The 72089-nt window shown below is 44.5% G+C and overlaps 3 protein-coding genes, 1 long non-coding RNA gene and 3 pseudogenes across 9 annotated transcripts; 6 read left to right on the forward strand and 1 right to left on the reverse strand.

Annotated features, from left to right (window-relative positions):
• The first annotated feature begins 6720 nt into the window (after positions 1–6720).
• LOC109944233 (uncharacterized) lies at positions 6721–12520 on the forward strand (annotated as a pseudogene).
• Positions 12521–14348: 1828 nt separating this feature from the next.
• LOC103646705 (cycloartenol synthase pseudogene) lies at positions 14349–22563 on the forward strand (annotated as a pseudogene). 5 transcript variants are annotated; one of them, XR_562390.3, is made up of 6 exons: positions 14381–14464; positions 15874–15953; positions 16578–16676; positions 16967–17738; positions 18449–18568; positions 19372–19706. The product of XR_562390.3 is annotated as a cycloartenol synthase pseudogene, transcript variant X3 (transcript). The 5 variants fall into 5 exon arrangements; XR_004856288.1 differs by having other exon boundaries at positions 14349–14464; positions 16967–18568; positions 19372–22563; XR_562393.3 differs by lacking the exon at positions 15874–15953 and having other exon boundaries at positions 14355–14464.
• Positions 22564–23011: 448 nt separating this feature from the next.
• Positions 23012–24628, forward strand: LOC109944234 (homeobox-leucine zipper protein ROC6-like). Its single transcript, XM_035965070.1, has 2 exons — positions 23012–23462; positions 23996–24628. The coding sequence occupies exons 1-2, from the start codon at positions 23379–23381 to the stop codon at positions 24626–24628; spliced, it is 717 nt and encodes a 238-aa protein (XP_035820963.1). The 5' UTR covers positions 23012–23378.
• A 1402-nt stretch (positions 24629–26030) lies between these two features.
• On the forward strand, positions 26031–27228 carry LOC103646706 (homeobox-leucine zipper protein ROC6). Its single transcript, XM_020548927.2, has 2 exons — positions 26031–26470; positions 26581–27228. The coding sequence occupies exons 1-2, from the start codon at positions 26105–26107 to the stop codon at positions 26986–26988; spliced, it is 774 nt and encodes a 257-aa protein (XP_020404516.2). The 5' UTR covers positions 26031–26104; the 3' UTR covers positions 26989–27228.
• A 3601-nt stretch (positions 27229–30829) lies between these two features.
• LOC100277095 (uncharacterized) lies at positions 30830–31643 on the reverse strand. The gene has a single exon (NM_001150758.2). It carries the CDS (start codon positions 31423–31425, stop codon positions 31084–31086), a length of 342 nt encoding a protein of 113 aa, NP_001144230.1. The 5' UTR covers positions 31426–31643; the 3' UTR covers positions 30830–31083.
• Positions 31644–44682: 13039 nt separating this feature from the next.
• LOC103646707 (transcription factor bHLH96-like) lies at positions 44683–45278 on the forward strand (annotated as a pseudogene).
• A 587-nt stretch (positions 45279–45865) lies between these two features.
• LOC103646708 (uncharacterized) lies at positions 45866–46402 on the forward strand. The gene is made up of 2 exons (XR_562394.3): positions 45866–46099; positions 46168–46402. It is a non-coding gene; the product is annotated as an uncharacterized lncRNA (long non-coding RNA).
• Positions 46403–72089: the final 25687 nt, after the last annotated feature.

Here is a 72089-nt window from a genome sequence, read left to right on the forward strand (position 1 = left end):
GGTTGGCCCGCCCATACCTGCCCGACGTCCCTTCGGATCGGCTCAAGCGCTCCTGCTCCCTCGTCGAGCCTGGCCTGCGCCCCGCGGACTTGCTCGAGCTGTGGGTCGTGACCCCCCGCCGGAACGGGGACCACAGCTAGCTCCCGCGGGATGTCAGCGCGAGGCACCGGCCTAGGGAGATCTCCGTCCTCCGGCATGCCGAGATGGTTGCCTTCGGAGGGATCCCCTAGCTCGACGTGGAAACATTCGCGGCTCGGGCCGCAGTCCTCGTCGTCGAGGCTGTGGCTACCGTCGAAACAGTCGGAGAGGCAGTAGTCACATGCGGTCATAAAGTCCCGCATGGCACCGGGGTTGCCAAATCCGGAGAAATCCCAACAGATGCTGGGATCGTCATCTTCCTCGGACCCAGAGGGCCCATAGGTCGAGACGTCCGTCAGCCGGTCCCAAGGCGACCGCATACGAAACCCCAGTGGGGTTGCACTCGCCTCAACGAGAGCGCCCGCCAAAGCAAGGTCGCTAGGCGGGTTGAGGCTGAGTCGAAATGACGTAAGATGGGAATCAGTCAGTACCTTTTGGTCGACGAGGAGCGGCATAGTCGCGTCGGGGACTGGTTGCACCGTTGTCTTAGGTACGAGGGCGACGTCCTGCAAGTTCTCCGCGAGCGTGCTGGCGTCGTCCACTTGCTCAGGATTGGCGTGTCGCGGGGGGACGACGCTCGCCTTCGTCTCGAATGCGAGGTCGACGCCTGACGCGCCCCCCGTTGGGGCGCCTGGGACGTCGATTCGCTCGACAACCGACGAAGCGCGGCCTCCCGCTTGGCCTAGGTTGCCCCGCCTCCTCCTCCGTTGGCGGGGGAGAGGACGGGGCGAGCTCGAATGTTGTTCTTCCACCACGCGGGGAAGATGTCGTCGATTCCGCCGCCGGCGGGCGGGTTGTCGGCCGCCATTGTCGTTGTCGCGCGGCGGTGGAAGGAGTATCATGTCGTAGCCGCCGTCGACGGACATGAACTCAAGAATCCCGAAACGGAGCACCGTCCCGGGCCGGAGAGGTTGCTGGAGACTGCCCATCTGGAGCTTGACGGCAAGCTGTTCGTCAACACGCAGCAGGCCCCTACCTGGCGCGCCAACTGTCGGCGTTTCGAGACCGGGGGGTCCCTGAGCCGACGAGTGAGTGTGCCGCGTGCCCCAGCCCAGATGGGTCGAGCGCGTGGGCAAGCGCGAAGGGGGGAAAGCGAGGTGGCCGGAGACGGGCGTGAGAGAGCTGGAAATCCCGCGGCCTTCGTGTTCGTCCCGCGCCCAGGTCGGGTGCGCTTGCAGTAGGGGGTTACAAGCGTCCACGCGGGTGAGGGAAGCGAGCGGCCCCAAGAGAGCGCCTGTCCCGTCCTCGTCCCCGCGCGGCCAACCTTCTCTAGGAAGGCCCTGGTCCTTCCTTTTATAGGCGTAAGGAGAGGATCCAGGTGTACAATGGGGGTGTAGCAGAGTGCTACGTGTCTAGCGGGGGAGAGCTAGCGCCCTATGTACATGTCGATGTGGCAGCCGTAGAGATCTTGGCACCCAGTCGGTGTGATGTCGTGGCCGTCGGAGGAGTGGCGGAGCCTGGCGGAGGGACAGCTGTCGGAGTGGTCGAGTCCTTGCTGACGTCCTCCTGCTTCCGTAAGAGAGCTGAGAGCCGCCGTCGTCACAGGGCACGTGGGGCGCCATCATTGCCTATCTGGCGGAGCTGGCCAGATGGGACACCGGTCTTGTTCTCTGCGGCCCGAGTCGGCTCGGGGTAGGGTGATGATGGCGCTTCCTGTTGACGTGGCGGGCCCACGTCCGAAGTCGGGCGACGTGGGGGCTCCTCCGTGGCTGGGGTCGAGTCTGTCTTCCGTGGCCGAGGCCGAGCCCGAGCCCCTAGGTCGGGCGAGGCGGAGGTCATTCGGCGGAGGCCAGGGCGGAGTCCGAGCCCTGGGGTCGGGCGAAGCGGAGTTCGTCGTCTTCTAGGGCTGAGCCCGAGTCCGAGCCCTGGGTCGAGCGGAGCGGAGTTCGCCGTCTTCCGGGTCTTAGCCCGAGTCCGAGCCCTGGGTCGGGCGGAGCGGAGTTCGCCGTCTTCTGGGGCTGAGCCCGAGTCCGAGCCCTGGGTCGGGTGGAGCGGAGTTCGCCGTCTTCCGGGTCTTAGCCCGAGTCCGAGCCCTGGGTCGGGCGGAGCGGAGTTCGCCATCTTCCGGGGCTTAGCCCGAGTCCGAGCCCTGGGTCGGGCGGAACGGAGTTCGCCGTCTTTCGGGGCCTAGCCCGAGTCCGAGCCCTGGGTCGGGCGGAACGGAGTTCGCCGTCTTCCGGGGCCTAGCCCGAGTCCGAGCCCTGGGTCGGGCGGAGCGGAGTTTCCTATGGCGCCTTCGGCAAGGCCTGACTGCCTGTCAGTCTCACTCTGTCAAGTGGCACTGCAGTCGGAGTGACGCAGGCGGCGCTGTCCTTCTGTCAGACCGATCAGTGGAGCGGCGAAGTGACGGCGGTCGCTTCGGCTCTGCCGGGGGGCGCGCGTCAGGATAAAGGTGTCAGGCCACCTTTGCGTTAAATGCTCCTGCGACTCGGTCGGTCGGTGCGGCGATTTAGTCAGGGTTGCTTCTTAGCGAAGGCAAGGCCTCGGGCGAGCCGGAGATGTGTCCGCCGTTAAAGGGGGGCCTCGGGCGAGACGGAAATCCCCCGGGGTCGGCTGCCCTTGCCCGAGGCTAGGCTCGGGCGAGGCGTGATCGAGTCGCTCGTATGGACTGATCCCTGACTTAATCGCACCCATCAGGCCTCTGCAGCTTTATGCTGATGGGGGTTACCAGCTGAGAATTAGGCGTCTTGAGGGTATCCCTAATTATGGTCCCCGACAAGAAGGTAATGGGAATGTGAGACCATCTTGACTTGATGAAGGGTCCTTGCACCCCGACATGTTGTACCCTTCTCTGTGCTTCCTTCTTCTGTTTCTTGTTGGCTGGTTCTGAACATGAACCGCCCGTTATCGGGAGTACCAGCTTCGGAACCGAAGCAGCTCCAGCTTGAATATTGAACGAAGCCATCAGCTCAGAAAAGTGGAAGTGAGTTCACCGGAGGTGGGCGCCAATGTTGGGGACTCGTTCTCAAATGCTATGAATTAAGAACAAGGCAACATAAAATGTTAAATGTTAATGCCCTTCGTCCGCTGAAGCATTATTCCTTTAGGGATTTAATGAACTTCGGACGAAGGTTAAGGACGATACAATTACGAAGGTTGAATCTTCGTAATTGAACTCTAATAGATTATGTAAGGTAATATTAAATATGAAGCATCAAAGACAAATAAATTATAAATGAACAACATCACTTTCATATTATATTAACTTAATGCATTCAAATATTAGATACATTTATACCTCTGCCTTGGCAAAGATTAATTCCCGAGTGATGCGATTGCAATTACCGGAATGCGTGAACAGTAAAGGAATACTGTTCACTATTTATAGGCACAGGACACAGCCTGTGAGGAATTACAATCATGCCCCTCATAAAAGTTTACAACAACGACTCAAACACTTATGGACTAAAAGGTCATTCTACTTTTAAGTCGGTTTGTAATTCCGAAGCTTCATGAACAGCAACCTTCGGCATCACATGCAGACAGCTTCAGCCGAAGCTGTTTCTTCCTGCAGGACCTTCGACGACGAAGCATGGTCCCAACAGTGCATTTGGAAATGTACTCCGAAGCCCTTTGATTGATAGCTTCGGCTTTGTGCCATTCTTCCGAAGGTGTTTCTTCTTATGGGACCTTCGGCGACGAAGCAGGCCCCCAACACCAGCAAAGCGAATAAGTTTATTTTCTTCCTCCCCAATGTAGCCTAGTTTTTTCATCATAACCAGGTCCTCTTCTATTACGATCGATTTTCTGAATTCATTATGACTAGGTTTTGATGGGCTTAGAATATTGTTGTCTTCTTCGATTTCATCGTCACTACTGTCTTCAACTACAATCTGCTCAGCTTTGGCAGTTCCACCTAACAGTTTCTTTCGGCACAAGTAGACCTGATCGTCTCATCACTTCAGATATTGGCGCTGTTTCTATCACTTCAGTTTCATCTCCCTCGCGGGACACCATAGCAGTGGATCTTACTCGGGCCATTTCAAGTGTTTTGGTTCCTTAAGACGAAGCTAATTTCGAATGACGAAGAGCTTGTTTGGAAAGCGCAATCCAGAAAGCTTCGGCTTTGGTTAAAATTTTTAACAGCACAACAGTGTGATGGCAATGAATGTTGTGGTAGCTCCTCACCAACCTGTCTGCTTATATAGTGCTGTAGGAGAAGAAGGCGAACAGCCAGACCATCTACACTGACTGAACGGTGGACGGGCCGAAGCTCGGAATATTTTAATCGTTTTTCGATAACAAGCTAGGGGAGGTGTTTTTGGACCTTCGGCATTCTGAATCCTTTGTGTTTTTCACGGATCGAGCTCGTTACAAAAAACGATCTAGCACCATGAAGGGGCTACTGTTGGAGGTCTTCTTCTTCGCCGAAGGTCCTCAAGTCAAAAACACCTTCGGCAAAATAATACAAAGGCATGCCGAAGCTATCATCAACCTCGGTGTACAAGCAACGTTGCAGAATGCCGAAGCTCAGTAGCTTCGGCTCAGACCAAGCAAAGAAGGAAAAGACTAAGTAGACCTTATTGCCTTTAGTTGCTTGTAAATAAACGTTTAAGGGTACGGTTGTAATTTCACCCGGACTACGTCCCGTGCCTATAAATAGATGAACAGTAACTCCGTACTGTTCACGCTGGATTGTATTCACTTTCTCGCATCCACATCTTCAAGCAAGCCGAAGATATCAATGTAATATTAACATTGTTGATATTCATTTATGTTTTATGGAATGCAAGAATAAATGAGTTAATGAGATGCAGTTTTCATATTTATCCTTTCACATTTATCCTTTCACATTCCTATTCACATATTAAATGATGAAGGTATGTCATTCTTGACCTTCGTCTATTGAAGCATTATGCCCATGAGGAGATAATGCTTCGGAAGACGAAGGTCCATAATAACTAACAATTGTGTTGCCTTGTTCTTGATATACAACATTTGAGAACAAGTGACCAACACAAACAAACATGGCATAGGAGAAATTAACATCACACCAAACATAAGATCAAACTGCATAATAATGTACTATGTGACGTTACGAGATCGTAGGTTCGAGAACCTCTAAAATCGGTGTTTCGGTTAAGAAGATATGACTTTCAGAAGCTTTTGATGATTAAATAGTGATACAATGTTCTTTGTTGAGTAAATTTTTACAAAGAAGTGACTAATTCAACAATATATTGCCCTATCTTGATTATAGATTATGGGTTGGTCAGATTTGATTATAGATAGTTTGACTTTGACTATAAAGATAGGCTAAACTAATTTTCATTTACAAAACTATGGGATATGACAAGATAATAACACTATTGTGTAGACCATTTCATTATGAAGCTAACGCAACTTAAACGGATTAAATCAGAGCTAAAGTGTAGAAGATATGATTATTCTAAGTTTGTAGAATTATTTTCGCACTAAGAAATTAATTTTAGAATTGTTTTATGTAAACTATAACTATCTTGGACAGTGACACCTATTCTATAGAAGTTCGAGGTCTCATCTGTTAATTCGAGGGCCTGGTTAGAATTACTTTTAACTATGAGAGGATTGCAGGTTGATTTGCTAAAAGATGAGGGGCTCATTAATTAAAATTGCATAGTGAAGCGGTACCCAGAAACACTGGCCGCCCGATCAGATCTCATCGGCTAGGATTTAGTGATTCATTAACCGAACCATTACACAATGTTGTCCAATAAATACTAAATCAATGCCCTGGATTATACTAAATTGTGAACTAACTGATGCCGCAGCCGCTAATTCACCACCACTCCGACCGGGCACGACGGCGCCATTAGCCCCCACGGCGGCAGTCCACGCCGGAGACCCCCAACCCGGCGACGCAGGGCTCCGATTGCAGCACCGGTTTGTGCAAATAAAAGATAAGGAAAAGGGTGTTAGACTATTGTAATTATAGAAACACTAATTATGGTAGTCAGCCCTTGATTGTAGGCTTGTACACCTGTGCGGTTGGCTGTGAGCCACCCCGGCCTCTCCTATGTATACGCATACATTGCCATGGAATAGATTGATTCATTCCCAAAATTACTCTTTCATGGTATCAGAGGTTCTGATCCACCACACTTTCGTAACCCAAGACCGCGCTGTCGCTGATCCGATCGCTGGTCCTACAGACTTCATCGCCTGGAGCGCCGCTGATCCCATCGCCTACGTCGTCCGTTCGATCGCCCGCCCCGTCGCAGTTCCAGCCGGGTGCGGCCACTGATCCGTTCTCCCACCCCGTCGCTCCTCTACCCGGGCGCGGTCGTGGCTCCAGACCGCGGGCGCGGCCGCTGATCCGAGTGCCCGCACCGGTCGCGGCTCCAGGGTGGCTGGCCGATGATCCCCGTCGTGTCTCCCTCCCGTCAAGACCACGGGGATCCGTTCGCCCGCCCCCAGACCGCAGGCGCGACCGCTGATCCGAGCGCCCACACCGGTCACGGCTCTAGGGCGGCTGGCCGCTAATCCCCGTCGTGTCTCCCTCCCGTCCAGACTACGACCACGGCTGCTGATCCGAGCGCCCACAACAGTCGCTGATCCGACGCGGCTCCATATCGGCTGCCTAGCCATTGCGTCTCCCTCCTGATGGCGGACGACCACGACGCTGCCGCCGCCGCCTGGACCGCGGAGGACCAGCGCCTCACGGCTGAGGCCACAACCCGTCGTGCCGAAGACGCCCGCCACGCCGAGGAAGGCCGCCTCCGTGCTACCGCTCTAGACGAGTATGACCGTGCCCAATAGGCCCTCTGGGCGCAGGCCACTACCGTCATCAATGTGAAGGCGCTCATCCCTGTCCTTCTCGATCAGGCGACAAATACCTACACCAAGTGGTGTGGCATGTTCCTCACCGTCCTTGGCAAATATGCCCTGACTCGTCACCTCCTTGAAGATGAAGCTTTCCCGTCGCGCCTGGCATGGGTTCAAGCCGATTGCTGCATCCTGACATGGATCTACAGCACCGTCTCCAGTGACCTGCAGCAATCTCTGATGATGCGGCAGGGCCCCGCTTGCGGAGCGCGGTGCTACCTCGAGGACGAGTTCCTCGACCAAAGGGAGTCCCTGGCGTTTCTGCTCGAAACAAAATTCCGCAACTTCCGCTAAGAATCCCTGAGCATCACCAACTACTGCCGCCAGCTCAAATCGATGGCGGCTTCCCTTGCTGAGTTCGATGATCCCATCGGCGATCGGCAGATGGTGCTCACTCTCCTTCGCGGCCTCAGCGGTAAGTTCCGCCACATGGTGTCCATCCTCAAGATGCACAGGTCGTTCCCCACGTTCGCAGAGGCACGAGCGCACCTGCTGTTGGAGGAGCAGGAAATCGACGCACGACCTCCATCCCCGCCATCCGCACTCGTCGCTGCAACGCCGTGACCTGCGGCTCCCGAGGCTCCAGCACCTCCACATCTAGGGGCACTTCCTCCAGCATGCCCCTCGGCGCCAAACAGCCAACATAACAACCATCGACACGGCCGCGGTGGACGCAACGGCCAACACCAGGCCAACCAGCCACTACAAGAAAAAAGGCAAGGAGTGTCGGCCAAAAACCCACACTGTTACTAAAATAAGCCAACACTCTTAGTATAAGAGTGTCGGCCGACACTCTTAGCCGACACTCCAAAATGGACGCTCTTATTCATATAGAAGTGTGGGGACTGACACTCTTAAGGTAAGAGTGTCGGTTCTGTGCGCAACCGACACTCTTATGTTAAGAGTGTCGGCCAGTGACGTGGCGGACACTCTTACTGCGTGCGCGGTCACCAGCCTCCCTGGGCGCATATAAGAATGTGGGGGCCGACACTCTTACTGAATAAATTTTTTTAATATCCAGTTTTATTTTTATCCCTCTCCAGATGGGAAGCCTCCATAACAGCACAATACAAGCACAATATTCAATAAATCACAACACAAGCACCATATTCAATATATCATAACACAAGCACCATATTCAATATTCATACAAGTTCAAGTCCATAAGAAAGAAGTTCAAATCCATCTGAAACAAGTTCAAGTCCATACAAAACGCAATGCTAGTAAGTTCCACACAAGCATCCATATTAATTCATTCCGTCGATGGGTCACTGGAGTCGCCGCCACTTGTGTTCATCAATAAGTCCATAAACGTGCTCTGATCCGGAGGTGGACTAGCATGATGTGAGCCAAACCCTTTAAAAGAAAGAAACATTTGTTAGTTTACCGAGTAACAAATTAAACATATACATAGGCTGCAACATCGAATAACCCTTTAAAAGAAACAAACATCTGTGTTTGCGTCGGTGGCCAAATGCCGTGCTGGCGAGGTGCCCACGGCATCATTTGCCCTCCTAACAGACCCAATGGCATCAATTGGTCTTGGACAGCAGTTGCAGAACCCTGAAACAGAAGACACACTCTTGTTTATGATTAAGAAGTTGCGGTGATCAACAATAAAAGTAACTATAGATCATGCGAATGACAAACGTTTAAAATAGATCATGTACAAGCAAACATGTAGAAAGACAGAGAGCAAGCAACCAATGATTATCAGACAAATGATGTTTAGTAGACGATTGTACCTGTGATCCATCCGTCGCTGCAGTGGAGCGATCCGATGATTGTCCAGACATCAGATGTGTGATGATAGGGGGTTGTTGAAAAGGCGGCATGCCGAACTGAGTTCTGGCACCTCCGTACATCTGCAAATAGATTATTCATCATTTTTTCAGTTAATTGGACTTGAGAAACAACGAAAAAACAAAAATTGATACCTGATGCAGCATCCAATTTTGCATTTGTTGCATCTGTTGCTGCACTTATTTCTTATATTGCGCCATACTCTCCTCCATCTGAGTCATCTTCTCAAGCAGCTCTCCTTCACGTGCATATGATCGTCGGGGTCGATTTGACCCAGCTGAGAAATTGGACCGTCTAGTGTAACTCCGACGGGGGACAACACCGTTGTCGATTGCTAACCTGTAAGAGTATCATATATATATATATATATATATATATATATATATATATATATATATATATATATATAGTAAATGACAAGACTTCACTAAACAGTAACAATGTGACAAGCGTATATAACAAGCATTATGTTGCTACCAGCTGAAACATTATCTCCATGATAAGTAGTATAACCGGTCTTTGACCACATGTTACTGAAACTGCGGGCCTTCTGCTACTTACCCTTTTTCTGGTTTGGTTTTCTAGCATAAAATGTATCATCATTTATGTAATGTCCTATTGTAATGACCTCACGGAATGGAGCTCTTGGGAAGTGTGCACGTGCTACAATATGTCCTCAAGCAGCCATGGTACATGAACTAGTCGTAGCAGGAGTTGATCGTTGCATCCTTTTCATCTTCTATGCTGCTTTCCTAGAGACAACTTCCTGAGAATCACCACCATTGCTAGAATAACCGCTGCAGAGCAAGGCTTCTTGGCTACAGCCAGGACCGACTGCTAATAAACTGAAGCTTTGATGATGAACATTTGGTCTGTTTCCTTCACCACTCGTCGTCTTGCGCCTAAAACCTCGTGAATCTGTAGAATCTGATGCGGACAATGACGGCTCACTTCTCGCATCTGACAAGCTGCCAGCATAATCACCCATGGTGCAGTTCCATGCATTGCCACCAGTATAATAGTCGATGAACGACTAGCAGCAGTGGTGTATGAAGTAGTGCTCTCAAAGCTTTTGAAGTCATCATTGCTGCTAGAAGCAGATAGTTCCTTGTCGTTACCAGAAGATGCACTGCTTACAGCAGAAGTGATGACAAGTTTTGCTGTCACCCGACAGCTGGAGGAGGAAGAACTGTATTCCAGCAGTGGCACCCGAACGGCAACACGGCTGGACAAGGACGCCGAGGTTTCGCCACCGGTCGCGTTAGCGCATGTGGAAGAAGGTTGTTGGGTGGGTGGCTCAGTCTACGCAGATAGCCGCCCGACTCGTTGATAGCCGCCCGGCGTTCGGCTTGGCGAGGCCACTTGGCTCGGCGAGGCACTGCGCGGCGCCCGGAGCTTGGAGCTCGGCGAGGCCGCCCGGCTCCGCGATGTCCGCCCGACGTCTGGCTAGGTGAGGCCGCCTGCCTCGGCGAGGCCGCCTGGCGCTTGGCTCGGCGAGGCCGCCCGACGTGCAGCTTGGCGAGTCCGATGGCGCGCCGCCGGACAGGGAGACTGGGTAGGAGAGACGGCAGCGGATTGGCAAGCAGACTAAAGTGGAAGACGCGCGGCGATAGAAGACGTGCGGACGACTGTAGAATAGGATTGGGGATTATGGTAAAATCCATAAGAGTGTCGGTGTGGAAAAAACCCACACTTTTAAATTAAAAGTGTCGGTTTCTGCAGGACCCCGACACTCTTAAATTAAGAGTGTCGGTGCAGTAAAACCCACACTTTTACTTCGATTAAGAGTGTCGGCCCCGACACTCTTTAATTAACTGACACTCCTTCAACTTTTTCTTGTAGTGAGCGCCTCCTGGTGGCGGACAGGGAGGTGCACCCCCCGACATGCATTCGTCCTTCGCGCATCCATGGGCTGGCACTATACGGCTGTGGCCATACGAGCAGTCTGGGCGCCCACCACCGCCTCCAGCGTTTAGCACTGTACCATAGTACAGCGCTTATGGTGGTTTCTACGGCGCTTCATCCCCTCCGTACGGTATGCACTACGGGGGAGCTGCACCCCCAAGTTTCCAGGCGCCCGCACTAGCGTACCAAGCGGCGCCCTGGAACCCCACTCACGGTGGTGCATGGCATCAGGACGCAATTGCACACTCTTTCAACACCATGACGCTCAACCTGTCGAACGCTACTTCTGAGCGGTACGCCGACTCCGGTGCAAGATCACACATGACCTCGGACGCTGGTAAACTTTCCACCATTTCCTCGCCCACTTCATTCACTCCTTCATCTATCATTGTGGGAAACGGTGCCTTGCTTCCTATCACAGCCACTGGATCACATACTTTTTCTTTCCCGCATCGCAATTTAGTTCTCAATAATGTCCTGGTGTCTCCTAACATTATTAAGAATTTAATTTCTATCAATCGTTTTACCACCGACAATAATTGCTCCATTGAGTTATCCCTTTGGCCTTTCTATGAAGGATTTGCAAACCAGGAACGTGGTCGCCAGGTGCAATAGCTCCGGTGACCTCTACTCGTTCTATGCACCCTCCACCAGCACCCCTGCATTCCTCGCTGCACCCACCTCCCTATGGCATCGCCGTCTCGGTCATCTTGGGCGCCAAGCTTTGTCCAAACTTATTACCTCTAGTGTTATTTCCTGTAATAAAGATGATGCCAACCACATATGTCATGTGTGTCAACTTGGTCGTCATGCTCGTTTGCCGTTTAGTTCATCCAGCTCTCGAGCTTCTCATAATTTTGACTTAATACATTGTAATTTATGGACCTCCCCAATTGTTAGTGTGTCGGGCTATAAATATTATCTGGTAATTCTTGATGATTGCTCCCACTACATTTGGACGTTTCCACTCCGCCTAAATCCGAGACTTTTTCTGCCCTTGCCACCTTTTCACCTATATTTGCACCAAATTCGGCACCATCATCAAGAGCATCCAGTGCGACAATGGCCGTGAATTTGATAATTCCCAGGCCCGCACGTTCTTTCTCTCCCAAAGCATTGCCTTACGCATGTCGTGACCCTACACTTCTCAGCAAAATGGGAAAGCAGAACGTTCTCTTCGCACCATAAATGACATTCTGCGTTCTCTTTTGTTTTAGGCTAGTCTCCCTCCGACTTATTGGGTTGAAGCCCTTCACACTGCGACATATCTTGTGAATCAGCTCCCCACTAAAACCCTTGATTTCTCCACACCATATAGTGCCCTCTTTTTCTCCCAACCCTCCTATGATCATCTTAAAGTTTTTGGGTGTGCCTGTTATCCTAACATGTCCTCCACAGCACCTCACAAACTTGCCCCCCCCCCGGCTCTTCCTTATGCGTTTTTCTCGGCTATTCCTCGGAACACAAAGGCTATCAGTGTCTCCAACTTGAGTCGAACCGCATTCTTATTTCTAGACATGTCGTTTTTACGAGTCCTTCTTCCCTTTCACAGCCATGTCTACCACTCCCATGGCATCCTCTGTCTTGGATTTTCTCCTTGATGAACATGATCTAACCGCTCCTATTCTTAGAGCAAGACTTGTGCATGCAGGTACACCTCACGTCACCCATGGGCGTGTAGAGGCACCCACGCCTCCTCCCACTCGATTGGTGATGCCCAGTCCCTCTCCTGGTACCTCCGCCACGTCGACCAGTGCTGCTGCCCCTATGCACCCTACACAGGCTGCTGCCAGCAGCGCCCCGCCGCCTCACCGACCGCATCGACGGGTGTTGCTGCCCCCGTGCCTCCTGCACAGGCCGTTGCCAGTAGCACCGCGACCACCGGTCGCACGGCAGACACTCGCCCGGTCTCCATCACCCTTGTCGCCAATGCGCATCCCATGCGCACTCGCGGCAAAGCCGGCATGGCATAGCCCGTGGATCGCCTCAACCTCCACGCTATGTCTATGTTGTCACTGCCTCGCTCTGTTCGTGATGCATTGTCAGACCCCAATTGGCGCTCCGCTATGCAAGCTGAGTATGATGCTCTACTCGCCAATGACACCTAGAGTTTAGTAGCACAACCTTCTGGAGTCAATGTGGTAACTGGCATGTGGATTTTTCGACACAAACTGCTCGCAGATGGGTCTCTTGATCACTACAAGGCTCGATGGGTCCTCCGTGGGTTTACCCAGCGCCCCGGTGTGGATTATGATGAGACTTTCAGTCCAGTTGTCAAGCCTGCGATAGTTCGAGTTGTTCTCTCTTTGGCTCTATCTCAAAACTGGCCCATTCATCAGCTAGATGTGAAGAATGCATTCTTACATGGCACCCTCACCGAGACAGTGTACTGCGTACAACCCTCTAGTTTTGTGGATTCCTCTCGTCTGGATCTTGTCTAGCGGCTCAACAAATCCCTATATGGCTTGAAGCAGGCTCCTCATGCTTGGCATCACAGGTTCGCATCCCACCTTTTTTCCCTTGGATTTACTGAAACCAAGTCAGATAGTTTATTGTTCATCTATCATCGAGGGCCAGACACTGCCTATTTCTTATTGTATGTTGATGATATTGTTCTCACTGCCTCCTCTGCAATGTTTCTCCAGTATGTGATTGGGGCTCTCCAGTGTGAGTTTGCTATGACGGACATGGGTCAGCTTCACCATTTTTTGGGCATTTCTGTGACACGCTTTGTCAATGGTCTGTTTCTCTCTCAATGACAGTACACTCAGGATATTTTGGAGCGCGCCGGGATGAGCGTGTGCAAGTCGTGCAGCACACCTGTTGATCTCCACTCCAAATTATCTGCAAATGGACCTCCCGTTGATGACGCTACTCAGTACCGTAGCCTGGCAGGTGCTCTATAGTATTTGACTTTCACCCATTCGGACATTGCCTTCGCTGTTCAGCAGATTTGCCTCTATATGCATGATCCACGAGAGCCCCACCTCGTGGCTCTCAAGCGCATCTTGCGCTACCTGCAAGGCACTATGTCTCTTGGACTGACTATGCGCCGGTCTTCCCACACGGAGCTCCTTGTCTACACGGATGCTGACTGGGCTGGATGTCTCGACACTCGCCGGTTGACCTCTGGCTACGAAGTGTTCCTCGGAGACAACCTAGTGTCGTGGTCCTCCAAGCGCCAGCACACGGTTTTCTGGTCCAGCGCCAAGGCCGAATACCGTGTTGTGGCAAATGGCATTTCTGAAGCTACATGGTTACGTCAGTTACTCCTTGAGCTTCGGCACCTGCCGCACCGTGCCACCCTAGTCTACTGTGACAACGTCAGTGCTGTATATCTCTCCAGCAATCCAGTGCAACATCAACGGATGAAGCATGTTGAGATCGATCTCCACTTTGTTCGAGAGAAGGTCGCTCTCGGACACGATCGGGTTCTTCATGTTCCTACGACATCTCAGTACGCAAACGTCTTCATCAAGGGCCTACCCACCTCATTGTTCTAGGAGTTTCGGTGCAGCTTAACGGTTAGCGATGGTCCCGATTAGACTGCGCGAAATGTTAGACTATTGTAATTATAGAAAGACTAAATATGGTAGTCAGCCCTTGATGGTAGGCTGTCCTTGATTGTAGGCTTGTACGCCTGTGCGATTGGCTGTGAGCCACCTGACCTCATACATTGTCGTGGAATAGATTGATTTATTCTCACAATTACTCTTTCAAAAGCAAACTTCAGGAAGGTAATCTCACCGCGAGTTTGGGCACCTGCTGAGCTGTCCACGTTAAGCAATGGGTCAGCGGCGGCGTGGGAAATCCGGTGAGAAATCTCCCCAATCCCAGTACTCTATTCCATATCCCGACCTGAGCTACACGTTGAGGATACCAAGGCGAATCGGTTTAGGAAGCTCTCACCGTAAGATGCCATAGAACACTCGACATCGATGTGAGGTGGATCTGCGGCGATGGTCATGTTCAACGGCGAGCAATTGCTGCCCCTCCGGTGCACGTGCACTTGGTGGCTCCTCAGACATGATCGGCGCTCACAGGCGTGGAGGCGAAGAACGACGATGGTGGATCCTCGTGCACTCTCCGGCTTCGACCTGCTCCCCCTCCCTCACCGGCTCGCCGCTAATGGCTATGGACTCCTCGGCATGGGCACAAATGAATGAGGGGTTGGTGGAGGCTAGTTGTTTATAGTCCGAAGACAAGGTCCAGGCATTCCACAGGGCCGATTACACCGCCACCGAACGGAATCCAAGGTAGGCGGGGCGGCTGCATCGTCGACATTCTCGGCCGGGGTCGTTGAGACAGGAAACTTGGCTATCGAGCCCCACCTGCCAGCGACAGTACTAAGGAGCATGTCGCAAAGCGAGGCTGACCGGTGGGCCAGTGGTGCACGCAGTCTTTGCCACGGGCGCGGGCGTGGAGAGCGCTCGCAGATGACCAACTGACAGGGTGACCCCAGCAGGCGGCGCCGGGCTCCATCCCCCACTGGGCTACGCGCGGCATTGGTGTAGTCGGCCAAAAACAGGGATGGTCCGACCAATATCCTTGTTCTTTTTCCTTTTCTTTTCTTTTTTCTATCTATATATATACTACTTAAGACTCCACTGTAGGCGTTCATAGTCCGTGCGCCATGTTCTGCCTCCTCCCACCGCTCGTCCGTGCCGCAGCTCCCGTCGCCGCAATCCGTGCCTCCGCCGCCGCAATCCGTGCCCGCAATCCCCTCCCGTCGTCGCAGCAACCCACACTAGCTCTCCTGCCCTCGCCACCGCCCCTGCGCGCCCACCATGGCACACACGGAGAAAGGAAAAAAACATGCCCCTCCCGATGTCGAGTGGGCCTCCATGGAGACGACACCCAGATCCGACCATTGAGTCCCTCGACGCCGCTGCTTACTCCTCCATCGCCGTGGTGACCTCCTCGGGCTCGATGGCGCTGCCATCATCTTACTCCTCCGTCACCCGTGGCTAGCGCGTGGGTTTGATTCCCGACATTTTCTTGCGAATTCGGGAGTGATTTGGGGCCCCTATATGGCGAGGATTTGAGTGGATTTGAGAGGAACAAGTGGAGGTCGGCGACATGGCCATCACAAGCCTCCTGGTCCTGGACCCCTACTTCCGAGGGAAGAAGCCGAGGGGAGACTACGGGACGGCGAGCGTAGAAGGCAGGCTAGACGACGGTGCTGCCATCACGGGCCTCTTACTCCTGTACCCATACTTCTAGGGGAAGAAGCCAGTGGCCGAGAGACAACAGACCGCGTGAGGCAGCGACAGTACGAGGCACGCCACCTAGCCTGCAGAGAGGTAAATATTATTTCACCTTAAGCACCAGTCTGGTGGCAATTCGTTTAACTCATCTGTATTCATTCCTTAGTTTTGCTGTGGAAAAATCTCCAACTTTGCGTTCGTCTGAAATATCGGCAGCACCATTTGTGGGCACCTGGATACTAGGCAAAGTTATCTGGATTCTTCACAGGCATGGGCTAGGAAGGGCATCAGTTTGTCCCATGCTCCCATGGTTGGAATAAATAAATAATGGTACCACCTGTAAACGAACGGGGATAACATTTTCTTAGTTTAAAGTTCAACAGATTTTCCTTTGTTACCTGATGTAAGTGCATTTGTTCATTGATTGGAAACAGAAAAATATAATGTGTTACTTCTTAAGTCACGCGCTAAAATTGTTATTATGCAAAGCTGGAAACTGATAGCTTTAAGTCTGGAACCAATTCCATTCCTTCTGGCGATGAAAAAAACGAGCTTTTCTTTCATTTGTTCTCTTGTTATTTTTTCTCCTGTCATTACTGTTGTACATTTTTGGTTTTATATTCGTAGCTTTCGCAGCTCAGTACTCAATATTTCTTTCCATTTTGGCAGTTGAAACCTTATTAGACTATATCTGTGATGGCTTTCCTTATCACTGTATAGGGTCATCTGCACACCAACAGGGTTTGCGACAATGTCTAGACCTTCATTCTAACAGATGCAACCTTAAAGAGTGCTGAGATTCAAGAAACACTGAGCAAGGTGAATTTGTTGTCCCCTCTGAGCTTTGTTTGTGTGAATCTAAACAATCGGCCATGCAATTGACTAGAGTACCATGGCTACCAACATGTTATCTGTATTGAATATGGAATATGGTTTTGCTCTTTTCTGTTGATAGTTTCACATGAATGACTAGATGAACCGATCATTTGACATGAATTCTTGGTGCCTTACATAGTTGTGCTTTGCTTTAGGTGAACAGGTCAAACTAGAAGTAATATAGATGGTAGATGTGTAAATTCCTTGTTCCATCCTCTGCTACTTTGATGCAGATGGGTCTCGATGCCGTGGTGGCCGCCTGCTACGTCTTTCTAGTACTTGTCTCTGTGCTCACAGTTCGCTTCTTCTACGTACTGTGGCACAGTGGCCAACCAGAGTCAAGGTTGTGCACCACCAGATTGCGTTGTCTCAATGTCCTTGGCTCCGGTGAGTACGTATTGCAGTCTTGCCTGTCAAATACCTTATGGACAAGTTTTAGATATGGTTGCCTGGTATATAAAACGGTACTCATACGTGTAAGCTCATACGGTACTCATACGGCAAATAAAAACATTCTCAATCTGGGTAGTAAAATTGTCTATAAATAAAAACATTCTAAATCTACTAAAGAAAAGGTCCAGATTACCAGCTCCGGGTGATGCTGATGAGCTATCTGTCATTGAAGACCAAATTGCATGGATTGTTCACATAATTACATCCATTGTCAAGTAAGTCAGGTAACAGGTGTTAGGTGAGCAATATATTTTTTCTTTTATTTGTAAATTTTGTTCTTTTAAATGTTGTCCTTGCTTGCTCTACATATATGCGATTCAGGAAGAGCCCGCAGAGAGGTCGAGGAGCAGCACTAGTTGTTTCTCTAACGTTGATCAAGGCAAGCACATCAAGGGGTCTCGGGCACCTCCCTCTCATTGGTGTTGTCGTTGAACTAGTTATGGTACATTGGTATGGCTGCAAATTGAGAGAGAAAGACCTGGAAACAGTGATGCAGCATGTTCACACGAAGATGGCAACAATGGTAACATTTGCATTGGTCCTGTAAATAAGGTAAATTGAGGGCTAAGATTGCTTGTTGAACCTTATAAAAGGAGGTGTAGTTTTATTTATCCTATTCTTGCTGCAGCCATCACAAGGTCAGATGCTAGCAACTTTAATAGATTTATTTACTCTCTTAGAAGAAAAGGCCAAGATGTTTGAGATTTTAGTGCTTCATTTAACTTTCAGCTTGTGTTGTCTTAGCTTACTATGGCATTAACCCACTACTCTCCTGAATTGTCATGTGATCTGTATCATGTATTCATGAAAAATGCATTTTATACTACAAGCACTTGTGGTTTTGATAACTATATCCAGTTATGAAATCCACAACCCTTTGTTGTATCATGTATTCATGAAAAATGCATTTTATGCTACAAGCACTTGTGGTTTTGCTAACTATATCCAGTTATGCAATCCACAACCCTTTGTAATAGTGTAGGATTATGCCAAACAAGACATTGGTTGAATGATATGTTCAAACTATTCAAATGTTTTCTCTTTGTAACAGTTTGTGATATTGGAATGATATGTTCAATCCACAGTCCTTTGTTTGGGATGGATTTCTTTATCTTGACTCTTGAGTATAGTGTATTTCTGACTATCATTTGTCAATTTTGTTGACTTTTATGCTCATAACTTGAGAAACTTTTATTATAAGTGTACACTGTGTTTTATTTTTTAATGTTGTTTGACTGATTACTGTAAGGAATCTTGTGTAGGTATTGAATATGCTTGCTTGATGGACTAAAGATCCAAACTCGAATACCTTCTAACTTCATAAGTTCATATCCCACGAGTCTGATTACTTGTGGCTTGCTGAAGATGACATGAAGATGCAGGTGATTATTGCTTGTTTGTGGCTTATTTCCTTTTACTTAGTTAACTTCCTATTAGGCAGCTACTGCACCAACAAACCTGTCAACATAGAGAGAGGCTTGTTCTGTAAACCTACTAATCCAGGACTCATGAGGATAAGAAAGCAAGGATGTCATGGATACAATATTTGTGTGGCAACAATATTAGACATTGTACTCTTTTCTTTTCAAATTATAACCATTCTCTTCTTTTTAAATTATAAGTCGTTCCAATATTTTTAGATATATAACAAAAACTATACATTTGAATAGTATGTCTAGAGCATGTATACTTGAGTGACCAATGAGCATTGAATTTTACTGCATATGATGGATTTATTCAATATGTAATGCTTTTAAGGTATGCAATTTTTTTTTAGTTTTTAAAAGATGTTTACAACAACATAAAATGGCAGTTAGTATTCTTTGAATTTTAATATATCTTATATTAGAATATGTTCACTGCATAGCAAGGCACGGACATTCACCTTGTGTACACAACATGAGACTATTGATTTGAAATCTAAACTTCAGTCCAAGGTTCTTTTACTAATAATGTTCTTCCATTTTTTGTATTTGGGCCCCTTTTGCAGTACATATTCTTCAACATACAATATTCATGGTTTGGTTACTGACCTTTCACCAAATTTTCTGTTGCATCCTTCCTGTAATTCTACTTGATAGAAATAGTATGCATGTTCATTAGATGGCTATAGGCAAACTACTTGTGTTTTATGCTTTCCTTGTTGACATTAAAGCCAACCAACTTTGATGATGTACTTTGACAGGAAGCTAAAATTGAAAAGATGAAATATGAGCATCTGACGAGGGAGGCTGCTTTGGCAGAGAAGGAGCTTCTTGAAGAGGAGTACAAGAAAAAGTTTGATGAGGCAAAGAAGGAACTATCTCTGGAGAATGATCTAGCAGGCATGTGGGTTCTTGTTGCTAAGTTGAAAAGAGGGGCTTTAGACATATCTGATTTGAATGTTGATGATTGAACTAAAGTGTAAGGGCGTACCGATCACCACATTGTTGTCTCATAATTGGTGTTAATGAAAATAACATGGTGCTACACGGAATCTCTACTTTCTCTTGTAAGAAGGATTGTTTGTCAGCATAATTTGATTTGCATGTAAAATGTCTTCATGCTTTACTTGCCCTTTTGTGAAATGTGGCGATCGGTCCTCTTGCCTTCCTTTTCTGTTTCTGTTCTGCGGTAGAATGATTGGAGTAGATTATAAGTATGGTGCTAATTTCATATAAATAATAATAATTGTTGCTAATTTATGGTCAAGTTAGTAGGATAATAATTTAGTCCCCAGAACAAAATGTATTGTTAAGTCTTAGCAAAAGATTTAAATTGGGTGCCATGTCTGTGTGGATGCAAAAAAATGACAACTTTCTGCTTCGTGCTAGCTTGCGCGCCGTGGTGGTGCAGTGCATTTGTGCCTAGAAGAAGCGGATGGCGACGAAGGCGCTACAGGGTAGCGACAGTTATGTGCCTTGTTTTCATAATTATTGTCGTTGTAACGCATGAGCACCATACTAGTTCTCTTTTAATTCTTCAAAGTTCAAATTTCAATCTTACCAAGTTAAAACTTAAAAATAAATTTCTTAAATCAGTGCACAAACCCAGAACCCCAACATGATGCATAGTTTTATATGTTTACTTAATATGTATTTAAAAACAGGAACTATGTTCCACAAATAAAATATTACCATAATTTCTCACTTTGTTTTCTCGAGGAGTCAATTAGTACCTTAATACTATGCATAGTTTTATGTACATACATTTAAGGGTTTACACCTAGGCTAGAGCTTGGCGAATTGTGATGTTAGGCATTTTGTGAAGGAGAATAATTCTGGGTAAGTGAGTTTTGGTAACTGACTATTCCAAATATCTCCTCAGTGCTTTACGGTCTGCCCTCCTCCAACTTTTACTATTGCAAGACCTTTATACCCATCAATCAACTTCACAATATCTTTCCACTAGAATGAACCCTTTCTATGATCTCCTGGTAGCCTACCATTATGATAATAGTCATCCCATATCAGAGTGACCCATGGTATATATGTCTTGTTAAATAACTTATCCAAATGCCACATGAGAAGAGCATCATTTCGCACTTGTATCTTCAAAATTCCAAGCCCCCCTTCAGATTTTGGCTTTGTAAACATGGACCAAGCTGCCATTGTAGACTTCCTTGCATTGATATCTCATCCTCTCCATAGACAATTCTTTCGGTATTTGTCAATTTTTTAATGATTGTTTTGGCAGCTTCATAGAGCCCATGTAATAACTTGGCAGCGATGAGAGTTGACTATTTGTAATTTTCGAGCTTGTGACGGAAACAAGGAGGTGCAAGTCAACCTTTTTTATCCTGTTGACCATAGGTAGAAAATCTTGGATTCTTGGTTTCGTAGTTCGAAGAGGAAGCCCAAGCTAAGTGAATGGGAAAGATCCATTATGGCAATTAAAAGTCTTAAATAGAAGGTCCATTTTTCTGTAGAGACATTTATGGGATAAATATTTGATTTTGCATAGTGTGAATACATGGACTTGTTAAATACTTTTGGTCTAATAACCAACACCATGCTATGAAAAATACTTTGGGATACTACAAATTTCAAAAACTCACAAATATATAAAATAAAAATAATTTTGTCATCCATAAAGGTACATACTAAAATTTTGCATTGAAGTGTCACAAAATATATAAATTCAATAGTTTAAAATATTAGTTATATTGAAGTAGTGAAGATAAAATAGCAGCATGGATTCAATACCATTAAACATTACTAAAAAACATATTGCATTAAGTTACAAAATAATGTTGCAAACTAGCGGAACATGTGACATTCAAGAAATGGAGTATGCTGTGCTAGGGATGGTGAAGAGGTAGGTGTACACAATATATCAAATCTAGAAAATTAATGTACAAATCTCCCTAGATAGCATTATTTAGTAGTATAAATTAAATAATATGTACCAAATATATTATTATATTTTGACAACGGTTCATTTATTCCTTTAAGGATGCTTTGACCAGTCTAGTATCTTCTGTCCTGCTTTGACCAGTCTTGTATCTTCTCTCCTGATTTATGCCCCAAGAGACCTTTAAATTCCACAATAGCTTCTATTGAGGCCACTCATAGTTAGAGCCATCGATAAAAAAAACTCCAAAGCTCAAGTTGTTCGGTCACCAAGTTCGACCTGCCGCCGCCCTTACCGGAGATCCCACCGCACAACAACAATTCTAAAATATTCTTGTGTGCTTTGGACAACTCACGAAATCAAAGGTATACTTATGTGGAGTAAATTCAAAGTATATATTTTGCATATTTTAGAAGTCCATGATTTCATCTAATTTTAGAGATCTAGTTTCTCGAGAAAAGAGATCCCTTGTGCAACTAGTTGCTCTATTTTCTTATGTGTCTTAAGAGAGATATTTAAAAACTATTATTCAACCGAGTTCTACCTCAGATCCGCTCGTCCTCATTTGAATGCATCAACATAACATGGCAAGACAACACACTCCTGAAGTACGTCCATGTTACAGTATAATAAGGACTAAACCACGAATTACATATTTCGTTAACACTGACATTCTACAATAAGCTAAATCCATATATAGGTGCTCGTGATCTTGAATTGCTGGTATCTGAGAAAAAATACTATTTATTTCTAATATTATTAATTTTTAGAACCATAAGCAGAGGCATTGGGTTCACCTTGGCATCAAAAAAATATTTTCGTACTATGTAAAACATGTTGGAAAGGAAAACTTATTGCTTCATCCTGTCTCATGTGTACCTGGCATGCTAGTAACCAGCAAGATCTTCCTTCTGTATGTTTTTATCTTGTTTTTCCTGCTTTTCCAAGTGCATTGGCTGCTGCCTGCTCCTAGGTTGTCTTCTGCTTTGAAATTATTGACAATCTCCCGTTCTATCCATATATGTTACTACAACTGTTTCAAAGCTATCTTATTCGTTACGTACATATTTTACCACAAGTATATACCTTGAATTTATATATTTTGTTTCCTATTTTTAATGTATTACATATGAATACATGGACCTGTTAAATACATTCAAGCTATTAACCAACACAATGCTATGAAAAAATATTTTGAGGCACCTCAAAATTCAAAAACTCACATATATATGAAATAAAGATAATTCTCCCATGTACATAGAGCTAATCACTATTTATTTATTTTTTACTTGATATGGGTCCATCTCTTAAAGCAATCAAATCAAATGTTAAAATTTGGCGTGGTTCTCAACCTCTAAATTTTTGCATATTATTTTATGGCTTTTTAATTGGTCAAGAAGAGTTTATGGATAGGAACTTTACTATTTATCCTACAACAACGTTTCGTTTTCCAAATTTTACTTACGCTTTTGTAGTTATCTGGTTACTATGGTGCACGAGGGGCAGCTGAAGAACACTGAACCGGATATCGGCGTCAACATGGGAGATGATGAGTTAATCTATCTGCCAGACATAGAAGAATATGATATGGATGCTCTCATGGGAGACGAGGACCAGTTGAACACTGATCAGGCTATTTTTTGTGAGGAACACAACCTCGACAAGGTGTCATCGTCCAAGCGTCCCAAACGCTTCACCGTGCAGCAGCTTCAGCAACTTGAATCGTAAAACAAAATAAACACATGCTATTAATTTTAAACCACTGAATATTTTTGTACCGTTAACATATTACGTGAGCTAGCTTATCTGGTTTTTTCATGATGCAGTTCGTTCCAAAAGTGTAGCCATCCAGATGATGAAATGCGCCAGGAACTGGCTGCCAAGGTTGGTATAAGTGCAAGGCAGGTTAAGTTTTGGTTTCAAAACCGACGCTCTCAGATTAAGGTATATCTCTACGGGTGCCTAGCTCGATGGTTTGGAATCATGGCCAGTAACATTCATATAAAAATATCATGCATATAAAAAAATGCCACTAGCCCACACTATACATACATAGGTTCTTATGGAGGGAATGGTGAATTGGTGACCGGTGAGGTACAAAATACTCCCAGGAGTTTCATGCGTGTTTTCAGCCTTGTGCTTTAGATCTGGTAAAAAAATTAGAGAATGGATTTTCACATTATGGTCAAAATATCATGCATATAAACTACCATCAATTTATTTTCAACTATGTAAACACATATATGTTTAATAGTTGGTACCATAGTGTGAGTTAGCAGGAGTCATTCATATATGCTTCATCTAAGCATCTAATTAAGTGTCCATGCATTGTTCAAGCCTTACAGTAACTTCAAAACTATAACTCATTGTACAATGTTTTGTGCCCTTAATTTCCATTCATAATTTAAGGCTAAACACACTCATACATTATATGAAAAGTAATCACATGTATTAATTTCTTAAGATGAAACATACAGGTGAGGTCCTGTGGAACTGAGAACAACAAATATCGGCGACAAAACGCTGAGCTGCTCGCAACGAACATGGAACTCAAGGAGCAACTGAAAGGAATGACATGCAGTAGATGCGATGCCCCAACAATAATGCAGAAATGGCAGTTGATGGATGAAAATGCTAAGCTTAGGGAAATGTACTCGCTCGCCAGTGCAGAACTGACCAAGCTCATGCAGGAAGCAAATCTCCCTCCCTCTGTGATACTAGAGGATATGGCATTAGTTACTTCCATGAACCCATTGTCCAGCAATGCTAGCAGCAGTCGTAGCACCATCAACCAGGATGAGCTTCTCTCATATGTTGAGTGTGCTATCAAAGAGTTTGAGATGCTAGTAAGGGATGGTACGCCGTTGTGGCTGCCGACCATCGGTGGCGACGTGCTCAACAGTAAGGAGTATGCCTGCCAGAGATTCCCAAGATTACATGGGACGATCCGCCCAGAAGGGTTTGTTGTGGAGGCCACAAGGGACACTGCCATAGTCAAGGGATCAGCCCCAGACATTGTTGACATCCTCACTGATGTGGTAAGCTTGATGCAGCTATTTACATGTACCAACATTCGTCCATCAATAATGCACTCTCTGCTAGTGTTGTAATAACGATGTTTTTTTTTCAGCCACGATGGTACAAGGCGTTCCCTTGCATTGTAGCAGCACTAAGGGCCTACCACGTCATCTTTAGTGGACCTTTTGCATCTGGCAACGTGCTAATTCAGGAGGTGAGTTCATGCAACATCTATGTAGACAAGTATATAATTGATCATGAGTTTGATGAGCTTCAATGATTTTATGGAGCTCCTGCAGATAAATGTAGATCTATCTGTGGAATCACCTCGCCCGCCTCTTCGCAACATGAAATTTCTAAGGATTACCAAGCAGAATGCAAATGGGGACTTTGTTGTAGTGGATGTGTCAATCAATGATGTCCAAGGAATTCATGAACAACAAGGCAGCCAACATAAGCATACCATGCTACCCTCTGGTTGCCTCATTAAAGACAAGGGCGATGGCTATTGTCAGGTACTCTAGTATAACTGGGAATAAATAAGATTGCAATGCACAGATGATGTGTGGCTTATATTAGTTAGCAGTTGTTGTAGCTATAAATTGTCTGAATTTGTTGCATAGGGGATTTGTGATTTCATAGCATCCAATTGTATGTGGCACCATTTTTGTAGCCTTCAAATTCTGTGGACAAACACAGAAACGTTTTGCTCTAAAATCAAATGCTTGACATTAAATTGAAGAATGTAAAAGCTTAATTATCTATCACCAGAAATCAGAGTGTGCCTCAAACTAATTTCACGAAACTATAAAATAACTTCAATTGTATATGGTATAGATTCAAGAAGATGTTTTATATGCCGTAAATGCTCTTATCACTTAACAACGCTCAAATATTTGTACTTCATTTCAACATGTCAAATAAAAGTATATGACATACAAATTCATGTCGAAATGTGTGATTTCCGATGTTTCTACAATATAAGTAAGAGTTTGCTTTCATTTGGAGAAGGGCACTACAAATCTTGTATATCACAGGATTCATATTGTGTAATCATGCATGTCCTTTGTTTTAATGAGTCAAAATATCTTAATTTATGTTCTATACTATCATGATCTTTTCCCACTATGACGAAGTTGCATTACAAGGTGTATGAGTATATGGTCAGGACTCAGGACTCAATATTTTTCGTGCATTATACTGTTTCAGGTCACATGGATTGTCCATGCAGAGTACGAGGAGGCCTCCGTGCCACCCCTCTTCCGACAGTTCTACCAGTCTGGGCTGGCATTCGGTGCAAGCCGTTGGCTTGCATCACTCCAAAGGCACTGTGAATACATGGTTGTTAAGCATTCCATCCAAGTTCCAACTGGTTGTGTCTCTGGCTCAGGTACGTTGACCTAATTGAAGTAACAAAACAAAGCCTTATTGTGCAATCAAGTCACTTTTGTATATATTGAGACTATATTCAAAAAGATTAATTATTTTGTTTGTTTCTCGTAAACCTCACAGGGGTGCTCACCTTGTCTGCTCTGGGTAGATGGAACCTCCTAGAGCTGGCACAGCGGATGATGGCGATCTTCTACAAGACTACATCTGGGCTGCCCACCGTGGAACCAGGCAACATTGTCACCAGGTGGGGTCGTGGCTGCATGGGCACTACAGGCGAGATGCTTGAGCCAGCTGTGCGCATGGTACTAGGGAATTACTTTGGCGCCATGGATGGGCAGCCATCGCCCCTCCAAGTGCTAAGCGCCACCACAACTGTGTGGCTGCCAGGAACGCCTCCGGAGAGTGTTTTTAACTACCTGTGCAATGGGCAACGCCGTGGCGAGTGGGATGCCTTCGTCTGTGCCGGCGCAGTGCAGGAGTTGAGCTCAGTTGCCACGTGCCCCCACCTTCATGGCAATGCTGTTTCTGTTCTCTGCCCTAATGTAAGTATGCCTGCCTGCAGCTCGTTTTGTTTGTCTCCACGATGGTTTAAAAAGAAATTGCTAATAATTAACAAGTATTCTTTTTGTGGCATATTATACACTGCGTGCAGGTGACCAATGCAGCTAACAACGCCATGCTGTTCCTGCAACAGACAAGCATCGATGTCTCGCGCGCGCTAGTTGTGTACAGCGTTGTTGAAGAGACCATGCTTCGTTCCGTCCTGGATGTTAGCGACGACACTTCAAACTTAGTCCTCCTGCCATCTGGATTCGCCATCCTCCCAGATGGCCATGGCAGGGCTCACCATGCCGCTGCTTCCAACTCCTCCAGCGCTCTTGCCGGACTCAACGGAACTGCAGGATGTCTTCTCACCGCAGCCTACCAGGTACCGGTGCCATTCAACAATCTCCGTCATCCAGATGTGCAAGAGACCTACGAGAATGCTGGAAAGCGGATCTGCCATGCGATAAAGAAGATCATGGATGCTGTTGGGGCACCTATTGTTGTCCCAATCTAATGCGGGTTTATTTGTTACATAAACATGGCGGTGATACCATTTGGGTCAAGGTTGGAGCAAACTTTTTACTCTTATTTCCGCAGCAGCTTTGTTTCTGAAAGACGACTCCATGACTTCTGTTATCCAATTAAGTTAGTTTACCGAATTTTAAGAACCATTTTGTTTTCCAGACTATACAATACAATGCCACCATGAACTAATTATGCTGGTTTTAATTATGCCGACTATTTATGATTTGTTGTGACATTCTGACTAGTGATTTTGTATGATTTGTCATCTCATTAGTGTTTCTCGCGTTGAGATTTAGAGAGTTAGCAAATGGAACAAGGATTATTTATACTGCTTCAATTACAGGGAATCCTATATATGCCCTGTAGAAACAGCTTCCTTATGCCGATAATGCGTGGGTGAATGACAATGAATCAGCCAACTAATCCACATAGACCTGGTATTTAGATGGACATCCAAACCTAAACATTCCAATTAGCATCTAAACGAAATTGAGCTCCCATCCAATCCCATTCAAAAAGTTTTTGCATCATCAAATCCTGTCCAAACCAACTTCTCTTATTAGATACAAAGTCATCCAACATCAATTTGAGTAGCATGAAGGTTCTTCGAAGGCTAAACAACACGGAGTTGTAGCCTCCAAAAGGTGAATTTATGCAAGGAAATATTCACCTATTTATGGGTGAGAGGTACAACTTCGTACAAAATTACAAGTGTGCTCATAAAGTTTACACACATGATTTACAGATATAATAATGGCATTACTGTCTTTTCTCCTTTGTTCTTGCTGTACAAGCCTTAGACTTCTTCTTCCTCGTTATTTCACGTTCGAGCTCTCTTCATGTTGAGGCAGTTAGCTTCGGACTGCATCTTCGCCGCCCTCGTATAACTGATGGAGCTTCTTTGTATGTTGCTTCGACTTTTCTTGATAGTACTTTGTTCACATGCTAGCTTCGTTCATCGATAGTAGTGTACCAGCCTGAAACACACTTGTTCACACCGAAGTGAAGGTTAAATGAGGACCTTCGACAGAATGGCCCCCCAACAGTTATTTTTAAGAATAGGTTCTCCTAGTGACTAGCCTTTGTTAAGAAAGGTTTTTAAATTAATTATATATATTCAAGGGAGGATTTAATCCATTTAGAGCTCTTTTGTTTTAATATTTCATTAGAAAACATATTCATTTTGGGAGAAATGACTTTGAAAGTGAGAAAATTCTTATTAAAAGATATTTTGGTCTAAATACTTTAGGAGAAACTTTTATAGATCCTAGAATAGAATTTTAGGGTGTTACAGAATTCCTAGTATCAGCAATAGCCACATTTGCAATTTTCTGACCATCAACTTTCTTGCCCTTCTTATTGCGGCATTTTCTAGCTATGTGACTAGTTTCACTGCACACAAAGCAAAAAAGGTATAAGAGGTTTTTTTCTTCTTTTTAAAATCACTGTTCTAATGGGCCTTTGGTTTTCAGTTCTTTTTTTGTTTCTTCCACCAGATTTGATTGCTTTCAACCACGTTGGCATTTGAGGTGCCACTATCCATTGGACCAGAACGAGGCACATCTTTAGATCTCGACTTCTCCTCAATATCAAGAGTGGCAATTTGAATTTCAACTGTCATTGTCTCCTTGTGTTTGAGGGTTGTTGCAACATTCCTCCACGTAGGAGGTAATTTGGCAATGATGCCATCAACCACGAACTTGTTATGGAAGACACAATCAAAGTGTGCTAGTTTCCCATCAGAAGCTGGATTTCATGAGCCTGCTCCACGATAGAAAGCCCATTGACCATCATGTATTCATGGTACTGGTCATTAACATAAAGTTCACATCCAGCATCTGATTCTGTATATTTCTGGTCTAGGGCCTCCTATAAATCACGAGCCACATCGTGCTGCATGTATATTCATATAGTTGATCTGACAACAGCGTCAATATACAACCAATGCAGTTCAAGTTATCCGACTCGTAGTTATGGTCCTGCTCCTTAGAGAGAGGAAGAATTGGAGAAATCACCCACCAGATCCTTCACGACATGAGCCAAAACTTAACCCTAGTCTACCATCACTTAAAAATTTTATCGTCAAATCACTTAGGGTTTAGTGCATCCGAAGGTCCAGGTTTATAGATTTTTACAAAATTAATAGGACCTGAGATTAATTTGATAATACGACATAAAACACAAAAACTAGATCTACTAGCACATAAAAATCATGACTTTAGAACAATACAGATCTGAACTAACTCAACAAGATTAACACATAAAAATTGACAACGGATCTAACCATAAGACTGTCATCGCAATAAACTGAAAATGCAGATTTACTTATAGTATTTTCCATGGGTGATGGTGAGGAACTCGAGAGAACGCGCGAGAAGCACTTCCTAAACCTGATTCTCCGGCACCCGTGCAGGTCATCAAATCGCCGACGTCAGTTCAAAGACACCGCTCTCACTTGATCTACTTACATGGCTGACCCAGGGACGGCAGGGCAGAGATACCGCGGCGCGAAGGGTTGACAAAGCGATGATGGATGTGTGCCCGTAACCCCCTCATGCACCGAACGTCTCATATATAGATAGGGTCGCCTCAACATCTCAGATTTGATCTGCTAAATTCCAGGAATTGCCCGCTGGAACCTCTCTACGTTCAACCGCATGGAGATCTCGCACGTAACGTGCGCGCCATTACTCCGGGTTGACGAGGTAGTCTAAGTGTGGTATTCGATAACTAAATAAACAAAAGGCAAAAAAAATTGTTGTTTAGAACACGTCATGATAAATAACGCAAAAACCCGAAACGTGAGCAAACGGGCGTGGCAACCTTCATATCCATTTTTTGTCTCATGAAAAGAGTAGTTAACATTCCATATATAAGTTAGTTATCTTCTACCTAGATAATCAATATGGGACTAAAGCCACATGTCATCTCTACATAATGCATTGGCTTCCTTATTTGAATTGGGCCCCACACAAGTAGGCTAGATTCCAACAAAACTTTGGGTTGTAAATGCCCCTAGGACCATGCAAATCTTGAATGGCTGCTGTTACGCTGTTGTCGGTGGCGGTCCCGGTGCTGGCACCGGCAAGGACGGCATATGCAGCATTTTGAGGCGTGCTCTTGAGGGAAAGGACATGATGAGTGGAGGTGGTGGAAGAAACAACGATTCGTGGCTCCAGCATCCAAGTTTCACTGATAAAGCCGGCACCTTATTAGTTATACGTCAAGAGGTATTCTGCTTTCATGTTTAGTTATACGTCAAGAGGTATTCTGCTTTCATGTATCGTTGCTTGCTGTCTGAACACGACATGGTACCTACTCTGCTCGTGGATCGCACACTAAGCTCAAAAGTTGTGTGGATGCCCGACGGAAAATGGGCTAAAGCAAGCTCATCATGACCATATTTGCGGCTGTCTGGTCAGATGCCGCTAAGCCGCATTCTGATTTTTAGTCCGTTCATGCATTTGCTGGTCCTCGATAGTTTGTGCGGGATAACCTCATTTACAAATTACATGTGTAAGCATGGTGGTCGGTGATCAAGTGGAGAGAAATGCATAACTTTTTTTTAGGGCCCGTTCGTTTCTGCACGAATGCAACAAGAATTGTTTCTGTTGATTAAAACTTATACTAATTACAGAAACAATCTGGTTAGGAACAGTTTCGATCTTCCATTCCATGTCAACCGAACGGGCAATCCTCCTGATTAAAATTGAATAGAAAGGAATTTAATCCCTTTCAGTCTATCTCAATCCACTTGTAACTCTGATGATTTGTATTGCTAGCTATGTGATCAAGACAAATGGGCATTCACATATGATTCACAACAAATTAAGAAGCAAGAGAAATCATTCAGTTTATATATCAGCTTTGCAAGGTCTTCGCAAGATGCCATATACTTCAATAACAGAATCAATTAGCTGACACAATCAAGTAAATAATCCCATAATTATTTCAAGACATGCTACTAGCTAGCAACCAAGATCTCGATGGTCGAACCAACCAGCAAATGCACAACACAACCGATCAACAATCACGCATGCGTGTAGTACCCGTGGGCAGAGCAATCACTTGTGGAGCTGCTAGCTCAGTGGGGGCACTGGTATATGTTACTGCAGCCCCGGCCGGTGTACGGCCGCCCGCGCGCTGGGCACGACTTTATGCAGGCCGCCTTGTCTGGATTCAGCACGTTTGATTTCACGAAGCCGCCGGCCAGGACGCGGCGGTGAAGCTCCACATCCACCGTGAGCTCCGGCGCCACGCCGTCCTCCAGCCTCGTCGTCATCAGATGCCGCAGCACCGCCGTGTCGGCGGCGACGCCCACCCCCGCCGCGAACGTGGCCTTCATCCCCGCTGCGACGGGGTCTGCCAGAGCGAGTAGGATGCTGATGAGCACGAGCAAGGAGGTGGACGACGCCCTCTTGTCCATGCTCGGTCGCTGATCTCTCTTTCTCCCTCTTCCACGCGATTTGCAAATTAGCTAGGAAAGTTGGTGCTGCCTAGTGCCTTGGATGCGTATTGGACGTCTTCCACCTAGCGGGGGCACTTATAAATTGGAGGGGCTGGTAGGTGTATTGGGCGATTTTCGTGCTGGGGCCATCTTGGTTCTCTTTGTGCGTTTTGTTTCAACTTGTTGATTTGCTCTCTACTTTCTGAAACTCCCACCTCAATAATATGCCTCGCTAATCATCCAACAGCTGACATGTTGCGTCTTATCTCTACAGCTCCCTCTCCGTCTCTTTTCATCTGTGCTGGTGGTTTCCAAGATGTCAAATATATTTTAATTTTAATTGAATATATAATAAAATATTAATATTTATCTTGGATAATTATTTTCATATTAAATTTATTAAATACGAAACCAATATTAATTTGTTCCTTATGATTCGGATTGATGATGAGTAATTGTTAACGGGTAGTGTGTCATGTTGAGTTATACAATAAAATATTAATATTTATCTTGCATAGTTATTGTTTTATTAAATTTATTAAATTCGGGTTGATGATGAGTGATTGTCAACGGGTTCCATCTCAGGTTGAGTCGTGGACTAACCGGGGTTTGAATATATGTGTTGTGCAATCATGTCTGTCGGCTTGTGGTGTGCAGGTGTGGGCACATGGACAGTGGTCGACGACGAATGTGTAGGTCATACAGGTTCGTGCCGAGGACCGGGAGCTGCGAATGATAAGCATGGAGACTTGACAGAAGGACCGGTCCAGCCGAGCGAATAGTCGTGGCAGCTGGCACCTGGGACATGCTTAGGCGCAATGATGTGGCAGAGAAGATCGTGTCGCTGGCGCGGTCGAGGACTGGCGGGACACATGTCCAGGACGCATGGCATGTGCATGCGGTGTGCTACTCACGACGGTTTCAGTGGTTGAGCCTCAAACCACCCAGTTGTTGGTTTTGCTGAGTTTGGGCCTCAAAACTCGGCGGTGCAGTTCAGGTGGGAATCGAAGGCGGCACGTGGCATCATCGAAAAAGGTGCATCGAAGCGAAGCAACTTTGTGTGGAGCATGTGGCCGTCAGATCAAAATCCTATGAGTTGGTCCATTTTGTCCCCTGCTAAGTGGATAGACGTTATATATCTAGGGGTAGTTTAGACGAGTGAAATAACCCTCTAAAAATAGATGGGTGGGTTGTTGTGGATAGCCATCTCTTTGGCTAGCACTATTGTGTTTTTGTTTAGAATATCCTAGTTTTTCATTCCCTAGTTTGGCCGAGATTCGCAGGTGTTTTGCTCTCATCTGTGTGCTTGTAATCTTGAACTCTGTATTCGAAGGAAGGGTGGCGAAATCCATCCACGGAGTAGTTTGGATCGTGTACTCTATTTTGTTTGTGCTACAATTTTTATCAGAGTTTGTGTCCATTCTAGTTTCCTCCCCTCTCCTTTGGATTTTGGAAGAATCCTTGATTTCTTTAGCTAGGGATTGCCTTAGGTGGAGAGCCTCGTGGATGAGGAGCTGCCGCTTGTGTCTAGTCGGTTCACGCGGTTCCACAACAACGCTTGAGCCGATGGCATGGCGGGTCCAAGGATGGATGCTACAACTACGGCGACCCTCATCACTTCATCGCCAGTTGACCCAAAAAGGTCAAGCAGGAGGCTGACCCGCGAGACCATCACTCTAGTCAGCACAAGAGCAAGCGGGAGCACACCTCTGGCAAGCATAAGTCCAGGAGAGGTTCTACAAGGAGGGGCTCAAGAACAAGTACCTCCAAAAGGCGAAGATCAAGGAGCATGCCTTCCTCGCCTCCCTAAGCGACCCCAACCACGACTTCAATGAGTCGACCTCTTCTTCGAGCGACAAGGAGCCCATCCTTAGAAACAAGTGTGGTGTCATAAACCTAACCATCCCAAGAACCCACTTGACACTCTGCCAGATGTCTCTAATGATCCCCTTCCTAGGGAACCCCAACCACCCAAAAAGCCTAGTTCCCACAAACAGACTCCACCTAAGAGAGAGGTGAGATTTCACTATGATTATTGTGAGAGGGAGGGTCATTGGATTTCTTTTTTGCTTTAGAAGGAAGGGAACATGAACCGCCCTTCTCATGATGTCCACGATCCTTCTGTTTAGAGACGTCCTATGAGGACTAGATGTACTTTGCCTCTTATTGCTTGGCCTTAAGCAATGAGACCATGTGGTGGTCGTGCCCGGCGGGGTATTGATCATGTGCCATATGGCCAAGGACCCGCTGCTAGTGGTTTTGGTTCCCACTTCTCTAGCGGAACACAGTTTCCTTTTCTTGGTGATCGCTACCCTTTTAGGACTAAGGATGTTTGGTGTTTTCCCAAACACTTTTCAGGGGAAAATGTCGCAACACTAATTTCCTTATCATTACCCTAACCCCAGTGTTGTGCTATTTGCTCATCCCGTGTCTTTCTATTGATGTAGGACGAGGGCCTAGTGAACATGTGGCTCATGGATTCCATCTGTTCGCGCTACTTGACTAAAAGCTCCAAATGGTTCTCCAGCCTCCACCACATGATTAGTAATGAATACATCACATTCAGGGATAATTCAAGTGGTAAGAACATCTCTCGTGGCACCACTCGGGTGAACGAGAACTTTGTGCTCAAGGATGTTACTTTAGTTTCGAACTTGCATTTGAATATGCTTTTTGTTTCGCAGCTTCTTGAGGACGATTATGAAGTGCGCTTTAAGAGGGGGCTTTCCCATGTTTTGGATGCAAAGGGAGATCTTGTTCGTCAGATTTCTCCATTTGGATGAGTTTTTCGAGCTGATTTTTCACACTATTCTGGCCCCTCTCGGTGTCTTTTGGCAGGATCTTCCTCTTTGATTTGGAAGTGGCATAGAAAGCTAGGTCATTTGAGCTTCAATGTTTTATGTCGTTTGAGCTCACTTAACCTTATCCAAGGATTGCCCAAATTAGAATTTGAGAAAGATCTTCTCTGTCACCTTGTCGTCATGGCAAGATGGTTGATGCTTTCCATTCCTCGGTGACCAAGGTGATGACCATGTAGCCTCACGAATTGCTTCACATGGACACTATTGGTCTAGCTCGTGCTTGCTCTTTCGGGAGGGGGGATGTGGTAAGTGCTGGTGATTGTCGATGAATTTTCTCTCTATTCTTGGGTGCTCTTTATGATGGCGAAGGATGAGGCTTTTGCTCATGCTCGGGATTGGATCCTTAGGTTGCAAAATGAGTTTTCCAAAAATTCCATGAGAGCGATTCATAGTGACAATGGCACAAATTTAAAAATAATCATTTGAGACCTTTTGAGCTTCTTTGGGACTCAGTTTTCCTCTCCATATGTGCCTCAGCAAAATGGCACTATTGAACGCAAGAATCAAACACTTGTTGAGATGGCCAATACGATGTTTGATGAGCATAGGACTCCTAGGAATTTTTCGGCTGAAGCAATCAACAATGTCTGTCATGTGGCCAATCACATCTTTCTTTGTGCTTTTTCTGAACAAAACTTCTTATGAGTTGCAATTTGGACGACTGCTCAAAGTTATCCATTTCAGAGTGTTTGACTGCAGATGCTTTGTTTTGAAGCAAGGAAATCTGGACAAGTTTGAGTCACGATCTTCTGACGGTATTTTTCTTGGTTATCCATTTCACTCCCATGCTTATCGTGTTCTTAACCATGGAACTAACTGTATCATGGAGACCTATGAGGTGACTTTTGATGAGACTTTGCCTAGTCCATCCTCTATTCTTGAGCATGCAGGTCTAGATCAGATGGGTGAAACCATCTTTATGGTGGAGGAGCAAGACGATGATGATTGGTGTCATTCAGAGCAATCTCTAACAGTTGTCCCAGTCAAGCCAGCTTCCACTATTTCTGCTGACGGACCCAATATCACTTCTTCCGCGACTGGAGTCCACTCGAGCCGAAGCCTGCTATTGAGGGGGGCAGCAACCTCTTCAAGGGTGTGAAGCATTTAGGCCCCGAAGTGATGTTTTCATAATTATTGACAACTATTTGTGGACTAACAAATTATTGGAGAAATAATAATGTAGGTTGGACCATAGGGAGAAGAGCTTTAATGAAATTCTTGGAGACTTAAAAGCAACTGGATCAACCACCAATTAGAGTTTTAAAAAGTTTTGAGCTTTTAACTTGTCATTTAGATCAAAACCCTCTTGATAGCAAAGAGGTGCCCCTTATTGCAAAAACTACTCTCATGTGTGGGAATGGTTATCTTACGATAAAAGGGGGAGTTTTTGGGAGTTTGATCAAAACAAGAATTTGAAACTGATTTGTTTTGCAAAACCAAGAGTTTTTCACTTAGAAGTTAGAAAAATGAGTTTGATTGCAAAATACAAAACACATGGTGGCTAAAGGATCCAAATATGCCAAATCCTATGTGAATCTCTTTTAGTTTGAGTTTGAGCTTCATTTTCTCTCTTTTAAGTGCTTTAGTTAGTCAAATTTGAGATTGAAAGGGAAATGTTCCATAGGGCCATTTCTACCTATTTTGGTGATTAAGTGCTCAACACACCACATTGGACTAACTACTTTAATATGAGCATGAGGACATGTTCTAGCAAGAGCAAATTGAAGGCAACGCGTCCAAATGAGTAGAAATGAAAGCCAAAAGTGCAACTTTGGGTAAAACTACAAAAACATGATGTTTAAAATATTTGAACAAATTGCACATACCTTATACTATGTTTCTTGCACCTTGGTTTGGGTACTGACTCTTTTATGCAAGAAAAGTGACTTTTGAACTTAGTTTTTGACATATTACAAACCCTAGTGAAACAATGGCAAAAAGGTATGTTTCCAACACTTAGTAAATTGTATTAAGTGCTAACTATGTTTGTCTAAGTCGTAGGGAAGCTACTAAGAAAATCCAAAAAAGTTTGGAGAAGTTATGCTCAAAAGAGTCTAACTTAGTCTAGTCTGGGGAGCACCAGACTGGGTTCGTGCCACCTAGATGAATAGTGTGTTCTCGGGATTTTCCTTCAAAAATCACTTGACGGCTATCTGCAACGACTCTATGGCAATCATCGGCTAGCTTACATCACCGGATGGTCCGTTGGCACACCAGACCAAATTGGTGCCCATTAGCTAAGGAAGGTGGCCAATCAGGATCCCAGTCTATGATCTACAGGACCCAGTCTGGTGCGCCCACAGATAGGAATTTTTTGGGCTTCCATATGAAGAAGCCAAAGACTGCTAGGCACCTTGGGGCTATAAAAGGTACGCCTAGGCGCCTCCTACCTGTACCCAAGCATCTCAAGAGCATAGCAACAATTTGAAACTCTGCGACCACGCCTTCTAGGGTTTTTAGTGAGATTCGAGCACCAATTTTGTCCTGTCATTGTGATACTATGTTCTTGCACTCATTTCATGGCTTTCCTACGTGTGTTGCTGCGTTATGCTTTTGTGTGTGTATTCTATCTCCATTCCTTACTCTGAGTTGTGGCTGTGATATTTTTGTAAGACTGTGTGAGACTCCAAGTTCTGGAGATTCCTCACAAACGGGAATACTGATATAAGGAAGAAACTGTGGCACTCAAGTTGATCTAAGTGATCACTTGAGAGGGGTTGATTGCAACCCTTGTCCAAAGGAGGACACCACAACGTGGAGGTAGGGTTTGGTCAAACCACGAGATAAAAATCGATGTGTCTCTTGTCTCATTTACTTTATTGAGATTTTTCCCTCTTCCGAAGTTCTCTCAACTCACTTGGATTATTACTCATAGAATCTTCCATATCTTGAAAGTGAAATCAAGTTAAGGGAACTTTTTTACCATCTTCTCCATTCAAACTTGGTTCTAGTTTACTCTAACACATTTATTAGACCAAATTTGTGTGTTTTGAAGCTATTTTGCAGGATCACCTATTCACCCTTATTTAGGTGCTCTCATTCCTAAAGTATCTATAGTCATGCAATAGAGTGGAACTCATAATAAACTTATAGGGCAAACAAGGTGATGTGATTGATGTTGAGGACCTTGCGCCATAGTAGACTATGTACATTGTGGAAATCTATGATGATTTTGGTGTCTTCGACAAACTAGAATGCTCCCATTGGAATTTTTACATCAAATCAGTGTAGGCGTGGTTTTGCTACTTCCATGTACCAGCGATGGAACCTCCTTATTTCTCATAGGTCCTCTTCTAGCTAGCCCAAGTTAGCATGTATTTGTCATGCACGTAATTCATGGGGCAATCATCTAAAAGGGGCCATCCAACTGGCGTTGACATCTTGTTGGGTGACTTGGTAGTGAGAAACTCTTTGAGCGATACCTCATGCACATGTGAAATTCAATGCAAAACATCAGGTCCAATGCAACCTTCATTAAACTAGTATTCACCAACACACCAAATACACTTTTAACAACTCTAGTGGTGAGGCTTGAGCTGGTAGAAGTTAGCTATTAATGGTGACAATGCCATACTTTGACATACACAAGAATGAATCAAGTACCTTAGAGTGAAAGGAAGACAACCATAACATGAGAATATTTTATCAAATAACAAGTTCCATCTGTACCATGGGCATTTCTAGGTAGATTAAATCTTAATAAAGGATATGGGGGTAATGGGCCACCATATGTGGTCGTCCGACCACACCTTTATGGCCAACTAGCCTCCCAAGCTACCATAATCCACGACACACTCTCTCGGACCATTATCCACCCTTAGATGAAGCTTATGCTTCCCCTGATTAGTGGAAGATGAAAACCTAAGAATTTAATGACCCACATGTAAGGTAAACCATTAACCTTGTGATTGACCCACAAGCTCAAATACCCAGTATAGAAGCTTCCAAGGGGACACAGTTGTAGCAGAGGAACCACATGCCATAAAGGGGGTTGGTCGACTTCCCCTAGGTTCCACAACCACAATTTTGGCCCCATTAATCTCTATCACCATCAAGGATGCTTAAATGAATGAAACAACAACTTCGGTGCATCTCTACCCTTCAATCAATGGCAGGTTACACTTAAGGCTTACAAGGTTAACAATAAAGATCCATGGGTCCATTTGGAGTAGTATAAGTAGAAGGAAACATTCCCTTACCCATTCTTGAAAGCAAGTAAGAAGAAAAGAACAAGCTTAGTCTAGTTCCACTTTATCTTTAGTAGGATAGTCTAGTTGCGAGTTAAAGTAGAGTGAGCTTTGCTTGAGTTTTCAAAGCCAAATAGGTTAGCTAGTATAGCAGTCGTACCTTTTGTTTTCATAAGATTTTACTTTGTCTAAGATGTTATTCTTCCTTTACTTTACTTTGTAATTACTTTACTTAGTATTTACTTTATGCAACATTATGCTAGTTATAGTCTTAGCATATAATTGATATATACTAGATTGATCATCTAGGACCCACATTTGTATATGATCGTTGCCTTTAAGTTGTTGCTCTAGTTGACCTACGTGTACACAATTGGAGTAGTGAGAGAAGGTGTACGACTAGTGCTTATACACAATCTTATCTTTAGTGACTCCTTATTAATAGATGGCTTATGAGTGCTAGCAAGTGGTGACAACATTGTCTAGAATTTTGTAACACTCGATTTTTATAATGCACAACCCTATTGTAACTTTTGTAACTCCAAAGAATCATGAAGTATTTTGTTTCACCATATGTAACTCATTATTTCCAAATAAATAAAGGGAGGAAATTATTTTTGTATAAAATCATTACCATGAAATGTGCCCAAACATTGCTAAACAATTTTTGTAGTTGATTTTAAATTTCATACAAATTGTGAAATAATTTGGATCTCAATTTAAAGTTTAAACTTAAATTCTAATTCTAGAGAAGAATAAAGTTAACATAGTGGCACTGAGTCGACCAGATGGTTTTTTGCTCAGCGCTAGCAAGCCACACATGCCCAACCCCTCTCCACTCGAAGTAGCTGATAGTCAGGATAGTTCGGTCAATTGCGCACGAGTGCACGCTCGCTCAATCTACATTGACACTGGAGGCCCACATGTCATCGTTGACCTCCTACCTTCTCTATATACTATATTATTCACCGACGAACGTGCCACTGCCAAATTTGCCTCTATGAAGTCTAGCCATGATCCCTGTCACCACCAGTCGATGGCGGAGATCCTCCCAACATCCCCAACCACTTCTCCCACCTAGTCGTCCCAGATCGGCGCACTTTAATGCTTGGGAGCGTCGCGGAAGCCGCCATTACCTCCTTGCCTACGCCTTTCCGAATAAAATAGCATCTTGTTGTTGTAATTTTAGATAAATAAGTGACATACTTTCAAAATATTTAAATAAATGAAATATTTTAATTTCGAATAAAACAAGCATATAACACAGATAAATGCCATATGTAATTATAACAGCAATAAACTGTAGCAATTCTAGTAAATGAAAACATGAAACATAGCTATCCAGGTCCATTTGTAAATAAAACATGGCTTGTAGATGAAGAAGGCAGATTTAACAAATAAACATATTTGTTTATATTAAGATATTGCTCTCAAAATAGCGGGTTGCTGCACTAAACAACCCTCCAAAGCTAAGTGGTGATCAGAGATTCTCAACTAACGTGACAGTCCTACCTTACCAAATCAGGGTTTTAGAATAATTATTATGATCCTAGAAATCAAGCATGAATATCAAGATCAAAACAGGGTGCACAAGGATTTAGGAACAATAATGAACTTAAATAATCAACCTGCATAATATTGAAAGAAATAACTAGACATAAATAATATTAATGCTGAAAATAACAACACACTAAAACCCAGAGTGTCACGTCGTCTCACTACACCGCTATCATCATAGAGCAATCAAATCCGCCCACAAATTGTGCAATCACACCCAAGTAAATAATACTAGCAGATTGCACAAAATTACTCAATAAATATAGAGAGGCAACGGGTAACTCACAGCACGTAGATTGTCTACGTGGGAAGACCAGCTCAGCGAACACAAGGTTCTGTCCCAGAAAACCAATTCTGCAGCCCACGTTCGGACCTGCACGGCGGGAGGTTGACGGAGATACTAGAGCCGCTGCCGGAGCCGAGGGAGACGTCCATGGCACTAGCCCGGGAAGAGGAACACCGCACAACAGGGAGCCCAAGCACCAGGCCACGGTGGACAACAATCAGAACAGAACGGCACCGCACATGCGCTGGAATACAGCAACAGGGCGCAAGAAATCCACGAGCGCAGCTCCACTTTCTCTCACTTCCAATCACCAATGGCTCTCTCAACACAAGAATACTAGGAACGATCGAATTGATCCAAAATCGCGACTGAAATGGTGGAAGGAAGAGAGAACAGAAAACATCGCGTTTCCAGGGTGAAGCTCCAGGGGATTTTCCGCCCATGCCTTTTAAGGAGCCGAGAAGGGGAGGAGGAGGCAAACGGATGAGCATCACCGCTGGCCAATCTCGCCGAAGGACTCAGAGAGGTCGTTCAGCCAGCCGCCGCCGCTCAGCTCCTAACCGCCCTCTCTCCCATGGTCTCTGCGAGAGGCACCAAAGTGCCCTGGCATTTACCAGCCGACTGGGCTGCTCGGCTTACGGGCCTTTAAGCGGCCCAGCCTGGCTGGCCCCCTTGCTCCTCTTTTTTTAATAATAAGGGGAAAACCCCAAAATGAACAGCACCTGTTGCACTCTCTGCTTGCCATATAGCTCGACCATCCAGCCACTAGAACCTCCTCGCCACCAGTGCCATCGCCGTCGTTTCAAAGTTTTCATGCAACAACCATGAAGAACTTCGAGGAGCAATCTAATGTGACCTAGGTGGCAAGCGTAACCAAGCGAACTGAGAGAGAAGACTTAATACCATTTGGCAATGCTCCTGGTGGCAAGCAGAAGTTTGGTGTGGGCCTAGAGATGTCGGTCGACGACGACTAGGGCATGGTATGGTTAGGTCACTGTTGTCTAGGGCGCAAGCATTGGTAGATTTCCCTCTAAGGTGTGTCACAGGTGTTCTGAATGTCACTACAACACATGTGACCTTTTATGATATTATTATGTCACAAACAGAAATTTCTTTGCCATAGATGACTCTGTGATGAAAAGGTCATCATCACAGAAGGTGTGTGATAAAAGAACTTTTGTGGCGAAAGACAACAAAACGTCATAAATGTAGTGACCTAAAATGTATCGTCATAAAATCTATATTGCCCTAAATTATCATGAACGAAGTCCAAAACGTCATAGAGTGTAGCATTAGGTCATTGCCACATGTCAGTTTTGTGATGGATATGTTCGTCATTAATGGGTTCGCATAGCAGTCGATGTGGGAAAAAATTGTGACTATTGATATCATCACGTGAGATAAGATGGTACGTGACATGGCAGCGAACATGGCAAATAAGTTGTGACAATTTTTTGGTCATAAAGTTTGGTGGCATGGCAGCTAACATGGTGGTTTTATAAAGTTTTTAGTTTTTCATTAATTAATAAAAATTAGCATTTAATTGCATTGACACCAAATCGTGCATACAATTTCATCAAACAACAAGATTGTACATACGTTTTTCAGCATCCACATATAATTCAAGCATAAAGCATCTAACACAAGTAGAATAGATTTAACATCCATAAGCTACAGTTGCACAACGTTCTGAAACTAACATGAAGCTTCACTCCAACATGTGGTTTAATTCCTCGGAACCATTGACCCCTCCCTCATCAAGCTGGAGGGTGACATCAAATCTATCCATGAAGAAATGAAAAAGAAAAACTGGATCTATAGTATAGATAAAGATTCGAACTAAAACAATTTACAATTGAACTTTAGGACTAATGAAGCTTAAAACCTGCATATATTTTGGATTATGAACCCTGCAACTCATCATGCCTCCCTCTTCTGGAGATCTCGATACGTTTCAGTTCTAAAATAAAAAGAGCTCTGGATATCCTGAAAAAAGTGACCTCGCAATTCATATAACATAGCCTAGAAGGATGCACTACATGAGTTCGAATGATTTTTAATGGCTTCACCCTCGCCGCCAAATATAACTAGTAAATTTCGGTGGTTTTTACTAGCCGACAAAAATAAAGAAAATTTCGGCGGCTTAGGCCCATGGCCGCCAAAATTTATATTATTTTTGGTTGCCCATGCTTTGGCCGCCGAAATTTAACCGTTTTACCACCGAACCCCTGTATTCTTTCTTATTTTCGTTTCTTCCTGCTCGCTTCCGACGACGCGCGCTTGTGCCCGATGGCACTACCCTCACGTCCGCATTCGGCTCGCCGCGCCGCCACCCACGGCTGCATCTTTCTAGCCACCGGCTCCCACCCCCACGTGCGGCAGCACTCGCCGCGTCGTCCTGCGCCTCCGACGTGCCGCCCTGCGCCAGCGTGTTTGCCGGTGCCGCCCCTCGGTCGCGCTCTGGGTGAGAGCTCGCGGACAACGCCCCTTCCCCACGCGCATCTGCTGGACACGGGCTCAAGCGCCGCCCCAGTGTCCAACCAATCACACGCGACCTGTCTCTGACTTCGGCAGCCACGCCATAGCATCGACCATCACAATTTCGTCTCGAGAGTTTAGTTTTTTTGTATTTTATTATTTATTTTCGGTGACCATTTTTAATTAGCCACCAAAATTAGTAAGTAATAGTTTATGCAATCAATGTTTAGATGAAATTGTTTGTTTGATTAAGCCGTTTGCATTACTTTTGATTAGTTATATGTTTATGCATTTAAAATATAATTAATCATAGGTTTAGTTAATGATGTGTTGACATGTCAGTTTCATTCTATTAATTAATATAACATTTAACTTCAATTCCATATTAGCATGTATTTTTGTTTGTTTTGATTTCATTAATAGCACATGATTTTGTATTTAGTGGTTCAAGTTATATTAATTTCATATTGTTATGCATTATTATTTAGTTTGTGAAGTGTGTTATAGTATTTTTAGTCAATTACTATCTTATTAGCATGTGTTATTTTATTTGTTAGTAGCGTAACCTATGTGTCACCCATTTCAGACAAGTTCGTCTCATGAGACGTACCCATCCGGAATTCGAAGGAAATTTTGGTGGCATAACCTCAATGTTCCACACTACACCATATTTGGCGTGCAGTTGGAGAATAGCGAGGTTATGCTGCCGAAATTTCCTTCATATCCTGTTGGCTTGTCATAAATCTACATTATGTCGATCACTCTTGGGTGGTGAAAGCATCTAGGCCCCTAGTTGGTTTTAGTGATTAATGACAACGTAATGTTATATGTGACTAACGTGTGTTTTGCAGAGACAAATGGTAAGTTAGGTCGCATTACAGGTAGAAGTACTACAACGGTGAAAATAATCCCGGAGATAAGAACTCAAAGCGACGACTAAAACGACGAAACAAAAAGTGAAGTACTACATAGTCCGAGTGTCAAGGAGTTGTGGACACTTGTGATTTAGTTACGTCTTTTATTTTGTTTTAGCCGTACTATAAAAAGGGGTTGTCGATGAGTAGTTTGACCAAGAGAGTTCCAGTGTAGTGTTGGTGCATATTCACACTCACATATAGTGCTAGGTGACACTCTAGAACATACTCATAAGTTAGAACGAAAACTGATTTGAAAAACAGCAGAAAATAGAAAATATCACTATACGACGGTTGATCTTTAGCGACCCTTATTAGGTACCAACTATTGGTTGCTAAAGGTTAGGGACTGACGGTCAGTCGCTAAATCCTTTTGTAGCAACAGTCGGTTGGTCGCTAAAAGTCTAGAAATTTAACAACTTATGGTTGGTCGCTATAGATGTCGTCGGGGACTATCGGTGGGTCGCTATAGAGCAATATCAAATCTTATAGCTTGAACGTACCTGTAGATGTTAGTGACTAAAAATTAATTAAAACAAGTAAACATTGATCGCTAAATTGCGTGGTGAATCATGGTAACAATGATGATGAGTTTAGCGAGCATCATACAGTGGATGATGCAATATCTGAGTTGTTGTAACACTATAAAAGCCATCAACTAAAAATAATGAATTTAGTTATTACGATAAATAGGGTAATAAATTTTATTCAAATGTTTATTATTTATTTGCATTCGTAATAATTTATTCAAATATTTATTATTTATTTCATAAATTTTTTATGAATTTTTGAGTAATTTAAAAATGCATTTCGAAATAAATAAAAAAAAGAAAACCCTCCCTAACCCTAAGGCCCACTAGGGGCCCATCTACCTAAACCTAGCAGTCGCGCGCCCTGGCTTCTCTCCCAGCCGCCGCCGCCTCTATCTCTCCCCTCACCTCTCTCCTCGAGCCATGGACGTCGTCGAGCCGCCCGTGACTGCGCGTCCGCCGGCGCAACGAACACCAGGCCGTGACCCCGCGTCCGCCGGCAACAGTGGCGCGGGCGCGACAGCGGACGCCGCGGCACGCAGCGAGGGGCGGCGCCTCCTGAGGCGCGGCCGCCTCCGTTCGAGCGGTTCTTCCGGTACCTGCAGTACGCGTGGCGCCACGCGGCGGCGCGGGAGGACGCCGTCATGGCCGTGGAGGACGAGGCGAGCTGCGCCTCCATGGTGGCGGACATGGAGGTGGGCCTAGTGGTGGACGCGCACGCCAGCCTCCGCGTGATGGCGCCGCGGCGGCCCGGGTATCTGCTGAGGCTGGTGGCCGGGGTGCAGGCGCTCGGCCTCGCCGTGCTGCACCTCAACGTGGCCACCGCGCCCGACGCGACGGCGCTCTACACGCTCAGCCTCAAGGTACGTACGACGTCGACACTCGACACACGCTTCCTGATAAGCATAACATAGCTAGCAACGGTCTCTTGCTTTCCTCCGTTCACGGGCCAACCGTCGCCGTGAAAGACTCAACACTCATCAGCATCATTCCCTGGCTCGTTTCGTTGCGCTGCCTGAAACGGTGCATCGCCGTACCAACATGCACTTTTGTCACAAAGTCACCAGTGCCACTATGCAAGCACACATGGCCAAATCATCTGTCCTTTGTCTACGCAAAAGCTCTCTGCTTCAAACATTTCCATCTTTCTGAAGCAATGTGGATCCTCTTTTTTGTAGTTGCATTTTTAGAGATAATGGTGCCACTTTGTTTGCTTTCTTAATATTTTGATAATCTTAGCGCTAGGAAGTGTGATAGATCTTTGATTTCTAAATTTGTGAACAAATTAGCTCTCACCCTTGATCATGTCTACAATATTACATTAGGAAATTATTAACAATTGTGATGTTCACGTAGGCCATTTGTTAAATAGCATTAGATAAAATCATATAGCGACCCTAACATTGTAGTGGAAGTTAGTTTGCAACTCAGTCACCAATAATTTGTAAGTTTGTTGCTGTTGTGGTAATGAATTTGTGGATTGCTTTTTACATATCAGAAAAAGATTAAGATTATAGCTCAAATTAACAACAACAAGACTCAAAGAGATAAGATCAAATTAAAAACGTATATGATCGAGGAATCTACCTAACACCTTTTACTCAAATCATGCTTAGTATTTCATTTCAGTCATGTTTTGTGTGAAGTGATCTATGGAGATGTATTGGTCGACAGGTTAAACATGCATATAGAGGAGTGTGGTGATCAGGGCGCCATGAGAACTCATTATGGGCATGAACAAGATTTGAACAGCTACAGAACTTTATAGCTGGGGCAACCACTGCCATATGATCAAGATCTGGGGCAACCACTGCCATATGAACAAGTTTTGAAGAGAGAAGTGAGTCATAAAATTAGAGATATCTGCATTCATTGTGATCTATCTTTAACACTTCATTTTTACTGTAGACATCAAGTAAGTGCCGACATCACAACCCCTACAAGCTTGTGCCTTAAAACAAGAGGATACAAGAAGTTGGAGTGCTTTTGTGAAGGCTTTTGTGACTCACTTGAAGCATTGGTACTTTTGTGAATGATTTTGTAAAGTGTTTGTAAATATGTGCAAAATATAATAACATGTGTAGGTTTTGTGAATGATTTTGTTGTGGTGCTTGTTGATGGTTTATGTGATGTGGATCTATCATTGTGCAATACTAATTAAATTTGTATATCTATGTGATTATGTGTATAAAAATTGGTGATTTGTGATGCTTTTGTATATATAACAGTTGTTGAATGCTAATTAATGGTATATTATCATTATTAACGACTATAACTAGGAGCAACTTTCTGTTGGTTGCTAATTGTATAGTATAACGACTCATGATTGGTTGCTAAATCTACAGTACAACAACCCACGGTTGGTCGCTAAATATACAATATTAGCAACGGACGGTCGGTCGCTAAAAAGATGTCGGTCGCTAAAGCCTTTAGCGACGGCACTTACAGCGACCATCCTTATGGGTCGCTAAAAGTTTTTAGCGACCAACCGTAGGTCGCTGAAGGTCGTTTTAGCAACCAACCGTAGGTCGCTGTAAGTGAACCGTCGTGTAGTGTATGTTTTCTGACTTTGGGGCACCGGACTGTCCGGTGCGCCCTCTGCCAGGTGGGGCCAGGCTAGCCCAGGGGAAGCGTTTCCCCATGTAGAAACCCGAGAGGCAAGGTTCCCGAGTTGAATTTTAGTGGCGCACCGGATATCACACCGGACAGTGCACCGGACTGTCCGGTGTGCACCGGACAGTGACTGTTCACTGTCCGGTGTGCCATCTGTCCAACGGCTAGCTGTCAGAACTAGCTGTTGGAGTTGACCGTTGGCGCACCGGTGGCGCACCGGACTGTCCGGTGCGCCCATGCGCAGAACACTGCTTGCAACAGCTAGTTGGTGGGTGAGGGCTATTTTTACCCCCTCCACCCACCATATTCAATGTCTTGCTGCCCACATTAATTTCTGCACATTGGTAGAGCATGGCAAGCACCAAAAGCCTAATGAGGAGATTAGAGAATCTTAATCCCGCATTTGGTCCTCATTAGCGCTAGCGAGAGACACCTAGAGCACACACCACTTGCATTAGGCTTCTCTTGGTCAAGTGAAAGTCTATGGCTTGTTACTCTTGGTGATCGGCATCACCTAGACGGCTTGGTGGCGTTGGGAGCTCGGTGATCACCGTGGAGATGTTGTTGGTGCCCCGACTCAAGTTTGTAAGCGGTCGTGAGGGATCCACCGCGCCGGAGTGGCAAGGATCATCTCATAGTGAGCACTTGGTTCTTGCGAGGACCAAGGGGGAGCAATACCCTTGCGCGGGTGCTCCAACGAGGACTAGTGGAGAGTGCCGACTCTTCGATACCTCAGGAAAAATTGGAGGAGTCTTCTAAACCTTGCTTTACATTCCGCACTTAATTCAAGCATTTTACATTGTGTATTTTTTAGCAAGTATTTGAAGTATTGTCTTAGCATTGTTATATTTCTAGCATTATTCTCTTAGTGCTAGACTTTGGGGTGAAGTTGGGCTCTTGCTTAGGTTTTAATTCGTGTTGATTTTTAGAAAATCCCAATTCACCCCCCTCTTGGGCATCGTGATCCTTTCAATTGGTATCAAAGCCTTGTTGCTCTTAGATTAGCTTAACCGCTAGAGTAATGATGTTCGGTTGGGATGGACCTCCTCCCGTTTTTGATGGTGACAATTTTCCATATTGGAAAATTCATATGGAAGCATATTTAGAGGATATAGACATTGGTGCCTACAAAGCCGCCACACAAGAATTCCCCGAACCTAGAGATCCCACAAATCTTGTAGGTGAAGAGTTTAATTATGAGAAATGGAATGCTAAGGCCAAAAACACCCTTTTTAGAGGCCTTTGCAAAGATGTGTTTAATAGAGTTAGAAATCATAAAAATGCTCATGATTTGTGGATGGACATTTGTGCTCTACATGAAGGAACTAGGAGTGAGCGTGAGGAGAGATATCACATTGCTATGAGAAAGTTAAATTATTTTGAAATGATTGCTAATGAAAATGCCAATGCTATATACTCATGTCTCAATATTCTTGTAGAGGAAGTAAATGGTTTGGGGCTTACACAAATTTCACAACTGGATGTTGTGAGGAAGATACTCAGTGTCCTCCCAATTGACAAATATGGGCACATTGTCACTGTGCTGCATCAAATGGATCTTTCAGTTACCACACCTACACAGATATTGGGAAAGATCAATGCTCATGAGATGTACATGCACATCAATGACAAGGATGAGTCATCTTCCAAGAGAAAGGATTTGACTCTCAAAGCAAATCAAGAAAGAAAAGGAAAAGGTAAAGTACAAATTGAGGAAGAATCCTCAAGTGATGATGACCTTGATACTAACATTGCCTTAATGGTGAGGAAGACCACCAAGATGTTAAAGAAGCTCAACAGAGAAGGCATAAAATTTGATTCAAGAAAGAAGAAATTCTTTTCCAGCAAAAGAAAGTCCATTTCTGAAATGGATTGCTACAACTGTGGAGAGCTTGGTCATCTTGCTCATCAATGTAACAAGCCCAAGAAGAACAAGTTCAAGGGCAAGAAAGAAGATGACAGCGATGATGAGAAAAAGGAAAAGAGATTCTTCAAGAGGAAGGATGGGAAGCACAAGAGGTTCCACAAAAAGAAAAATGGAAAGGCATATATTGTTGGTGACTGGCTCACTGACATTGAGTCATCAAGTGGATCTTCTTCAAGTGAAGAAGAGAATGACAAAAAAGTTGCCACCATCGCCTGGGACTTCTCTTCACCACCACCATCGCCATCATCAACTTCTCACCTATGCCTCATGGCTAGAGGTGAACGGAAGGTACAAAATGATATTGATATTACTGATGATAGTGATAGTGATAGTGATGAGGAATTTGCTTCACCTTCCTATGATGAACTAGCTGACTTGCTTAAAGAATACACTCAAATCATTAGGAAGTCAAAAGCTAAATGTGATAAGTTGAAAAATGAAAATGAATCTTTGAATGCCAAATATGACATAGTTATGAAAGCTAGTGATGAAATGAAAGAAGAGAACAAAACTATGTCATCCACTATAAATGAGCTCACATCCTCCCTAAAAGATGCTAAGGATAAATGTGACAAGTTAAATGAAGTTAATAGGGAGTTGAAAGATAGACTAGTGAAAATCAAGGAAGACTATACTAAGATTAAATTTGAATGTGATAATCTTCTTGTTGAAAATGAACTTTTATCTTGCAATACACATGAGGCTATTAACCCTGTTGTTAAGATTGATGTAGCAACCTCATGTGATGATTTGAGTCAAGGAGAGCAAACTAGTCTACATGATGAATTGACCGAAAAAGTTGAAGTCTTGACTTTAGACAACCAAAAATTGAAGAGATACTTGATTGATGCAACTACTAGAGGAAAGGTTGCCATTGAGAACAATGATTTCAACAATGAGTTGGCAGTGGATAATGAAAGGCTTAAAAATGAGGTCAAGAAACTTAAGAGTGAAAATGAACATCTTGCAACAAGTATGCAAAAGTTCAACAAGGGCCATTACCTCCAAAATGAATTGCTCATGAACACTGTCATAAAAAACAACAAGAGTGGTATTGGATATAATGCTTTTGTGCAAAAGAAAGCTACTACTCAATACAAGCCAAAGCAGACTCATAAGCCTGTAAAATGCTTTGAGTGTGGAAAAGAAGGTCACTTTGCCCACAACTGCAAAGCCAAACCACCAACTCCCTTGCCTAAGCCCTCAAGACCATTTGCTTTCAATGCTCATTATGTTCTAAGAAAAGTTGCAAATGGAAAGGTCAAAGTTACATTCCTAGGTCCACCAAGCAAGAGTAGACCTAGACAAATTTGGGTTGCAATGTCCTTGATTGAGAGAGTCACTGGTCCTATGCAATATAGGGCCCTCAAAACTCAAGCTTGATTTGTCTGTGGATGTAGGTGAACTACAAGACCGGTGGGAGCCATTGGATTATTGACAGTGGATGCACACAACATATGACAGGCAACCCACGGATGTTCACCTCACTTGATGAGAATGTTGATGGACAAGACAAAATCACATTTGGGGACAATTCAAAAGGGAAAGTTCAAGGACTTGGCAAGGTGGCAATTTCTAATGATCTATCAATTTCAAATGTTCTCTTGGTTGCACCTTTGAGCTTCAACTTATTATCAGTGGGTCAACTCTGTGATCTTGGACTTCAATGCTTATTCACTCCAACAGAGGTTATTGTATCAAAAATGGATGATGAATCAATGGTGTTCAAAGGATTTAGATACAACAATATCTACTTAGTGGATTTTACCTTAGAAGATGCAGACTTAAGAACTTGCCTCTTCACCAAAGCATCACTTGGATGGCTCTGGCATAGGAGGCTTGCACATGTTGGGATGAGCACACTCAAGAAGGTATTAAAGAAGGACATGGTTAGAGGATTAAAGGATGTTGTATTTGAAAAGGACAAGCCTTGTAGTGCATGTCAAGCTGGGAAGCAAGTTGCTAATACACATCCTACAAAAGCTTTCATGTCAGCATCAAGGCCACTGGAACTACTTCATATGGATTTATTTGGACCTACAAATTATGTAAGTGTTGGTGGCAACCTCTACTGTCTAGTGATAGTTGATGATTTCTCAAGATACACTTGGGTGTTCTTTCTCCATGACAAATCTGAAGTTGCATCTATATTCAAGAAGTTTGCCAAGAAAGCTCAAAATGAATTTGATTGCAAGATCAAGAAGATTAGAAGTGATAATGGTAAAGAATTTGACAACACCAACATTCATGAGTACTGTGATGAGATTGGGATCAAGCATGAAGTATCTGCAACATATACACCTCAACAAAATGGAGTTGTTGAAAGGAAAAACAGGACCTTGATCACACTTGCAAAAAAATGATTGATGAGTATAACACACCGGAGAGGTTTTGGGCCAAAGCTGTCAACACTGCATGTTATGCATCAAATAGGCTATTCCCTCACCGGCTACTTGTGAAGACTCCCTATGAACTGCTAAATGGGAAAAAGCCAGACGTCTCCTTCTTCTGGGTGTTTGGATGCAAATGCTACATCTACAAGAAACGCCATCACCTAGGAAAATTTCAAAGACGTTGTGATATTGGTTTTCTATTGGGTTATTCATTAAAGTCCAAAGCATATCGAGTATTCAATCATGCCACTGGCGTGGTAGAAGAAACATATGATGTGGAATTTGATGAGACTAATGGCTCCCAAGGAGCACTTGAAAATCTTGATGATGTAGGTGATGAGCCACTTAGGGAAGCAATGAAGAACATGCCAATTGGAGCTATCAAACCAAAAGAAGATGAAGAAGAGGTGCAAAACATTGACAAGCCTTCTTCATCAAATGTACCACAAGATTATGAAAAAGATGAGAGGCATGCAAATGAAGATACATTTGTCTCTCATGAACAAGCAAGGGTACAAGCCGAAGATGTTGATGCTCCAGGATCTTCTTCCCAAATGGTTGACAGGAGAAATTCATCACTACTTCAAGCTCACCCTCAAACCAAATCAATGGGAGTCCTTCACAAGGGGTTATTACTCGATCACATAGACATGCTTCTTTTATTGAACATCACTCCTTTGTTTCTTGTGTTGAGCCTACATGTATAGATGAGGCGCTACATGATCCGGACTAGGTGAACGCCATGCATGAAGAACTAAACAACTTCACCCATAACCAAGTTTGGACCCTGGAGAAGCCTCCACAAGATGCAAGAATCATTGGAACAAAGTGGGTGCTCAGGAACAAACAAGATGATCAAGGCGTGATTGTAAGGAACAAGGCAAGACTTGTTGCAAAAGGATTCTCTCAAGTTGAAGGCTTTGATTTTGGAGAGACCTTTGCACCGGTTGCTCGACTAGAAGCCATCCATATCCTACTCGCATATGCATCATGCTATGATATAAAGCTTTTATCAAATGGATGTAAAAAGTGCATTTTTAAATGGCTTCATAAATGAACTTGTATATGTTGAGCAACCACCTGGATTTGAAGACCCTAGATATCCTAACCATGCTTACAGGTTGTCCAAGGCGCTATATGGGCTAAAGCAAGCTCCAAGGGCTTGGTATGAGCATCTTCGCGACTTCCTCATCGAAAAGGGCTTCAAGATCGGCACCGTCGACACAACTCTATTCATAAAGAAACATAATGGTGATATTTTCATTTGTCAAGTATATGTTGATGACATAATCTTTGGCTCGACAAATGACTATCATTGTAAGGAATTTGGTGAGTTGATGTCGAAGGAGTTGGAGATGTCAATGATTGGTGAGCTAACGTACTTCCTCGGCTTTCAGGTCAAGCAAATGAAAGATGGTAACTTTCTCTCACAAGAGAAGTATACCGAAGACTTGTTGAAAAGGTTCAACATGGAGAAGTGCAAACCAATCAAGACACCTATGCCAACTAATGGACATCTCGACCTAGATGAGGGAGGTAACCCGGTTAATCCAACTCTCTACCGTTCTATGATTGGTAGTTTATTGTATCTTACCGCATCTAGGCCCGATATCATGTTTAGTGTCTGCATGTGTGCTAGATTTCAATCTAATCCTAAGAAAGCTCATCTTCGCGCTGTTAAAAGAATTCTTAGGTATCTCAGGCACACCCCAAACGTTGGTCTGTGGTATCCCAAAGGAGCTACTTTTGACCTAATTGGCTATTCTGATTCGGATTATGCCGGTTGCAAAATTGATAGAAAAAGTACTTCTGGGGTGTCATTTGCTTGGGAGATCACTAGTATCATGGACATCCAAAAAGCAAAATAGTGTTTCCTTGTCAACCGCCGAAGCGGAATACATTGCCGATGGTGCTTGTTGCACACAAATTTTATATATGAAACAAACTCTTCTAGACTATCGCGTAGTTCTAGAAAAGGTACCTTTGTTGTGTGACAATGAGAGTGCTGCTAAAATTGCCAATAATCCTGTACAACACTCTCGCACCAAGCACATTGATATCCGTCATCATCCTTAGAGATCATGTTGCAAAAGGAGATACCATTTTAGAAGGAGTGAGGTCGAAAGATCAATTAGCGGATATTTTCACTAAGCCACTTGATAAGATCCACTTTTGCATGTTGAGGAATGAATTAAATATACTTGATCTCATAAAATTTATTTAAGATGTCAAATGGTGTTGTCAAGCTTGCATTGCATATTTAAATTTCTTGTATTGCATCTAGGGCTTTCCTAACCTAGTTGAGATAACCGCCAACAAAGCGAGTGAAAAAGATTAACTGGGGCTCAAACTTGACAAGTCTTAGTTTTAAGCTTTTAGTACTTAAATTCTTACTTACTATGCAATTGTTGGTTCTTGAGATATGCATGAGGCACTACACCTAGGGGGAGTATTCAAAACTCAAATCTTTCATGAAAACTCCTAGTGCAACGCCAAAATGCAAATCTCACCATTTGCCTATTTTCTCTAAAATTATCTAGCATATGGCAACATATTTTGAAAATTATGAGAAAATATATTAGGGTGCCAATACCTGTCCCAACAAGTGTTATTTTGTGTGATTATAAGTTGGGATTTGGTTTGGTTGAAAACTAGATAGAAAATTTGAAAAATTTCAAAATTTCCCTCTGTCTGGGCTCACCGGACAGTCCGGTGTGCACCGGACATTGCACTGTGCACTGTCCGGTGCACCGGCCGCGCGCGCAAGAATTCTTTTCCTGTGCGCTGTCCGGTGTGCACCGGACATGTACTGTAGACTATCCGGTGCGCCCATAATGCGTTTTAAAAAAAGGCCTCCAGCCCGACCATCGAGCCAGAGACCTCCACTTCTCATTTTCTCTCTGGCTCCTCTCTGCTCCCTTGGCGACTTCCCCTCTCCGGCGACCTGCTCTCGCCGGCGACCGAGCTCCGGTGAAACAGTGACCTCTTCACTCCTCTCTGGTGAGAAGCCTCAGCTCTCTCTACTCTTCTCCTTTCCCTCTGTTTCAGGCAGCAGTGCAGCTTATGTTCCACCTCTATTGCTCCCATTTCAAATTCCTATCAAATCCAGTGAATGGAGTGAATCCCAGTGCATGGTTGTGTGCCCTAGTTCTCCATTGAATCCCTTGCAGGTTCTTAGCTCCTTCGGGAGGGTTTCCCCACCACCAATAGCCATTTCATTCAAAACCTAAATCCCCGCACATCACATGTTCGATGAAATGCACCAACCACTCAAAATTGGTCCGATTGAACCCAAACTTTTCAGGCACCTTCACAACACCTCCAGTAACACATTCGCGCAATTTTACACCAATCCGATATACCAGGCTTCAATTTCACACAATTCCCCGTTTCGAGCGATCAATTCCGAGCCGAGTGCCCAAATTCCATTTTCTTTGCCTCAAAACAAACCAAGTGCACACTTCACTCATATTTACCCATATAAACCTATTCGTGAAGTATCGGCTCAATTCCCCATCATTTCATGCCTCAATTTGAATTTCAAACCTCATATGGCACTATTTCTCGTTCAAACGCCGTTTTCGCGTCGTTTGACCTCTCGATCGCCATAACTCTCAATTTCTATGTCATAACACTCTGTGTATGTATTTATTCACATTTCATATAATTATGACTATGTGACTAATATGTGCTCACCTCTTATGTCATTTCAGTGACCTTGCCTGCCCGTGAGCCGTCTCCTATCCTGCCTGGACTCTCTCCCTCTCGTGTGAGATTTCCACGTAGCTATTTGTTCTTTTGACATCCTATCGGCTGTTATCATCTTGTGCTTAGCTTCGCTCTCTCATTTGCAGTAGTCAGGTCAGGATGTCGCGCACAAAGAATGTGTCGGCGCTAGGCGAGGAGATGACGAGGACCCTCCTCGCCCCTTTAGGCAGGTCAAGGGGAAGACTGTTTATTTGGAGCAGCAGGAAGGCCACAAGAAGCGGCGTCTGGACAGAGCAGCCCAAGAAGCGATAGCAGCAGCAGCAGCCGCTGAGCAGGCAAAGCGAGGAGCTCAGTTACAGATTCCTTCTGATCAGATTGCCTATCGAGTTCGTCGCCTTGCCTCTCGTTCTCACTCCTCCGCTCCTACCACTCCCACCACTGCTACCACTCCACCACCCGCTTCGCCTGCTCCCGTCACTCCTGCACCATCCACCACCTCAGCCATACCCACCACCTCCACTACTCCAGCTTCCACTGCTCCTCCTCCCGCTTCCGCTCCTCCTATCCCACCTGCTCACTTTCGAGAGCGCGATGAGACTGAGGTGCGACCTCTGACTATGGATCCCAGGCTATTTGATCTTCATCGTGCTACAGCGGCATGGGTACGTCAGTTCAGACACGTACCCATGGAGACTTGGCTACCGGCTCAGAGGGACCCTGCTGCAGTTGATCTCTTCAGCACCAGGATTCAGGAGTCCTTCTTCAGAGCACAGATGTCTGCACAGATTGCTCTGCGAGTGCACCGGCGTTTGGACCTTCCTGCGTTTCTGCTAGCCACCTGTGCTGACTCTGAGGTACACCTCTCCTATCTGCCTAGACTTCTCACTCTTTTGACTACCAGCGACAGATATGTTGAGGAATGGGTCCGAGTTTTCTATGCTACTGTATGGATCGACCCTGATCACCACTAGATGAGATTCTGATTTGAGCGAGAGGATGTTACCATTCATGCTAGTCAGATTCACTAGTTGTTTGGATTCAATGAGTCATCGACTCGTCTTCACAGCATGTGCTATGGCACCTCTGATCCTTCTCGTCGCCCTCACGGCGGAGTTGCTCCTGGTACAGCTCACGTCATGGCTTTGTTCCAACCGCCTTCTCAGATGGGTCGCGATGTTCTCCGGCGGACTTCACCACATCGGCCAAGTTTCTCTATCAGCTAATGAGACAGACACTTCTGCCGCGGATGGGTTACAGGGAGGCTGCTACTCATATCCAGCTTTGGCTACTTGGTGCCCTGGTCTCTCACTCAGAGTTTGATGTTGTGGATTTCCTCATTTGTGAGATCGAGGACACCGTACTGGATGGTCTATGTGCTCGTCGACAGCTACCGTATGCCTACTATCTTTGCCACATCTTTGCTCAGCTGATTCAGCCACCACAGTTCCAGGGTACTCTTGAGGCCTCTCGCCTCCTCTTTGGGTCCTACCGTCCAGCTCCAGAGGATCCTGTGCTGGCACCTGCTCCAGTGATTGATACTCAGGCCGAGGATACCACCTTTCACCAGTTCGAGACTTAGGGTGCAGCAGTCCCTGATGATGATGATGATGATGATGATGACTTTGGGGTCCCGCCTCCGCCTCCGCCTCCTATGCCTCCATGCACTCATGATCATGAGGCTGGGAGTTTCAGTGGTGCTGCCCCTGCTGCCCCTCCTGCCATTGACCCCGCTCTTGCTGTGATCCTCCAGACTCTTACTCAGCAGCAGGCTCACTTGGCAGCGGTCTAGCAGGAGATGTCCGAGAGAATGCTCTCGATGTTTCAGATGATTCAGGACAGATAGGATACTCTGCAGCAGCAGCTTCTCCAGGATCGGGCTGAGAACAGGGCATTCATAACTCTCATGCTTCAGCATACCGGTGTTCCGATTCTCTAGTTTAGTCAGCATCGCCTCCACCTCTTCAGGCTCCTGTTGTGCCAGCTATTCAGCTAGGACCCCTCTTCCTACAGTTGGTCCTTCTTCCTCTCCGCTCCGGCCGGTCACCCTGGTTTTCATGTCGCCCGTCATCGGCTCCGTCAGCTCTCAGCCGCCAGTGCCACCAACTCCTGCTGTTACCACTGCCACTATGACGGTGTCTATGACTTCTTCGGCTCCGGCAGCTCCTGCAGCATAGCCTTCGTATGAGTCAGTACCAGCTCCAGCTTCTACCGCAGATCCTGGATCCGAGACTGACTCTGACCTACAGCTGGCGTTTGCTCTACTGCCTCGACCGCGACTGGATGCGCCCCGCCACCTCCTCCCTCTTCTGATGTGTAGGTTCGGGTTCCCTTTTGGTGTTTGACGCCAAAGGGGGAGAGATATGAGTTGTGAGAGCTAGGGGGAGTTAGGGGGTTAGTAGAGAGTCATTCTGATGTAATATATGTGCTTGTTACTCTCTGTACTAGCTTCACTTTTGTATGATGGTTTTGGCTCACAAACTCTATTATATACTCTTGATGCCTATGTTGATTGTGTGTGTATTATGTTTTCACCTTATATGTTATCACCAGTCTTCTAGTTCTTGTTCATCGATTTGATTTCTTTTTTTTTATATAAACAAGAAACTTACGATCGTGAATGGATGTACAATGGATGGAGTAGGAATGGACGAAATTCTGATGAGTGGGTAGCCAAGACTAAAGATTTTGTGGACCGTGCGTTCTCCTTGTCATTAATCGGCACTGTCAGATGCCCATGTAGGTGGCACGAAAACAATATATTCTTTGATAAGGAAAGAGTTAGCCTAAATCTATGTCAGTTTGGATTTATGCTGGGTATATAAGGTGTGGGAACATCATGGTGATGTAGTACCCAACCCTAATATAGAAGAGGAGGAGAATAATAAGTGAACCGGCGGTGATGCGATGCATGAGATGCTAGATTCTCTACGTCCAGAGTTAAACCTAAGCTCCGAGGATCCTTCCACACCAAATGTTTCAAGATTTTTTAAGCTACTAAAAGACTGAAGAGCCGTTGCATGAACACACATATATGAGTATACTCGCTTTTGTGACCCGGCTCATGTCCATAAAGTCCAAGTATTTTTTTCTCAAGCAACTATTACAATGAGATTTTAAAGTTATTCGTGGATATGTTGCCAAAGCCTAATAAGTTGCCTAAAGACATGTACCATTCAAAGATTATTATCAAAGGTCTTCGTATGGATTATGCAAATATTGATGTGTGCAAAATAATTGTATGCTTTTCATGAAGTAGCATGCAGGAGAGAAAAATGTATGAAATGTGGACAATCTAGATTTGTGGAAATTAATAATGATGAGGGTAACAAGGTGATGCCAGATGTTGCAAATAAGTAGCTTCGTTACTTGCCACTAACTCCTCGAGTGAAACGGTTGTTTCTATCGAAAAGAACCGCCATGCACATGTGATGGCATAAAGAAAGTGTCTGTGAAAACGATGAGCTAGTGGTGCACCCTTCAGATGGGGATGCTTGGAAGGCTCTCAACACGTTTGATCCAGACTTTGCTGCTGAACCAAGAAATGTTCGAATCGGCCTCACAACCAATGGCTTCACACCTTTTGGTCAAATGGCATCATCATACTCATGTTGCTTCTTCTTTGTTACTCCATACAACCTTCCACCTTCTCTTTGTATGAAGTATGAATTTATATTTCTTTGGTTGATCATACCTGGCCCGGACCATCATAGAAAGAAATTCAATATCATGTTAAACCCTTGATTGAAGAGTTGAAGGAGCTTTGGAAAGGAGTCGAAGCATACGATGTTTTTAAAAACCAGATATTCAAACTTCGAGTCGCGTATTTGTGGTCGGTGCATGACTTCATGGCATATGCTATTTTTGTGTAACACCCACTTTGTAATTGCTAGAAATAATACCAATAGAGAAACAATTTCTCTTTATGTGAGTTTGATCTTTATGCATCATCATATGTGAACACCATGTCCAAGAACAATTAATAAAAAGATATGCTACTAAATCCTTGCATCATGCTGAATATTTTATTTTTTGTGTGCATTTTGTAACAAGAAAATATTAAAGACCAAAAAAGGGAAAATTAAATCCTAAAAGAAATTCTTGAATCTAGAAAAGGGAAGGAATATGAAAACATGAATAATATATTTGAATAAATATTCTCAAACCTAATACTTTTAATTGCACAAATATGGTTTGAGAATGAACTAGTCACAAGTTTGAATTTAAATTAGTATTTAAATTTGAATTTGTGAAAGAATGGAGAAAGAAGAAATAAAAGAAAATAAAAAGGAAAAAGAATACTATACCTGGATGGGCCAACGAACCTGAATTCGGCCCATCTCTACTCCATGCCGCCCGGCCCAGCTCCTGGAGGTGGCGCCGACAGGTGGGCCATGACTGTAAGTCACGCGCGTGCCTGTGCCCCCTCCTCGTCACTGACCGCGGGCCCGTTTCGTCAGCCGCTCTCCCACGCGCCTGCGCATCTCTCTGTTACACCGACGTGCTGGGCCCGTTGCCAGTCGCACACCACCTCCGCGCGAACTCGCTCGTGCTGACGGTCACGGACGCGTGGACCCCTCCTTGTCAGCGGTCTCTTCCCCAGCGCACCGGAACTGCGCGAGATTGCCGCCGCGCGGCGCGGTGCATGGGCGACCCCTTCTCCATCCTGTGCCAGGTCCGCGGGAGATAAATTGACGCCCCTGCGCCCCTCTCCACTTGCCAGTCCACCTCGCGCCGACTCTAGCCACCCTCTACTGCGATTTTACAGCGCCGCAACATCAGGCCACCGCCGCGGCCGTGGACTCGCGCCTACGCCGCCGCTCTAGGGCTCACTGGTGTTCTGGTGGGGTTCGCCTGAGCTGGGCGGAAGTTTTGGTGGCGTGGTGGTGTTGGGAGATCGGCGGTAGCACCGTCAATTTCTCACCGGAGCTGCGTCCGGTCCGCCTATCCGCGCAACACCGTGGCCGGGCCCCTGTACTGCGCATCCTCGGTAAGAAACCCATCGCCAGTGTTCGTATTATTCCCCGCATGGTAAATCTCGATTTAATTTGATGTTTAGCGCTTGGGGAACGCTGATTGGCGATCTCACCGGCGCTCGGCGGGGTGAGAAGCGGCGGCGCCGCCGTCGCGCGTGACCGCGTGGGAAGATGCCCTCGGGGCCGTCCATCTCGGATGTGCGGCTACGATTAGAAATAGGATACCCCTTCGGCCGGGGCCGATCTGGGCCGTGAATCTCTAATCGGGCGGTCCAGAACCCTCCTTACCTCTTTAAAACTTCTGCCGTCGATCTGTGATCTCACGGTCACTGTCCCGTACCCCCTTCGGTTCTAATCTGGGCCGTCAACACTTGATCGGACGTCCGTCCGCGCACCGTACCCCTTCACCGAGCCATAGTTGCAAAAGAGACCCTGGAAAATGTTTGAATCAACCCGCGGTTCACAGTAACAGTGCGCTGAGCCTCAGGAATATTTGTAGAATAACCTCTGTCTTTCTCCGAAATAGTGCGCCCAGTCCAGAGATAGTTTAAATCGAATAAATGAATAGAAAATGGATTTCTAACATGAAAATAATTACTAGAACTTTATAAATTCATAGAAAATTCATACTAACTCCAAATTACTCCATTCCAGTTCCTAAAATTTTGTAATTTTATTCTCTATCACCTAGAGCCTCTGTTTTGTCATGAAAACAGTAAGAAATTTATTTATCACTTAATCCTATTTTAAACACAAAACCTTGGGAAATTCATAACTTAAAATCTATAACTCCAAAAATTATGATTCCTGTTCCTAGGATTTTATTTTAATGTGTAGATTATTACTGTGTATCTTGTTTATATGTTTGATGTAATGTTAATTTCTCTATATGCACTGTGCTTGTTTGTATTGTGGCGAGTAGAAGAGCCCGTGACTGAGGATCCTGGTGAGCAGCAGGTTGAAGTAGCTGAGCAGGAGCTCATTGAAGGCAAGTTGTGCCCTTGATTCACTTTTTTTACCCAATAATGTTCTTTATAATCATCTACCATGCATAGGTTAATTTTGATGGGACCCGATAGGTCACCCTAGATTGTTTATCTCATTACCTTGTTTACCCCTGAATCACTTGGGTAGTTTTGCTATTGCTTTACATGGTTTTGGGATAATCATTTATTATATCTATGTTCCAATTCTTTTGTTATTCTATTTATGTTCATGTCAAGATCATTAATGTTAATTGGAACATAGAGCTTAACTTGAGAAACACGTGCCAGCACAAGGGTTTATGGACGCCCTTGGCTGATTAATTAGGAAAGCTAGTGGAAGACTACCTTACCCGAAAGGGGCAAGGGCAGTAGGGGAGTTGCATGCAAGGAGGTTCTCGGGTTGATTTAGCTGCGATGGCGGTCGGACGGGGGATTCTTGCAAGTGCTCTTCCCATAAACTGTAGCGGGTTTTCAGAAGCTAGTGGAACTTTGTTAAGGCCTCGTAGTGGATCCCTAGCCATTCACCTCGGTAGTGTCTAAGGGCCTAGCTAACCCTGGCGACATGGGATACACGACTTGTGGGTAAAGGGTACAACCTCTGCAGAGTGTAAAACTGGTATATTAGCCGAGCTCACGGTCATGAGCAGCTCAGGACTCTCTGATGATTAAATTATGAAACCTAAATTCAATTTTGTCATTTGCATATGCATGGGTTTATTATTAATTTGTTCTATTACTTTATTTAAAGTTTGGTATTTACTTACACTTAGTAATTGCTAATAAAATTTTGACCAACATTAAAAGCAATGCTCAGCTTTAACCATTCTCTTTGATAAGCCTTACACTCCATGAGCTCCCACCTTTGGTGAGTTCATGTCACATTATTCCCCACAACTTGTTGAGCGATGATCATGTGTGAGCTCACCCTTGCTGTCTCACACCCCCCCCCCACAGGAGAAGAGCAGGTGGTTCAGGAGGAGCCACAAGGCGAGGAGTTCGATCTGATCTAGGTGGCGTTTCTCAGTTGACATTGGCGCCAACGATCCTTAGTTCGTTTTATATTTATAATTTATTTTGTAAGTCTTCCGCTATGTATTAAATACTCTGATGTATTGTGACATTTATCTCTATGCACTCTGTTATTATATATGTTGTCTTCTTGGCGCATGTATGAGATGCACCTGGCTTTGTCCCTTAAAGCCGGGTGTGACAGAAGTGGTATCAGAGGAAATGTTGACTGTAGGACGAAACCTAGATAGAAATGGACAAACCCTTACCTACTTATCTTATTCTTATTCATTCTATACTTACCTTACTCTGATTCTTTCTATACTTATCTTGATCCTGTCTCACCTTCTATGGTTCCACTCTGACCATTCTTATCTTTTCTACTTTAAGACAAGATGGATTTCACACCTTGGAATCCTACAACTATAAACTTTTTCAGAGATAGGGAACCTAAGACGAAATTAAAATTATTTTTTCTATTAAAAATGTTGGTTGATTGTTCTGATGATCAATGCCTGATTTGCTTCTTTGATTGATTGAAATAGTATAGACGGGCATTTTAGCATGTACCACCATAAGGTAATGAATTAGCTTTAGTAGATGACACACTTAGCTAATAAATCCCCCAAAGTAACATGCTTCGTAATCACTGCCTTGTCTACAATCCTTTCTTTCGTCCCCTGTGTTTCTAACCCAGATGGGCTACCCCTATAGTGTTAGAAGAGAGCACTATAGACGTGATCCTTGGTATATCATGGTTAAGAAAGGCAAAGGTAGTATATACACTGTGCTAAGGGAACCATAGAACTCACCAGTTCCAAAGGAGAAAGATTTGAAGTTGGAATTGCAGTAACTACCGCCACCAGACTAGCGACATTCTTAGTAGATGGGAAGTTTGTTGGTGTCAACATCCGTATGGTTAGAGATTTTTCGGATGTCTTCCCAGAAGAGTTACCAGGGATGCCACCATATAGGGAAGTTGAGTTTGTCATTGATCCCTTACCTGGGCTGCCCCTACTTTCAAACGGCCATACAAGATGTCTGTAGAAGAGTTAAAGGGACTGAAGAAGCAGTTAACGGAATTACAAGAGGCTGGGTACATACGTCCGAGTTCCTCACCTTGGGGAGCGCCGGTTCTGTTTGTACAGAAGAAGGATGGATCACAGCGGATGTGTGTGGATTATAGATCTCTTAATGATGTCACTGTGAAGAACAAGTATCCATTGCCCCGTATTGAGGATCTATTTGATCAGATGAGAGGTGCTAGAGTATTCTCGAAGATTGATCTCCGATCCGGTTACCATCAGATGAGGATTAGACCATCGGATATTCCCAAGATGGCTTTCTCGACTCGATATGGATTATATGAGTTTACAGTTATGTCGTTTGGATTAACCAATGCACCAGCTTATTTTATGAACTTGATGAATAAGGTGTTTATGGAGTACTTGGATAGATTTGTCGTGGTGTTCATCGACGACATTCTTATTTATTCCCAGAGTGATAGCGATCATGAGGAACATCTGAGATTGGTGCTGCAGAAGCTACGAGATAACCATATGCCAAGTTTAGCAAGTGCGAGTTTTGGATTGGCGAGGTGCCATTTCTTGGTCATATTATTTCTAATGGAGGAATTTCAGTGGATCCTGCTAAAGTTAAGGAGATAATGGAGTGGAGAGTACCCACTACAGTTACTGAGATTCGGAGTTTCTTGAGACTTACAGGTTACTATCAGAGATTTATTGAAGGATTTTCTAAGATTGCTAAGTCTATCATCTCGCTTCTGGAGAAGGGAAGAGAATTTAAGTGGGACGAGAAGTGTCAAGACAGCTTTGATCAATTGAAGAAAAGATTGATGTCGCCACCAGTATTGGTTATGCCCGACCTACAGAAAGGATTTGATATCTATTGTGATGCATGTGGCCAAGGCTTAGGTAGTGTGCTTATGCAAGAAGGACATGTGATTGCCTATGCGTCTCGTCAGTTATGGAAACATGAATTGAACTACCCCACTCATGACTTGGAATTGGCAGCCGTTGTGCATGCGCTTAAGATTTGGAGACACTATATCATGGGGACCAAGTGCCAAGTATACACGGATCATAAGAGTTTGAAGTATATATTCACTCAGAAGGATCTCAACCTTAGGCAACGCCGTTGGTTGGAGCTTATTAAGGATTATGATTTGGAGATTCACTATCACCCGGGCAAGACAAATTTGGTTGCAGATGCCTTGAGTCGAAAGGAGCATGTTCATTCAGCTATTGTTGCCCAGCTACCTGATGAGATTATCGAGGACTTCAGGAGACTCAACCTGGGGATAGTTGCTCATACTAAAGGAGTTACGATTGATGTGGAACCTACTTTGGAGCAAGAAATCCGCAAAGGTCAACTTGATGATGCTAAAATAAAAGAAATTAAGGATCTGATTACTGTGGGTCGAGTTCCGGAATTCACGGAAGATGAGCAAGGCACTGTTTGGTTCAAGGACAGGATATGTGTTCCTGATATTGAAAGCATTCGAGAGACTATTTTAAAGGAGGCCCATGACTCGGACTATTCTATTCATCCTGGTAGTACTAAGATGTATCAGGATTTGAAACAGAAGTATTGGTGGTATGGATTGAAAAGAGATGTAGCTGCACATGTGGCTATGTGCGACGTATGTCAAAGAGTTAAGGCTGAACACCAGAGGCCAGCCGGACTACTGCATCCACTGAAGATACCCGAGTGGAAATGGGAAGAGATTGGCATGGATTTTATTACTGGATTGCCTCGCACCCAGAAAGGATATGATGCTATATGGGTGATTGTGGATAGATTGACTAAAGTGGCTCACTTTATTCCTGTCAAGACTACTTATAAAGGTTCTCAACTAGCAGAGTTATATATGGCTCGGATTGTGTGTTTGCATGGAGTACCAAAGAAGATCATGTCTGATCGAGGTTCGCAGTTTACCTCAAGATTTTGGAGAAGCTTTCATGAGAATATGAGTACAAAGTTGAATTTCAGTACAGCTTATCACCCTCAGACTAATGGACAGACTGAAAGGACTAATCAAGTATTGGAAGATATGTTGAGAGCATGTGCTCTTCAGCATGGAGGAAGTTGGGATAAAAGTCTACCATATGCTGAGTTCTCATATAATAATAGTTATCAGGCCAGTCTGAAGATGTCACCTTTTGAAGCTTTATATGGGAGGAAGTGCAGGACTCCTCTGTATTGGGATCAAACTGGAGAAAGACGATTCTTTGGGCCTGAACTGATTCAAGAAGCAGAAGAACAAGTTCGTATAATTCGAGAGAATTTGAGAGTGGCTCAAACCAGGCAAAAGAGCTATGCTGATAATAGAAGGAGGCCACTGGAATTTGAAGAAGGAGATTATGTGTACCTCAAGGTGTCACCACTTCGTGGAATGAGGAGATTTAAAGTTAAGGGCAAATTGTCCCCTCGCTATATTGGACCATTCTTGATCTTTAGGCGAGTTGGGGAGATGGCATACCAACTCGAGTTACCCGCTACTTTATCAGATGTGCATAATGTGTTCCACGTATCTCAACTAAAGAAGTGTCTCCGTGTCCCTGAGGAACAGTTACCCATGGAAGAGCTCAGTGTTCAAGGTGATTTGACTTACACGGAGTACCCGATCAAGATTTTGGATATATTGACTAGAGTTACAAGAAATAAGGTGATAAAGATGTGCAAAGTCCAATGGAGTCACCACGGTGAAGATGAAGCAACTTGGGAAAGAAAAGAAGAGCTTCGTATAGATTTTCCTCACCTTTTCCCTAGATCTTCCTAAATCTCGAGGACGAGATTATTTTTAAGGGGGTAGGATTTGTAACACCCACTTTGTAATTGCTAGAAATAATACCAATAGAGAAACAATTTCTCTTTATGTGAGTTTGATCTTTATGCATCATCATATGTGAACACCATGTCCAAGAACAATTAATAAAAAGATATGCTACTAAATCCTTGCATCATGCTGAATATTTTATTTTTTGTGTGCATTTTGTAACAAGAAAATATTAAAGACCAAAAAAGGGAAAATTAAATCCTAAAAGAAATTCTTGAATCTAGAAAAGGGAAGGAATATGAAAACATGAATAATATATTTGAATAAATATTCTCAAACCTAATACTTTTAATTGCACAAATATGGTTTGAGAATGAACTAGTCACAAGTTTGAATTTAAATTAGTATTTAAATTTGAAGTTGTGAAAGAATGGAGAAAGAAGAAATAAAAGAAAATAAAAAGGAAAAAGAATACTATACCTGGATGGGCCAACGAACCTGAATTCGGCCCATCTCTACTCCATGCCGCCCGGCCCAGCTCCTGGAGGTGGCGCCGACAGGTGGGCCATGACTGTAAGTCACGCGCGCGCCTGTGCCCCCTCCTCGTCACTGACCGCGGGCCCGTTTCGTCAGCCGCTCTCCCACGCGCCTGCGCATCTCTCTGTTACACTGACGTGCTGGGCCCGTTGCCAGTCGCACACCACCTCCGCGCGGACTCGCTCGTGCTGACGGTCACGGACGCGTGGACCCCCCCCCCCCTTGTCAGCGGTCTCTTCCCCAGCGCACCGGAACTGCGCGAGATTGCCGCCGCGCGGCGCGGTGCATGGGCGACCCCTTCTCCATCCTGTGCCGGGTCCGCGGGAGATAAATTGACGCCCCTGCGCCCCTCTCCACTTGCCAGTCCACCTCGCGTCGACTCTAGCCACCCTCTACTGCGATTTTACAGCGCCGCAACATCAGGCCACCGCCGCGGCCGTGGACTCGCGCCTACGCCGCCGCTCTAGGGCTCACTGGTGTTCTGGTGGGGTTCGCCTGAGCTGGGCGGAAGTTTTGGTGGCGTGGTGGTGTTGGGAGATCGGCGGTAGCACCGTCAATTTCTCACCGGAGCTGCGTCCGGTCCGCCTATCCGCGCAACACCGTGGCCGGGCCCCTGTACTGCGCATCCTCGGTAAGAAACCCATCGCCAGTGTTCGTATTATTCCCCGCATGGTAAATCTCGATTTAATTTGATGTTTAGCGCTTGGGGAACGCTGATTGGCGATCTCACCGGCGCTCGGCGGGGTGAGAAGCGGCGGCGCCGCCGTCGCGCGTGACCGGGTGGGAAGATGCCCTCGGGGCCGTCCATCTCGGATGTGCGGCTACGATTAGAAATAGGATACCCCTTCGGCCGGGGCCGATCTGGGCCGTGAATCTCTAATCGGGCGGTCCAGAACCCTCCTTACCTCTTTAAAACTTCTGCCGTCGATCTGTGATCTCACGGTCACTGTCCCGTACCCCCTTCGGTTCTAATCTGGGCCGTCAACACTTGATCGGACGTCCGTCCGCACACCGTACCCCTTCACCGAGCCATAGTTGCAAAAGAGACCCTGGAAAATGTTTGAATCAACCCGCGGTTCATAGTAACAGTGCGCTGAGTCTCAGGAATATTTGTAGAATAACCCCTGTCTTTCTCCGAAATAGTGCGCCCAGTCCAGAGATAGTTTAAATCGAATAAATGAATAGAAAATGGATTTCTAACATGAAAATAATTACTAGAACTTTATAAATTCATAGAAAATTCATACCAACTCCAAATTACTCCATTCCAGTTCCTAAAATTTTGTAATTTTATTCTCTATCACCTAGAGCCTCTGTTTTGTCATGAAAACAGTAAGAAATTTATTTATCACTTAATCCTATTTTAAACACAAAACCTTGGGAAATTCATAACTTAAAATCTATAACTCCAAAAATTATGATTCCTGTTCCTAGGATTTTATTTTAATGTGTAGATTATTACTGTGTATCTTGTTTATATGTTTGGTGTAATGTTAATTTCTCTATATGCACTGTGCTTGTTTGTATTGTGGCGAGTAGAAGAGCCCGTGACTGAGGATCCTGGTGAGCAGCAGGTTGAAGTAGCTGAGCAGGAGCTCATTGAAGGCAAGTTGTGCCCTTGATTCACTTTTGTTACCCAATAATGTTCTTTATAATCATCTACCATGCATAGGTTAATTTTGATGGGACCCGATAGGTCACCCTAGATTGTTTATCTCATTACCTTGTTTACCCCTGAATCACTTGGGTAGTTTTGCTATTGCTTTACATGGTTTTGGGATAATCATTTATTATATCTATGTTCCAATTCTTTTGTTATTCTATTTATGTTCATGTCAAGATCATTAATGTTAATTGGAACATAGAGCTTAACTTGAGAAACACGTGCCACCACAAGGGTTTATGGATGCCCTTGGCTGATTAATTAGGAAAGCTAGTGGAAGACTACCTTACCCGAAAGGGGCAAGGGCAGTAGGGGAGTTGCATGCAAGGAGGTTCTCGGGTTGATTTAGCTGCGATGGCGGTCGGACGGGGGATTCTTGCAAGTGCTCTTCCCATAAACTGTAGCGGGTTTTCGGAAGCTAGTGGAACTTTGTAAAGGCCTCGTAGTGGATCCCTATCCATTCACCTCGGTAGTGTCTAAGGGCCTAGCTAACCCTGGCAACATGGGATACACGACTTGTGGGTAAAGGGTACAACCTCTGCAGAGTGTAAAACTGGTATACTAGCCGAGCTCACGGTCATGAGCAGCTCAGGACTCTCTGATGATTAAATTATGAAACCTAAATTCAATTTTGTCATTTGCATATGCATGGGTTTATTATTAATTTGTTCTATTACTTTATTTAAGGTTTGGTATTTACTTACACTTAGTAATTGCTAATAAAATTTTGACCAACATTAAAAGCAATGCTCAGCTTTAACCATTCTCTTTGATAAGCCTTACACTCCATGAGCTCCCACCTTTGGTGAGTTCATGTCACATTATTCCCCACAACTTGTTGAGCGATGATCATGTGTGAGCTCACCCTTGCTGTCTCACACCCCCCCCACAGGAGAAGAGCAGGTGGTTCAGGAGGAGCCACAAGGCGAGGAGTTCGATCTGATCTAGGTGGCGTTTCTCAGTTGACATTGGCGCCAACGATCCTTAGTTCGTTTTATATTTATAATTTATTTTGTAAGTCTTCCGCTATGTATTAAATACTCTGATGTATTGTGACATTTATCTCTATGCACTCTGTTATTATATATGTTGTCTTCTTGGCGCATGTATGAGATGCACCTGGCTTTGTCCCTTAAAGCCGGGTGTGACATTTTGCTGGTTGGAGTACACATAGTAGATTGACATGTTTGTACTGTAGTTTAGATACATATTGCTTTCGTCTTGCTCATGGTGGAAAGATTGTCATCGACGCTGGTTGCCTAAGAAACACCCCTTTAGGAGCGACAAGAAAACTTTATAAAGAACACTATGGTCACGAAAGGACCACCAAAACGTCTGAACACAATAGAAATTTATGGACAGCTGAACAATCTTGACCTAAATGAAAAAGGGGACAAGTACCAAGGATTCGGACTGGACCACAACTGGACATATATATGTGGTCTATGGGAACTCCCTTATATGTCATTGATTTTTGCACACAATATTGATGTCATGCACCAAGAAAGTAATGTTGCCCAAGGCCTGATACACACCCGCATGAATATATAATAAAACAAAGAACAATCCAAAAGCTCAAAGAGATCTAGCAATGATTTGTGACTGGCCAACCGAAGTGCTCAATGACAATGGCAAACCGCCATGTGCCTTGACCCTTGTTCTGTCTTACCCCTAAGGAAAAGATCGAGGTGATGAGATGGATGAAAAAAATAAATTTCCTGATAGTTATTGTAATACCCAAATTGTAAATAATATGAAGAGAGTTGAACTCCTTAAATATTTTGCCATCTATTCATTTCAACATGGGAACATCCTGATTTAAGTGAACAAATGACTAATAAAATACTCGATGCATCATGTTGGAGTTTTGTTTGTTTGTGCATTTAATAAGAATACCAATAATATAAATAAAAATATAATAATGAGATGAGAAGATTTAACCTAAAAGTACAATTTAGAAAATTGGAAAAATAACCTAGAAAGGGAAAAGAGAAGATACTACATAATATAAAATATACATATATATAAATAAATTATTCCCATATTGGTATGTTTAATTCCTACCTTTGATTTGATTATGAAATCCATCACAATATTTGAAATTCAAATTGAGATTCAAAAATAATAAGAAAAAGGAAATAGAGAAGAAATGGAAAAGGAAATACAAATTCTGCAACTAGGTGGATTCCTCTCCTAGAGGCCCACTAACCCGCGCCACTCACCCGCGTTCCTACACTATGGCTGACAAACGGGGCCCAACTGTCAATCCCTTATCTCCGCTTCACCTCCGCGCGGCCACGCCCGTGCTGCTGGCTGATGGGGCCCTTGCTGCAGAACCACGTTTCTCCTGCGCTGTGACTGTCGCGTTGGGCCGCACTGTTAGGGTTTGTCTTCTTCATCGGATCCTCTGCATCCGCCGCGGCCAACCAGTGAGGCGCCGTGATTCTCGGCCGTGGGGTCCCCGAATTTGGCGGTCTTGACCGGAGTATAAAAACACTGGTATTCCGCCAACCACGTTCCTTACTTGACCGCCTGGGTGCAACAGCCATCGGGGGAAGAAGGACTGTTGGGAAGCTTGCTCCACACAGCCGGGTGGAGTGGGAAGGCCATCTCCGCCGCTTCGATTGCCATAAGTCTTCTTTCGGACATGCGCCCACACCTTATCCTTCGTTTGCGCTCGGTTTTGTTCGGGGGAAAGCGCCGCACTACTGGCGATTGCTCGCTGGAGCAGTGCCTCCGCCGCGGACCCAACTTTGGCCATGAACGTGTAGTCTGCAAGCAGTAATCCATTGATGGGTGGTCTCTATCAAATTCTGGGTGGTTCACCCATTCTTACCCTCTGGAATCCGGTCGACGTCGGTCTCTGGGCGCTGGATTGTCGTGCACCGGTGGAGTGTGCCACCGCGGGCCTCTGCGCCATTGAACATGTGTAGTGGGTTTGGGGCAACGCACGGACGCCGTTGGATGTACGTAAGATGGAAAAGATTAGATCACGCTCTGGATGGATTTCTGCCATACATGTGTAGATCACCGATCACGATTAAATGGATGATACCCTTTCGGTTGAATTGCGCTCGGGCCGTTGAGATCGAAGCCAAGGGCCGGATGTGGGTCTTTGTAATTTTGCGCCGAGGGATTCTAATCTGGGCCGCCCATTGGAGATCCAGTGGCCAGGAATACGGGATACCCTTTTGGACGATCCTTTTTACTAAAGAAACCCTAACCTATCTCGATATAAACCCGTCGTCCAACTTAAATGTAAAGTAACTGCGATCACGTCCTAAAATTTGCAGATCAAACCCCGAACTCTCTGGAAATATGGCGTGCAGTCCAGAGCCATGAGAAAATAGGAAAAATGAATTTAGAAAATGGTTTTCTAATATAAAAAGAATTCTAGAACATATTTAATTCATAGAAAATCCATATTAAATTCTTTTTGATCCGTTCTAGTTGCATTAATCTTGTATTAATAATGTCTACCACCTAGTAACTCTATTTAGACATGAAACCTGGATTAAAATTGTCTACTTAATTTATCCCATACCAAACACTTAAAAAACTTCAGAAATTCATAACTCGAGAACCGTAACTCTGAATTTAGTGATTCTTGTTCTTACGATCTCGTTACAACATGTAGAATATTACCATGCATTCTATTTTGCTTTTTGTTGTGATATTAATTTCTGCTATCCTATGCTTGTTTGTATTATTGCGAGTAGACAAGCAAACCACCGAGAACCCAGGTGTTCAGCAGGTGGAGACTGCTGAGCAGGAGCTCATTGAAGGCAAGTTGTGCCCTTGATCACTTCATTTTACCCGATAATGTTCTTATTAATCATAATGATCTGCATAGGTTAATTTTGATGGGACCCAATAGGTTACCCTAGTTTTGCTATCTTTATACTTTGTTTACCACTGAATTTTTGGGTAGTACTTGCTATTGCTTTATGTGGTTTTGGGTATTGAGATACACATTATTCATGATCATACTTTTATTATCAGTTTGTTATTTACTGTTCATGATAAGATCATTATGTTAATTGGAACATGAAGCGACCACCCGGGAAAACAGTGCTACCACAAGGGTGGTATGGGACGCTCTTGGCTGACTAATTATAAAAGCTAGTGGATGACTACCTTACCCAAAAGGGGCAAGGGTAGTAGGGGAGTGGTCAGTGTAGGGAGGTCCTTGGGTTGATTTTGCTGCGATGGTGGTCAGGTGA

The sequence above is a fragment of the Zea mays genome, chromosome 2, assembly GCF_902167145.1.
Source record: "Zea mays cultivar B73 chromosome 2, Zm-B73-REFERENCE-NAM-5.0, whole genome shotgun sequence".
Lineage (NCBI taxonomy): Eukaryota > Viridiplantae > Streptophyta > Magnoliopsida > Poales > Poaceae > Zea > Zea mays.

Coding starts and splice junctions, on each gene's coding strand:
- LOC109944234 (XM_035965070.1), top strand. CDS start 23,379: ATGCGCCAGGAACTGGCTGCCAAGGTTGGTATAAGTGCAAGGCAGGTT. Junction 23,463..23,995: donor ACCGACGCTCTCAGATTAAG/GTATATCTCTAC, acceptor TGAAACATACAG/GTGAGGTCCTGTGGAACTGA.
- LOC103646706 (XM_020548927.2), top strand. CDS start 26,105: ATGATGGCGATCTTCTACAAGACTACATCTGGGCTGCCCACCGTGGAA. Junction 26,471..26,580: donor TTTCTGTTCTCTGCCCTAAT/GTAAGTATGCCT, acceptor CACTGCGTGCAG/GTGACCAATGCAGCTAACAA.
- LOC100277095 (NM_001150758.2), bottom strand. CDS start 31,425: ATGGACAAGAGGGCGTCGTCCACCTCCTTGCTCGTGCTCATCAGCATC.